Source organism: Dendrobates tinctorius, unplaced genomic scaffold, assembly GCF_039654945.1.
Source record: "Dendrobates tinctorius isolate UK_male_01 unplaced genomic scaffold, ASM3965494v1 ptg000022l, whole genome shotgun sequence".
Classification (NCBI taxonomy): Eukaryota; Metazoa; Chordata; class Amphibia; order Anura; family Dendrobatidae; genus Dendrobates; species Dendrobates tinctorius.
The window spans coordinates 54,136,251-54,208,339 of record NW_027361690.1 but is presented as its reverse complement, the minus strand read 5'-3'; positions in this window follow the sequence as shown (position 1 = coordinate 54,208,339).

Here is a 72,089-nt window from a genome sequence, read left to right as displayed (position 1 = left end):
CAACCTTGGAGACCGGACTCCGGACCATGCGCTTTAACTTTAAGGAAGGGCTCTGCTCTCACCCTTGTCCTCAGTTCTCTTCTCCCCACGTTCCGTACTAAGCTATCTTCTTTCTGAAGAATTAGGCTTTCTCTTGCTCTTTCCTGTGCCAACAGCTCTAGATCCCAGGAGTCTGCTGCAGCACTTGCTTTCACTCCATCCGTCTCTGAGGATCTTCTCTCACTAACTGACCCTTTCCTAACATTCTCCCGCTCTCTTGTGCAGTCAAAGCTCCACCCACCTCCCAGGACACTTCATGTTCCAAGCAGGGAGCCATGAAGGGTGCTCTGCTACACGACTAGTGTCTGTGCTGGATGCAGGTGTGGTGTGGTCAGGTTTCTTCACCTTACCTGGATAGTGGGGTACCACACCTCAGGAGGAGGTGCAATACCTCTGTGGCGACTGAACCCTCAGGGGCGCCACATACCCCCACCGTTAAACACAGCACATCCGCGGGCTGCAAGTGAAACAAAGGATGTTACATACAGAACATACAAAATTTTATTTTAACAATCCTGCCTGCAGTAAACATTACTTATATTACTATAAAACGTCTTCTTCTCCTAGAAGAGGCATTATTACTTTTAATGTTATGTAAGATAACTTTGTATCTTTTACAACCTGAAGTGCTACCTTGGAGACAACCACGACCCTGGTTCGTCACCTGAATACAAATTTTTATTCAAAACTTCACATTTTTATTAAGCATTCTTCCTAATCAGATAGCTAAACATTGCTACCAACATTTTTATAAGGCACATTATAAAAGACTTCACAGTAAAACAACAGTAATTCTTGCAAGTGCTGGACACCGCTCCCAGCCAGCATTTCTTGCAGTGTCCCTGGTGCTGAAGCATAACTTCAGGTCTGAGGTAGTCCTTGTTTGAAGAAGGTTTGTGTAAAACCAATAAGGGGCACCTTAAGAGGCATAACTATTTACAATGAAAGTTTGTGAATCACTCCCAGTTCATGATCATGGCAGTTCTGATTTTAGGAAAAACTGAAGAAAAGAAAATCAACAATGTGGGCACAACGGTACCCCTACCCTCCTGGGTAACAGTTCAGTTATTTAAGGATGTCCTTAGTGGTTTTCTCCCCCTGGGGTGGTGGAAGCAGATTTCTTTTGCTTCTAGGGAAGACACTCAGGGTGACCACTTCCGGGTGGCATTACATATGGTCCATAGTCCTCCTGTTGGGCCTGGGTAATGGCTGCCTGTGGTGGTAGCACAGCAGCTATCGATGGAGTGGTAGCTGTCCTGGTCTTTGGTCTGACAGCCAGTGGAACCACTGCCTGTTTCACAGCAGTGGTAGCCACTTGAACAAGAGGGTGCTTCACTTCCGTAGACGTGACTTGCTTGGCCTTGGTTGGTACAAATACTACGGTGGGAACTGCCTCTGCTGGAGGAACGTAAGCCTGCCCTTTTTCATAGGCCGCTATGAACTCCTCCGGGATGCGGCGCACATTCAGAGCATAGCAGCCGTGTAGCCCCTTATGGCGGATAAATGTCAAATAATCCCTCCAATGTAGATCACGGGCGGGATGTCCCCTCCGGAGGTGGAACTCTACATCTCTACGACTCATGAAGAGGTCTGAGATTCTCTGGAGATCTGACATGAATCCAAACCCCCTTTTCAAGTTGAAGTTGAGGACCCATCCCCACCCGGCCGAGTCCCTGGGACCATAGTGCCCGGCGCGGGCCTTTTGTTTCTTATCAAGGTCAGGGCCCAGCACTGCCAGCCTCCTTTGCTCCCGCTCCTGCTGCTCTGCTGCCAGCTTGCAGATCTGCTGCTGGCAGTAGGTTTCTTTTTCCTCCTCCTCCTCTAGGGACCGGCCTTTGCCAACAGCAGACAGAGGCACCACTGCCAGGGGTTTCGGTGTTTCTCCCCAGGGTCTAGTATAGTCCCAGACTGGATCCAGCACAACCTGTCCGGACATTGGAGCGGACGGGAACTCAGAGGTCTCCCTAGCTGCAGGGGCGGCGGTCATACCTGATGCTTCCTGGTGGTGTTCCGGCCCCGGTGTAGGCACTGGACGGCAGCCGTTGGCAGCGGTGGTTGTTGGAGCTGCCTGGTCAGTGGGCGGCGGCTGGAGTGGAGCTGGTGCCGATTCAGGGACGGCTGAGGCCTCTGGTGGGACCTGCATGGCTGTGCCAGGTCCAGACAGGAATACAGTCTTTGCCTCACATTCAGCTCCTGAGGCCTCTGGTAACTCCTCCTGGCAGGCAGCACCCAGCGGCGGTATCAGCGTGGAGGTGGTGACAGGCGCTGCCGATGGTATCGCAGCGGCCATGGGTTCCACAGGTGCTGCCTGGGGGAGAACTGGTGCAGCAGCGGCGGATACCGGTGGTGGAGGTACCATCTCTGCAGGCCCCTCCTGGGTTTGCTGCTGTTCCAAGGTCTGCAGAGCCTCCTGCTTCAACCGCAGACTGCGGTTCAGCATGACAATCTCTTCTTCCAACTGCTGACGGTCCATCACGGAAGCAGGGTCGGAGCCTTCAACTAGTGCACCGGGGAAGGCAAGCTCCTCTTCCTTGCGCTCTTCAGGCCTCCATCCTTCTTCCAACATGGCGTCCTGGCATTCTGGCTTCTCCTTCGGCTTCTTTCCCGCCTCACTGCTCTGCTCCTCCTTTCTGGGGCGGCGCCTTCTTCCTCTTCCTCCATACCAAGCCAGTATATGAACTCTTCTGGGGGTGGGCCATGTTGCTGTTGCATAGAAATTCAGGCAGGGGAGCCCCAGGACAGTTCGCTCTCTTTTCTTAGGGCCACCCATTTTGTCACGCCCTTCTTCATGGCTCCGGCGGCCATTTTGAGAGTCCATTTTACAGTCTATCATTTTGGTTCTTTTGCACATTTTCAGCAATCTTAAGTCCAATAAATCTTCAGCACACAGGACTCGGTGGTACCGAGCTTGATCATCCTGTTCGTGACTCCAAAATTGACCAGAGGCCGTGGGGTACTCGGTGCCAGGCCCATTGATTTCAATGGGAGATGTCACAGTGGCAGTGACCCGGTCCGTGGCCTCAGGCAGTCAATGTAAAAGGGGTAGAATGATGGGGATAAAGTTATTATGATGACTCGTGATGCCACCTGTGGTTTCTGGTCAGTTTGACCAGCGCTGCAGGGTAGCTTCTCTTGGACAGATGTAGTGGTGCAGCAATGATGTTGTAGCCCTCCACAGGTAGGGCTGTAGTCCCAGGGCAGAGTAGATGAGGTTGGTAAATGGGGAGATGGTGTGAAGAAGTAGATGTAGCAGAGCCGGGTGCAAGGCGCAGGAATAAGTGGAGAACACAAGGCATGTAGTTCCAAGGCTTTACTCACAGTCTGGTGCACACAGATGCCCGCTTCAGTGCTGTGTCCTCCGGGTCAGGGGCTCAGCCAACTCCCAGGCAAGGTAACGCACACCCTTCCAGCACTCCTCCAACATGTGCCTTCTCTGAACGTCTCCTCACTAGCGCTTAAACTGAAGTACTTGTAGTTGTGAATTAAACTCAAGCTCCTCCTTCTAGATGTTACTTGGAACTCCACTCGTACGGCAGACAGCTGTAGCCCACTTCGGGGACCTCCTACTATTAGGTCCCAGCTCACACATGTTGCTATTGTGCCCCCGAGTCTTAGGTGGGAATAAAGTGGTGACAACTTCTATTCCTCCGGTTTCTGCTGCAGGACCATCAGTATCCATACAACCTCGGAGACCGGACTCCGGACCATGTGCGTTAACTTTAAGGAACGGCTCTGCTCTCACCCTTGTCCTTAGTTCCACTTTCCTTACCAAGCTATCTTCCTTCTGAAGAATTAGGCTTTCTCTTGCTCTTTCCCGTGCCAACAGCTCCCAATCACAGTAGTCTGCTGCAGCACTTGCTTTCACTCCATCCCTCTCTGGGGATCTTCTCTCACTATCTGACCCTTTCCTAACATTCTCCTGCTCTCTTGTGCAGTCTAAGCTCCACCCACCTCCCAGCACACTTCGTGTTCCAAGCAGGGAGCCATGAAGGGTGCTCTGCTATACTACTAGTGTCTGTGCTGGATGCAGGTGTGGAGTTTGGTCAGGTGTCTTCACCTTACCTGGATAGTGGAGTACCACACCTCAGGAGGAGGTGCAGTACCTCTGTGGCAACTGAACCCTCAGGGGGCCACATCTACTACATCTTCACTAAAGCCACTGGTGGTAAGGATAGGCTGGGCTATATGTAGGAGCCAGGTACCACTCCAGGTCAGTCACCAGGACTGCAGCAGGAGACCAGAGAGCCAGAGGTGTGGGTGCCAGGTACAGGAGGGTGAAGACAAAAATAAGGTCACATGGTCTGAGATTGGGGAAAGCAGCACTGGTTCAGGATATGTAGCTGAGCAGAGAGGTCAGACAGGACAGGGATACAAGCCAGATCAGCAATGGGAGAAACAAAACACACATTGAACTAAAACGACACTAGCAAAACAAACTGGCTAGAACCAACGCTTGGGCCTAAAGTAGTGGGAGGAGCTGCCTAATATAAAGCCTGCTTGCATGGCATAGGCCAGGGAAGTTAGTCTCTTCATGACACAGCAGGGTTAAATTCCTGCAGTGACTTGGCTGTAGTTCCTGCTGGATTGGGTTAAGCAGATGACATTTAATGGAAAATGTATGGTATCCCTGATCATGTCATCTGTCATGGGATTTTCTTGTGTACATACTGTAGAGAACAAAGTGATTAATAGATTGGCTTTTCCCTCATTCTCTTCCACCATTTTGCCCAGATTAACCAATTAGTGACAGAGCAAATTTGACACTTAATTACAAAGGCAATTTTTACAATTCTGACCATTGTTATTTTATGAGGTTAAAGCTCTGGAACACTTCAGCGTATCCCACTGATTCTGAGAATGTTTTTTCGTGACATATTGTACTTCATGTTAGTGGCAAAATTTCTTCGATATAACTTTTGTTTATTTATGAAAAAAACTTTTGCAATTTTCAAACGTTTAATTTTTGTACCCTTAAATCAGAGTGTGGTGTCACACAAAATAGTTAATAAATAACATTTCACACATGTCAACTTTACATCAGCACAATTTTGGAAGTATAATATTTTTTTGTTAGGAAGTTATAAGGGTTAAAATTTGACCAGCGATTTCTCATTTTTCCAAAAAAATGTACAAAACCATTTTATTAGGGATCACATCACAATTGAAGTTTCAGGGGGTCAATATAACAGAAAATACCCAAATGACACCATTCTAAAAACAGCACCGCTCAAGGTGTACAAAACCACATTCAAGAAGTTCATTAACCATTCAGGTGCTTCACGAGAGCTAAAGCAATGTGGAAGAAAAAAATAAACATTTTACTTCTTTCACAAAAAGTTTACTTTGGAACCAATATTTTTATTTTAACAAGGGTATCAGGAGAAAATGGACCACAAAATTTATTGTGCAATTTCTCCTGAGTACGCCAATACCCCGTATGTGAGGGAAAGCCACTGTTTGGGTGCATGGCAGGACTCAGAATCGAGGGAGCACCGTTTGACTTTTTGATCACAAAATTGCCAGGAATCAATGGTGGTGCCATGTAATGTTTGGATACCCCCTGATGTACCTAAACAGTGGAACTCCCCAAATTCTAACTCCAACCCTAACTTCAGCACACCCCTAACCCTAATTCCAACCCTAAAAATAACCCTAACCACAACCCTAACCCCAACACACCCCTAACACTAATCCCAACCCTTACCATAACCCTAACCACAAACTTAACCCTAACACACCCCTAACCCTAATCCCAACCTTAACCGTAATCCCAACCATAACCACAACCCTAACCGTAGCCTAGACCTAACTTTAGCCCAACTCTAACCATAGCACACCTTAACTTTAGCCCAACCCTATCTTTAGCCTAACTCTAACTTTAGCCCAACCCTAACACTAGCCCCAACCCTAACCCTAGCCCCAACTCTAACCCTAGCTCAACCCTAACCTTTGCCCAACCTTAACCCTAACTTCAGCCGAACCCTAACTTTAACTCAACCCTAGCCCTTATGGAAAAATGGAAATAAATACATTTTTTTATTTTATTATTTTTACCTAGCTAAAGGGGGTTTGATTTACTATTTTTTTATTTTTATTACTGTGATAGGGCCTATCACAGTGATCAAAATGAACCAATAGGAAAAATTGTTGCCAGGTGCCGGCCGTCAGATCTCGGCGGGCACACTGCTCATGCGCCTGCCATTTTCTTCCCAGAGCTTTGCAAAGGAATACGTGGATTTTGTCCGCGCTGCCCAAATGATGAAATTCCAGAAGGTTAATAAAGTTTGACAGTGGTTTATTCTACGCGTTTCTACGCGTTTCCGACTATCTGAAACAGAACTCTGCAAAGGAATACGTGGATTTCATCCGCGCTGCCCAAATGATGAAATTCCAGAAGGTTAATAAGGTTTGACAGTGGTTTATTCTACGCATTTCAAGGTTTTTTGCAACCTCTTCTTCAGGAAGAAGAGGTTGCAAAAAACCTTGAAACGCGTAGAATAAACCACTGTCAAACCTTATTAACCTTCTGGAATTTCATCATTTGGGCAGCGCGGATGAAATCCACGTATTCCTTTGCAGAGTTCTGTTTCAGATAGTCGGTGACCGACTTGTGGATCTGCAGCAGCCCTTATCTATACATGCTTTGAATACCTACTACCAGGTGAGCAGTTTTTTGTCAAACCGCTTACTTTATTTGTGGGATAAGACCCTATATTGCGCTTGTGTCTCCCACTTTCCTCACAATACTATTTTCTTCCCAGAAGAAGACGCTGCCAGCCGGGAGACATAAAGGGGGGTTCAGGAGGGTCGAGGGACACCAGAGGTACGGGGGAATCGGGGGACCCCATTTCTTTTTCCTCTGATGTGCAATTTTCCTTACTGCAAGTTTATGAAAATTAATGCTTTAACTGTATTTTGTGATCAAATCGTGGATGTGTGGTTTGTTTGGCTATTTTCTTGCTGAAGGGGGCAAGTTTACTTTTCAAATGGTGTATCATTTGTATGTGGGTGCAGTATGAATGGGGATACAAAGGAATACAAACAATGTTTAGAAATAATAGACTAGATTGCATTTCAAACATTCAAACGGCAACAACTAAATCTGCGAGCATGCCAAAATACTCGGAGGACACTCGAACATGCGTGGGAAAACCCGATCAACAAGTATACTTGCGCATCACTAAGTACTAGGCATTGACCACACATGTATTTATACATACAGATTAGATCTTGTAATAATGTAATAATCTAGTTTCCGCCTTTGAATTGACTATTAATTCCAAATATTTTTTTTTTAAATGTGGAGCCCAAGTTGGATCCCATATCTAGAATGTGGCCTTACAAGGGATTTATAGAAGGGTAATAATACTTTTGGATCACAGAATTTAATCTCTCTTTTTATACACCCTAATATCTTGTTTGCTTTTGCAGCTGCTTCCGGACACTGAGTACCTCTGCTCAGCTTAACGGGAATACCCAAGTCTTTCTCCTGTTCTGTAATCTCTAATATATTTACATTTAATCTATATGCTGCAGTACGCTTACTCCCGTTGCTGTGCATTACTCTACATTTATTAACATTAAACTTCAGCAGCCAAGTGTTTGCCCTTGCAGAAATCTTTTCCAGATCCTTTTGTAATATTACAATGTCGGAGGTTAATAATCAGCACATGCAGTTTGAAGTGTGCATTGATCCATTGGAAAAGGTAGGGATATCCAGCTGTTCGAGAGCAGCATAATGTAGGAAAAGAAACCCTGAATCCAATGATGTATCACTTAGTTTACTAGGTGCATCCGTTCTGACAATCAAATTTGTTAGATTTAGCAATGTAGCAGAGCTGAGAAAGGTGACCCCACCCACACCACAGCTAACCCCGCCCACACCAGACTCTCATGCATATAGCTATAGACAGTGAGGTGCTTATCACAGAAGGGGGTGAAGTCGGACCAGCTAGTCACAGCAATGTTAATCACAAGGTCATTAAAGCTTTAGTCTAAGTAAACAACAGCACACAGCCGGATATGAGACACATCATTGATTTCAGGGCTTAAACCCCACCCACACCAGACTCTCATGCATATAGCTATAGACAGTGAGGTGCTTATCACAGAGGTGGGTGAAGTCGGACCAGCTAGTCACACCAAGGCTAATCACAAGGTGGTTAAAGCCTTATTCTAAGTAAACAACAGCACACAGCCAGATATGAGACACATCATTGAGTTAAGGGCTTAAACCCCTTCCTCATGGTGTCCTCAGATTATATAGCAAAAACCTGGTGACAGATTCCCTTTAATGCTTACATATTTGCCGCTTACTGCAGCCCACTCAACGAGAATGAGCTCAGCTAGCCCAAACAGTGAGGAGATAAGGCCATTCATAGCACAAGGAAAGAAAAAGCACAACTCTCTAAAGTAAGGCTCTGTTCACGTGTCCAGTAATGGACTCAGCAGCAATCCATTAACAAAAAAGTGGTGCAGATACAACTGTTTGGTCCAGCTGAAAAGAAATGGTTTCAACTGGATCTGTTTTTTAACAATGGAAAACTGACTAGTTACAGTACGGCCCCTGTGCACCGAAATCTCATTAGCAGAAAACTTCACATGGTGATTACAGAGGAACAACAAAGCAGATTTCTGCACCAAAGGTATCAATGTAATCAGTATTACAGTGTGCCATACAGCCATGTCTTTACTTGCTGCCAGATTCTCTTTAAGGTGCATTTATGCTGGCTGTTCTCAGGTTTTTCACCCCAAAGCAAACTTTCAGCAAGCAGCAAAACTTATGGAGTAACTGACAGTGTGCAGTATACACAATGTCAGGATTTGGCTCTGCTTGTCAGATGGAATGGACGTCACGTCACTGCAGGAATGTGATTTGCACTAAATTGGGGTCATTTTCTGATGAGATTTTCATCCATTTTACTCAGCGTGAGGCCAGGGTCACACTTGCGTTGAATACGGACGAGTGCTATGCGATAAAACATAGCATAGCACTCGGACCACTATTAATGTATGGGGCAACTCCCATCACCGTTTTTCTCCTCGGCCATATTCTACATGCGAGAGATATCGCAGGATGCTGCAATTTGCACTGACACTTGACCGCGTCTTGGCTCACTTGCACCCATATAAGTCTATGGGTGCGAGTGACACAATGCACGGCACTCGGATATCATCTGAGTGCTGTGCGATATATGCTGACCCCGCCAATGGAGGAGATGGACGTCACTGAGTCTGTGTTTGCTGACAGCATGAACTCCTGTGACCTCAGCACCATGGGAATATGATGGTGCTGAGGTCACAGGAGTTCATGCCATCAGTGAGTACAGACTCAGTGACGTCACCGCTAGTCACTGAGCCTGTGCGCGCTGCTTCCATTCATTCCCTAGTAGTTTACAGCCAGAGCAGTTGCATTAGCACCACTCCGGCTGTAAACTGATTAACCCCTAGATATGGATTTACTCCTTTGGGACTTGACTGAGCACCGAACAGGTCTGGTATATTGTTGTTTTCATTTTCTTTTGTTTACAGGAGATTGAGGGTTTCGAGATGGGATTAGCAGTATAATAAAGATGGAAAAAATGTGTGGTGTATAGTGTTGAGCATTCCGATACTGCAAATATCGGGTATCGGCCGATATTCGCTGTATCGGAATTCCGATACCAAGTACCAATATTTTTTCAATATCGGATACCAGAATCGGAAGTCCCCATAATGCAATGAGCCACTGTTGTGGCTGTGATTGGCTGATGAATTGATGTCATCATGATGCGCGGTCTGTGCCGACTGCGGGGGGTCTGTACGGGCCTGCCGGGGGCCTGTGTCGGCTGTCGGGGGTCTGTACGGGCCTGCCGGGGGTCTGTGCCGGCTGTCGGGGGTCTGTATGGGCCTGCCGGGGGCCTGTGCCGGCTGTCGGGGGTCTGTGCGGGCCTCTAGGGGGTCTATGCAGGCCTGCCGGGGGTCTATGCGGGCCTGCCGGGGGTTGTGTGTGTGTGTGCACGCATCGTCCGATGGGACTACAAGTCCCATCGGGTGATGCCTGCTACAATGACAGTGATTGACACATTAGCCAAGGATGGGACAGTAGTAGTCCCATCATCCGGCTAATGTGTTGAATGTAAAAAAAAAAAAACCATACATACTACATACATACTACATATATACTACATTCATACAACATACATACATACATACTACATACATACTTCATATATACTACATTCATACAACTTACATACTACATATATACTACATTCATACAACATACATACATACATACTACATATATACTTCATATATACTACATTCACACAACATACATACATACTACATACTACATACATACTTCATATATACTACATTCATACAACATACATACATATATACTACATACATACTTCATATATACTACATTCATACAACATACATACATACATACATACTACATTCATACAACATACATACATACTACATGCATACTTCATATATACTACATTCATACAACATACATACATACTACATACATACAACATATATACTACATTCATACAACATACATACATACTACATACATACTACATACATACTACATTCATACAATATACATACTATATGCATACTTCATATATACTACATTCATATAACATACTTACATACTACATACATACTACATTCATACAACATACATACATACTACATACATACTTCATATATACTACATTCATACAACATACATACATACTACATACATACAACATATATACTACATTCATAAAACATACATACTACATACATACTACATACTACATACATACTACATTCATACAACATACATACTATATACGTTCTTCATATATTCTACATTCATACAACATACATACATACTACATACTACATACATACTACATTCAAACAATATACATACATACTATATACATACTACATACATACTACATTCATACAACATACAAACATACAAACATACTACATACATACTACATTCATACAACATACATACATACTATATACATACTACATACATACTACATTCATGCAACATACATACATACTACATACTACATACATACTTCATATATACTACATTCATACAACATACATACATACTACATACATGCAACATATATACTACATTCATACAACATACATACTACATATATACTACATTCATACAACATACATACATACTACATACATACTACATATATAATACATTCATACAACATACATATAACATGCTACATACATACAACATACATACAACATACATACTACATACATACTACATACAATACATTCATACATTCATACAATATATACATATAGACTTACAGTACATATAACATAGAGTACATACTCACCATAACTTTTCACTTTGTTCCCTGAAGTGTCATCTTTAAAAAAATATTAAAATAACAAATAACCTATATACTCCCTGATCCGCAGAAATCCACGAGTGTCCCACGATGATCTCCCGTGGAGAACAGCAGCATCAGCTGATGCCACCGCTCTCTACGGGCCCCAGGAATACAATGACGGGAGGTAGGTATCCTTCCGCACTGTATTCCTCCGCCACTGTAGAAAAAAGTTCCTAGTCTCACTTTATGGCAAAACCTGCGTGGGAACCTTCTCACACAGCAATGCCAAAAGTGAGACTAGGGACTTTTTTTTGTAGTATGTATGTAGTATGTATGTATGTATGTTGTATGAATGTAGAATATATGTAATATATATGTAGTATGTATGTATGTTGTATGAATGTAGTATATATGTAGTATGTATGTATGTATGTATGTTGTATGAATGTAGTATATATGTAGTATGTATGTTGTATGAATGTAGTATATATGTTGTATGTATGTATGTATGTTGTATGAATGTAGTATATATGTAGTATGTATGTATGTTGTATGAATGTAGTATATATGTAGTATGTATGTATTTTGTATGAATGTAGTATATATGAAGTATATATGTAGTATGTATGTATGTTGTATGAATGTAGTATATATGTAGTATGTATGTATGTTGTATGAATGTAGTATATATGTAGTATATATGTAGTATGTATGTATGTATGTATGTTGTATGAATGTAGTATATATGTAGCATGTATGTATGTATTATTATTATTATTTATTGTTATAGCGCCATTTATTCCATGGCACTTTACATGTAAGGAGGGGTATACATAAAAACAAGTACAATAATCTTAAACAATACAAGTCATAACTGGTACAGGAGGAGAGAGGACCCTGCCCGCGAGGGCTCACAATCTACAAGGGATGGGTGATAATACAGTAGGCGAGGGTAGAGCTGGTCATGCAGCGGTTTGGTCGATCGGTGGTTACTGCAGGTTGTAGGCTTGTCGGAACAGGTGGGTCTTCAGGCTCTTTTTGAAGGTTTCAATGGTATGTGAGAGTCTGATATGTTGTGGTAGAGAGTTCCAGAGTAGGGGTTATGCGCGAGAGAAATCTTGTATGTGATTGTGGGAAGAGGAGATAAGAGGGGAGTAGAGAAGGAGATCTTGTGAGGATCGGAGGTTGCGTGCAGGAAAGTACCGGGAGACGAGGTCACAGATGTATGGAGGAGACAGGTTGTGGATGGCTTTGTATGTCATGGTTAGGGTTTTGTAATGGAGTCTCTGGGCAATTGGGAGCCAGTGAAGGGATTGACAGAGGGGAGAAGCTGGGGAATAGCGGGGGGGACAGGTGGATTAGTCGGGCAGCAGAGTTTAGAATAGATTGGAGGGGTGTGAGAGTGTTTGAGGGGAGGCCACAGAGCAGGAGGTTGCAGTAGTCAAGGCGAGAGATGATGAGGGCATGGACTAGGGTTTTTGCATATTTTGGGTGAGGAATGAACGGATTCGTGAAATATTTTTGAGTTGAAGTCGGCAGGAAGTGGAAAGGGCTTGGATATGTGGTTTGAAGGAGAGATCAGCGTCAAGGATTACTCCGAGACAGCGAGCTTGTGGGACTGGGGAGAGTGGGCAGTCATTTACTGTAATTGATAGGTTCGTAGGGGAGGCCACGTGAGATGGTGGAAAGATGATGAATTCTGTTTTGTCCATGTTGAGTTTCAGAAATCTAGGGGAGAAGAAGGATGAAATAGTGGACAGACATTGAGGGATTCTGGTTAGTAGGGAGGTGATATCTGGTCCAGAGATGTAGATCTGTGTGTCATCAGCGTAGAGATGATACTGAAAGCCATGAGATTCTATGAGCTGTCCCAGGCCAAAGGTGTAAATAGAGAACAGCAGGGGCCCAAGGACTGAACCTTGTGGGACTCCGACAGATAGGGGGCGAGGTGAGAAGGTGGTGTGTGAGTGGGAGACGCTGAATGTCCGGTCTGTTAGGTATGATGAGATCCAGGATAGGGCCAAGTCTGTGATGCCGAGGGATGAGAGGGTCTGTAATAATAGGGAATGGTCCACTGTGTCAAAGGCAGCCGACAGGTCCAGGAGGAGGAGGACAGAGTAGTGTCGCTTGCTCTTGGCGGTTAAGAGGTCATTGGTGACCTTAGTAAGGGCAGTTTCAGTGGAGTGGTGTGACCGGAAGCCAGATTGTAAGCGGTCGAAGAGGGAGCAAGAAGAGAGATGGGAGGACAGTTCAAGGTAGACGTGTTGTTCCAGTAGCTTGGAGGCATAGGGGAGAAGTGATATAGGGCGATAGCTAGATACAGAGGATGGGTCAAGAGAGGGATTTTTGAGGATAGGTGTGATGGAGGCATGTTTAAAGCTTGAGGGGAAAACACCAGTTGTTAGTGATAGGTTGAAGAGATGGGTTAGGGTTGGGATGAAGACTGTGGTGAGGTTTGGTATGAAGTGGGATGGGATCGGGTCAAGTGCACAGGTGGTGAGATGTGATCCTGAGAATAGAGTGGAGAGTCGATCTTCTGTAATGGTGGAGAAGTTGGTTTTGAAGGTGGAGGGCTGGGAAGTCGGGGGGAAGGGCTCTGGGGGTTGTTGACCAAAACTGTCTCTGATGTTATCAATCTTCTGCTTGAAAAATGAGGCAAAGTCTTCAGCTGAGATGAGTGGGGAGGGAGGAGGTGCTGGGGGGCGGAGGAGAGAATTGAAGGTGTTGAATAACTGTTTAGGGTTGTGAGACAGGGAGGATATGAGAGATGAGAAGTAGGTTTGTTTAGCTGTGGCGAGTGTGGTCTTGAGAGTAGTGAGGGACTGTTTGAATGCGATGAAGTGCTCGTTGGAGTGGGATCTTTTCCATCTGCGCTCAGCAGCCCTGGAAGCTTGCCTCAGCTCTTTGGTCAGGCTGGTGTGCCAGGGCTGTCTGTTGATTTTGCAAGTTTTGATATGTGTAAGTGTGGCAGCGGATTCCAAAGCTACAGCTATTGTGGTGTTATATAGAGCGGCAGCGTCATCCGCATTGTGTAAGGAACTTATATCTGTAAGAGGGAGGAGGGATTCAGAGAATGAGTGTAGGTCAAGGTGTTTAAGATTCCTGTGAGGGTGTGAAAGTTTGTGGGGTGGGGATTGTAGACATGGAGTGAAGAGGGAAGAGAATGTGAGAAGGTTGTGGTCAGAGAGAGGAAGAGGTGAGTTAGAGAGGTTAGATAGGGAGCAGAGGCGGGTGAAGATGAGGTCCAGTGTGTGGCCATCTTTGTGGGTGGCTGTAAAAGACCATTGAGTGAGGCCGAAGGAGGAAGTGAGAGATAGGAGTTTAATGTATGTTGTATGAATGTAGTATATATGTTGTATGTATGTATGTATGTTGTATGAATGTAGTATATATGTAGTATGTTGTATGAATGTAGTATATATGTAGTATGTATGTATTTTGTATGAATGTAGTATATATGAAGTATATATGTAGTATGTATGTATGTTGTATGAATGTAGTATATATGTAGTATGTATGTATGTATGTTGTATGAATGTAGTATGTATGTAGTATGTATGTAGTATCTATGGTTTTTTTTTGTTTGTTTTTTTTTACATTCAACACAGCCGGATGATGGGACTACTACTGTAACATCATTGGCTAATGTGCCAATCACTGTCATTGTAGCAGGCATCGCCAGATGGGACTTGTAGTCCCATTGGACAATGCCTGCACACACTTACAACCCCCGGCAGGCCCGCACAGACCCCCGGCAGGCACGCATAGACCCCTGAGAGGCCTGTACAGGCCCATACTTTTTGGGTATCGGTCCGATCCAATCCGATCCGATATTTCTCAGTATCGGATGGTATCGCTCAACACTAGTGGTGTATTATTTCATTAAAAGACTTTATTCTTACTGTGTGTGTTTATTTAACCCTTTTTAACTATAGGATTAGTAATGGATAGATGTCTTATTGACACCTCTCCATTGCTAAGCCAGGCTTTATGTCACCTTACAATGGAAAGGTGATATTAACCCCTTATTACCCCACTTGCCACCACTACAGGGCAAGTGGAAAGAACCCGACAAAGATCCAGAATAGGCGTATCTAATAGATGGACCTTTTCTGGGCAGTTGCGGACTGCTGTTTTTTGGCTGGGGGGTGCCATATTCATGGCCCCTTACCAGCCTGAGAATTGCAGCCCGCACTTGTTAGTTTTGCCGCGTTGGTTAAAAATATAAGGGGGACCCCACGTCATTTTTTTTTCATTCATTCTTCCCTGCTTGCACTGTTGCCAATATATATATAATGTATATATACATAAATATACATACAATATATATATATATATAATATATATACATATATACATATAATATATATATGTAATAGTCTAAGAGGGTCAGATTCCTTGTAGGAATGCTCGGACCTGACACCAATAATGTGGTGGTGCACCATCTTGCTGGAAAAACTCGGGGAACGTGCCATCTTCAGTGCATAAAGAGGGAAACACATCATCATGTAGCAATTTCAGATATTATTATTATTATTAATATTATTTATTTATATAGCACCATTGATTCCATGGTGCTGTTCATGAGAAGGGGTTACATACAAATTACAGATATCACTTACAGTAAACAAACTAACAATGACAGACTGATACAGAGGAGAGAGAGGACCCTGCCCTTTCGGGCTTACATGCTACAAGATGGTGGGGAAGGAGACAGTAGGTTGGTGGGTTGCAGCAGTTTCGGTGTTGGTTGAGGTGATATCACCGGTAGTGGTGAGAGAGAAGGAGGTAGCAGTGTCATTGCAGGCTGTAGGCTTTCTTGAAGAGGTGGGTTTTCAGGTTCCGTCTGAAGGATCTAAATGTGGTTGATAGTCGGACTTCTTGGGGCAAAGAATTCCAGAGACTAGGGGCTATTCGGGAGAAGTCTTGGAGGTGGTTGCGTGAGGAGCAAATAAGTGTGGAGGAGAGAAGGAGGTCTTGGGAGGACCGGAGATTACGTGACGGAAGGTATCGGGAGATTAGTTCAAAGACATATGGGGGAGACAGGTTATAGATGGCCTTGTAGGTCAGTATTAGTAATTTGCACTGGATATGCTGAGGGAATGGAAGCCAGTGAAGAGATTTGCAGAGGGGAGAAGCAGAGGAGTAGCGAGGAGAGAGATGAATTAGTCAGGCGGTAGAGTTAAGGATGGACTGGAGAGGTGCGAGGGTGTTAGCAGGGAGACCACAGAAAAGGATGTTGCAGTAGTCGAGGCGGGAGATGATGAGGGCATGCACAATCATTTTAGTAGATTGAGGGTTGAGGAAAGGATGGATTCTGGAAATATTTTTGAGCTGGAGGTGACAGGAGGTAGAAAGAGCTTGGATGTGCGTTTTGAAGGACAGGGCAGAGTCAAAGGTTACTCCGAGGCAGCAGACTTCCGGTACTGGGGAAAGTGTGATGTCATTAATTGTTATAGCTAGGTCAGGTAAGGAAGATCTGTAAGATGGAGGAAAGATAATGAGTTCAGATTTGTACACATTGAGCTTGAGGAAGCGAGAGGAGAAGAAGATATCCAGTCTCATTGAGGTTTCCATTGACGAAGAATGGCCCCACTATCTTTGCACCCCATATGCCACACCATAACATCAATTATGGGTGTCAGGTGCAAGCATTCCTACATGAACAGTTTTCTGGAAAGTGGATTGTTCGTCGTGGGCCAGTTGAATTGTCACCAAGGTCTCCCGATCTGACTCCCTTAGACTTTTATCTTTGGGGTCATCTGAAGGCAATTGTCTATGCTGTGAAGATACGAGATGTGCAGCATCTGAAACAATGGATTCTGAAAGCCTGTGCTAGCATTTCTTCTGCGGTGTTGCTATTGTGGAGCCCCTGAGGGTTCAGTCGCCACAGAGTTATTGCACCTCATCCAGAGGTGTGGTACTCTGCTCTCAGGTAAGGAGGGGGCACTTCCCAGAACCCAAACACTTGCATCCAACACTATACCTCTCAGGCGCAGGTAGGGACTAAGCAGAAGGTGTGGGTGGGAAAGCAGCAGAGGGAGCTGAAGGAAGTGACAGTTGGAGGGAAAGAGTTCAGTTGGTGCTGGGGACTTGAGCAGTGAGGAGCTCAGCCCTGGATTAGCAGCAGACAGCGGAAAGAGAGAAAGAAAAGGCAGAAGAACAGAAAGATAAGCTTCAGTGGAAGAGAGGAAGAAGGGTTCCTAGGGGCACAGGTAGTGAGGATTCTATCCGTGGGGCCTGTATCCACGCCGACTGCAGTCAGGTGGAGGGACAAGGTCGCAGTTAGGGGACCAGCCCCCATCTAGTAGAGAAACTGAGGACTCAGCTAGCTAACCAGAGGCTTCAGTATCTGTACGTGCTACAGCCAAATCTGAACACATTTGCTGAAAAGGCAGCCATATAGGATCCAGGGGACCTAGAGCACGTCACCTGACAAGATCCGAGGTGGCTGGTTTGGGATACTGTGTGGCAGGCGCAGGGTAGGAGAGGAGGAAAACAACGCAGTGAGATGGCCAGGCAAGGAACATCTGAAGGCGGTACTGAAACGGTGTACCCCAAATTACCTGGGAGCTTTCTGGACCACCAACTCTGAGGACACAGCACCCCTGCTGGGGATTGTAACATCAGAACTGTGAGTAAAACCTGTGAAGACTGCACACTGCTGTGTCCTCCAATTTATTTACTGCGTCACTTGCCATGCACTACAACAACCATCATCACCATCGTATCACACTGCAACTGCCCTGGGGTTTAGCTCTACCTGTGGAGAGCTGTAACAGCTCTGCTGCATCACCATCAGCCCCAGCGGTCACCTCAAGCAGCATCAGCTAACATCTCCTATTTGACGAATACCACAGGTGGCGTCATGAACTATCTTATAAACTTTATCATCCTCTTATCATCATTTTCATTGGACGCCCAGGGCCACAGACCGGGTAACTGCTGCCGTGACACATCCCTTTAAAAATCGGCCTGGTACTGAGTACCCTCCGGCCCTGGCGGGCGCTACACTATCAGTGTGTCAAGAGTGGGAGAAGAGGGTTGCATTGACAATCAAACACAATGGGCTGCACTTTGAACACATTTTATAAGTGGTCATAAACTTGTAAATAACTCTTGAAAGAATAAAGGTATGTTAAAACCAAGCACACCATTGTTTTTCTTGTGAAATTCTCAATAAATTTGATGTGTCACATGATCCTCTTCCCATTGAAAAAAATAAAGTTGGATCCAAAATGGCCAACTTCAAAATAGCCGCCATGGTCACCACCCATCTTGAAAAGTTTCCCCCCTCCCATATACTAATGTGCCACAAACCGGAAGTTGTTATCACCAACCATTCCCATTTTACTTAGGTGTATCCATATAAATGGCCCACACTGTGTGTATATATATAAATATATATATATATAGATATATACTATATATATGTACAGCTGTGGCTAAAAGTATTGGCACCCCTGCAATTTTGTCAAATAATGCTCAGTTTCTTCCTGAAAATGATTGCAAACACAAATTCTTTGGTATTATTATCTTCATTTAATTTGTCTTAAATGAAAAAACACAAAAGAGAATGAAGCAAAAAGCAAAACATTGATCATTTCACACAAAACTCCAAAAATAGGCCAGACAAAAGTATTGGCACCCTCAGCCTAATACTTGGTTGCACAACCTTTAGGCAAAATAACTGCAACCAACCGCTTCCGGTAACCATCAATGAGTTTCTTACAATGCTCTGCTGGAATTTTAGACCATTCTTCTTTGGCAAACTGCTCCAGGTCCCTGATATTTGAAGGGTGCCTTCTCCAAACTGCCATTTTTAGATCTCTCCACAGGTGTTCTATGGGATTCAGGTCAGGACTCATTGCTGTCCACCTTAGAAGTCTCCAGTGCTTTCTCTCAAACCATTTTCTAGTGCTTTTTGAAGTGTGTTTTGGGTCATTGTCCTGCTGGAAGACCCATGACCTCTGAGGGAGATCCAGCTTTCTCACACTGGGCCCTATATTATACTGCAAAATTTGTTGGTAGTCTTCAGACTTCATAATGCCATGCACACGGTCAAGCAGTCCAGTGCCACAGGCAGCAAAGCAACCCCAAAACATAAGGGAACCTTCGCCATGTTTGACTGTGCGGAGCGTGTTTTTTTCTTTGAATGCCTCTTTTTTTCTCCTGTAAACTCTATGTTTATGCCTTTGCCCAAAAAGCTATAATTTTGTCTCATATGACCAGAGAACATTCTTCCAAAACGTTTTAGGCTTTTTCTGGTAAGGTTTGGCAAACTCCAGCCTGGCTTTTTTATGTCTCAGGGTAAGAAGTGTGGTCTTACTCGGTCTCCTACCATACAGTCCCTTTTCATTCAGACGCCAACGGATAGTACGGGTTGACACTGTTGTACCCTCGGACTGCAGGGCAGCTTGAACTTGTTTGGATGTTAGTCGAGGTTCTTTATCCAACATCCGCACAATCTTGCGTTGAAATCTCTTGTCAAATTTTCTTTTTCGTCCACATCTAGGGAGGTTAGCCACAGTGCCATGGGCTTTAAACTTCTTGAAGACACTGCGCACGGTAGACACAGGAACATTCAGGTCTTTGGAGATGGACTAGTAGCCTTGAGATTGCTCATGCTTCCTCACAATTTGGTTTCTCAAGTCCTCAGACAGTTCTTTGGTCTTCTTTCTTTTCTCCATGCTCAATGTGGTACACACAAGGACACAGGACAGAGGTTGAGTCAACTTTAATCCATGTCAACTGTTACAGGTGCTGTTAATTACACAAATTAGAGAAGCATCACATGATTTTTCGAACAGTGCCAATACTTTTGTCCACCCTCTTTTTTATGTTTGGTGTGGAATTATATCCAATTTGGCTTTAGGACAATTCTTTTTGTGTTTTTTCATTTAAGACAAATTAAATGAAGATACTAATACCAAACAATTTGTGTTTGCAATCATTTTCAGGAAGAAACTGAGTATTATCTGACAAAATTGCAAGGGTGTCAATACTTTTGGCCACAACTGTATACATATATATAATTATATATTATATGTATATATACACTGCCGTTCAAAAGTTTGGGGTCACCCAGACAATGTTGTGTTTTCCATGAAAACTCATACTTTTATTAATCAAATGATTTGCCAAATGAATTTAAAATCTCCCTTGAGAAAGGCCATCTGCCGAAATGTGCGTTGGAGGGGGCATGCCTTGGGTGGACCTCTATCTACTATACTGACAGGATTTACAACAGGGTACGGCCAGATGGTGCAATGACAGTGCCGTGTCAAAGTGGCCAAATCTCTGTCCACACCCATTACAGACCAACGGAACATGACTGTGAAGCACAATCAAGCACCAATTGGCCATCGTGAGTGCTGCATGAAGATCCTGCCCCTGCAGTCTAGCAGGAGCATATCAATTCCTCGATTTGCCATGTGCAGCTGTGAACCCTGGAAAGAAGACAGGAGCAGAGGAGCGAGATGAAAATGGGAAGGAAGCTTGCTCTGATAAATGTCCAGCTTGCTTTTCCCAAATCAGCAGTGGGGATCTCGCTGGTTGGATCTACAATGATTTACGCTAGAAATGCATGGATCCTTTGAAATTCAAATTCACCTGCTTCGACAAATTGTAAATCAAAATTTGATTTGTGACAAATAAATTCACATGAATATCAATACTGGAGCGGATGTAATAGGTCAGAAAACACAATGGGGAAAAAAGAGAGAGGAGAAAAAGCGAGAACCCTACTGACCCTGAGAGCTTACACTCCATGGGCATTCAAGAAATCATTCAGAGTTTCATCCAGAAAACTCAGACAATTTTTTACTCACTTGTGACCTTGTGATCCGTGTGCAATCCATATGCAGTCTGCATGCAATCTGTTTTTTTTACAGCAGCAATTAATAATTTACAAGATTCCTATGTTACAGAATTACAATGTATCTACAAAAATAGGATGCCATACTGCTATACTCCATATGGCATCTAATATTTTTTATGCAGCCATAGACTTGAATTTGTGAATCTTATCTCATTCATGGAAAAACTAGTGCATGCTGAGATTCTTTTTTTTTCACACAGATATGGTAAGTGAAAATAATTGCTCATCTTCACTGCCCCATTGAATGAGTTTGGTTCGAGTGCTGTCAGTTTTTCAAATGGATAGCACATGGACAGAAAATATGGTTGTGTGAACAAATTTAAAATCTAGTCCAGACATTGACAAGGTTCGAAAAGATTTTTATTTGAAATAATAATTTTCTCCTTCAAACTTTGCTTTCATCAAAGAATGCTCCCTTTGCAGCAATTACAGCATTGCAGACCTTTGACATTCTAGCAGTTAATTTGCCAAGGAAATCTGGGGAAATTTCACCCCATGCTTCCAGTAGCCCCTCCCACAAGTTGGTTTGGCTTGATGGGCACTTTTTGCGTACTATATGGTCAAGCTGCTCCCACAACAGCTCAATGGGGTTGAGATCTGGTGACTGCGCTGGCCACTCCATTACAGATAGAATACCAGCTGCCTACTACTTCCCTAAATAGTTCTTGCAAAATTTGGAGGTGTGCTTTGGGTCATTGTCTTGTTTTAGGATGAAATTGGCTCCCATAAAGTGCTGTCCACAGGGTATGGCATGAAATTGCAAAATGGAGTGATAGCCTTCCTCATTTAAAATCCCTTTTACCTTGTACAAATCTCCCACTTTACCAGCACCAAAGCAACAGACCATCACATTACCTCCACCATGCTTGACAGATCGCAGCAGGCACTCTTCCAGCATCTTTTCAATTCTGAGTCTCACAAATGTTCTTCTGTGTGATCCAAACACCTCAAACTTGGATTCGTCTGTCCATAACACTGTTTACCAAGCTTCCTCTGTCCAATGTCTGCGTTCTTTTTCCCATATTAATCTTTTCCTTTTATTAGCCAGTCTCAGATATGGCTGGCTTTTTCTTTGCCACTCTAACCTGAAGGCCAGCATCAGCCTTTTCGCTGTAGACCTTGACACTGGCGGTTTTGCGTGTACTATTTAATGAAGCTGCCAGTTGAGGATCTGTGAGGTGTCGATTTCTCAAACTACAGACTCTAATGTACTTGTTGCTCAGTTGTTCAGAGGGGGCTCCCACTTCTCTTTCTACTCTGGTTAGAGCCTGTTTGTGCTCTCCTCTGAAGGGAGTAGTACACACCGTTGTAGGAAAACTTCAGTTTATTGGCAATTTCTCGCATGGCATAGCCTTCATTTCTAAGAACAGGAATAGACTGTCGAGTTTCACATGAAAGTTCTTTTTTTCTGGCCATTTTGAGAGTGTAATGGAACCAACAAATGTAACGCTCCAGATTCTCAACTAGCTCAAAGGAAGGTCAGGTTTATAGCGTCTCTATTCAGCCAAACAGTTTTCAGCTGTGCTAACATACTTGCACAAGGGTTTTCAAGGGTATTCTAACCATCCTTTAGCCTTCTTACACAGTTATCAAACACAAAGTACCATAAGAACACTGGAGTGATGGTTGTTGGAAATGGGCCTCTATACACCTATGGAGATATTGCATTACAAACCAGACATTTGCAGCTAGAATAGTCATTTACCACATTAACAATGTATAGAGTGTATTTCTGAATCACTGTATGTTAGCCTCATTGGAAAAAACTGTGCTTTTCTTTCAAGAATAAGGAAATTTCTAAGTGGCCCTAAACTTTTGAACGGTAGTGTATATATATATATATATATATATATATATATATATATATATATATATATGTGTGTGTGTGTGTGTATGTGTGTTTTGAAGAATATTTTATTTTAAAATGATGTATAAAGGTCAGAGAACTGCTGTATGTAAAAGCTCACATTAAAATCTCATTGCATATGGATTGCATACACATGTCAAAAAAATCACACAGAAATCGCATGACACTCGCATGGCACTTGTCCGGTTTTTCCTGTATGGAAATCGGACTGTTTTTTTCTCGCAGATGGGTATGAACCCTAAAGCTTCTGCGCAGCTCCTCTTCTTTACTGTGCAGGCATGAGCATGATATAGGAGCAGTCATGTCCGTGGAGGAACGAGAGATGGGGAATCGGGCCCATAGTGAGCGACTGTCAGACACACAACCACTACATCCATGGAGCTGGCTCAGCCCTTCTTCTTCACTTGTGTCCTCTCTTATCAGATTGTCCACGGTTTTATATTTATTTCTTCATCCGGTGATCTCTTCTGCTTCTCTCTGTGCTAGCATGAGTCTCATTCCGTGAGCTACTGCCCTCTGTTCTCCGCCTCCCAACCCTTGTGCTTGGGTTCTGTCATCTTTTGAGCCAGCATCAAAGTTAGGGAGCCAGCATACGAGGTAACCCTAATGTCATATGTCGGAAGGTTTTATGGCCACTACATTTGTAAGACCTTTATGTGGATACATATAACACCACACTCATAATGAATATAGCTCTGTTGTTGCATAGAATTACCATTTAAAATAAATCAATAAGTACTGTTTAACTATTTATAGCCTGATTGATGATAATACCCACTACTGCTCACATCAGAGCTGATTTTATTACATTCTTTTGCATTCCAGGGCAATGTGACTGAAGATGTATTTCTGCTCCAAATTGAAGAGGACAGTATAGCTATAGAAAGTAACAGCTTATTAATTCATGTCTTCTATCTATGACGACAATGTGTCCTTCTCATGTTGTCATGTGAGTCCACAGTGTTAATGTGGTGCCATCTGCTGTGCAAGATTGGAAATGGATGGAGGAAAAGTTCCCTTTTCCCACAGAAATCTTGTATTTATTTTATATACTAAGAAACTGAAACATTACGGTACAAAATTCAAACATTTCTGGCTCTAACACACTTTATTACACGTCCATTGATTTCTTCACAAATACAATTTTGATCAAATGATGTTTCCTTGCTACAAATATAAGCATAGAGTACTTTGCTTGAAATACTACGTCTCTGCTACAGACTTGTGTTTTAGCTTAACCAAAAATGTTGTCATCTTTTATCCTCTTGAATCATTTATTTTGTGTCATCAAGTCCTTTTTTGCCTGGCGTCTGACTTTACGAGCCAGGTAGTGCTTTAATTAAAATGAAGCTCTACCTTTGGGGTGGAAGTACAAATTTTAGATGGTGACTATATAAATCGTTCCTAAAGTTCTTACACCAAACACTGCATTTTTTGTCTTTTGTTCGAATGTTATGTTTTAAACAAAGTTGCTTTGGTTTTGATACTTCCTAGTAATTGGCTTAGAAAAAACTTTATCGATACAGTCACGTCTGGATTACATGCCTTTTTTATGTGTTTCCACTTTGGAAATGCACTAAAGACGAAATGTGTTTTTTTACCTGTGGATTTTCTGCATGTAATGCAAGTCTATGGGAAAAATTTGCATCTAATGCTCAACCTACACACAGGGAGACATATTGTGGATGTCAAACTCGAACTGCAGCTCAGTTTAAGCTGAGTAAAATAAAAGCATGATAATTCTATAAATCCCAACCACTTTGCTGGAACTGTAAGACGCTATGATTTTGGTGCAGCGAAAATATGCAGCTTCAAAAATGCACAAAAAAGTCATTGTGGGCACACAGCCTATGTTTGGATTCAGATGAGGCAAAATTGTTGCTGATTTTTGACAATTGCAGTGTAATACATTGAGCAAAAAATTAATTATTATGGAAATTTGATAATGCTATTGATTTTCTAAACCACAGCATAATTATTGTGCAGGACTGGGCCGCAATCAGGGCATTACTGCCCTTACTACTGTATGGGGCCCAGTGAGCAGTAGCAAAAAGTGGGGCCCGGACATGCAGGCAACTCGGGCCCTCCTCTCTTGCTTCTGCTCATCGGGCCACAGATGTAATAGTTCAGAGCCGCTGCACTTCAGATATATAACAACACTGCAGTGATTTAAAGATACACATACAGTGTTGTTAATGCATCCGGCGGTCGGAAATCGGTGCTCCAACTTTAAGCTGCCGCAGCAGTAGTTCCCAGTGCATCATGGTCCTGACGTAGTATGCCGATCATGTGACACACTGTGAGCTCTTCTTCATTCCGGAGCAGAGCAGCATGTCACATGATTGGTAGACTGGAGGCATTGATGCCGGTGGGTTGCAGGGAAAGGAAGCGAACAGTGTGTAAGGACTCAGAGGAGACTGCAGAGGAGGATGAGGTGAGGGGAGTGGGGAGGGGGAGCCTGCTGAGGGGAGTGAGAAGAAAGGAGGCTGCTGAAGGGAGTAAGGTGAAGAGTAGGGAGGCTGCTGAGGGGAGTCAGAAGGAAGGCTGCTGAGGGGAGTGAGGATAAAGGAGGCTGCTGAGGGGAGTGAGGAGATGGGAGGCTGCAGAGGGGAGTGAGGTGAGGGGATTGAGGAATTGGGAGGCTGCAGAGGAGAGGGTAGGCTGCTGAGGGGAGTAGGGGGAGTGAGAAGAGGGGAAGCTGCTCAAGGGATTGAGGAGAAAGGAGGCTGCTGAGGGGAGTGAGGTGAGGGAAGGCTGCTGAGGGTTAGGGTTAGGTAAGGAGAGGAGAAGCTGCAGAAGTGAGTGAGGAGATGGGAGGCTGCTGGGGAGTGATGAGAAAGGAGGCTGCTGAAGGGAATGAGGTGAGAGAAATGAGGAGAGGGGAGGCTGCAGAGGGGAAGCTGCTGAGGGCAGTGAAGAGAGGGGAAGCTGCTGAGGGGAGTGAGGAGAAAGGAGGCTGCTGAGAAGAGTGAGGTGAGGGGAGGCTGCTGAGGGGAGTGAGGAGAGTAGAGGCTACTGAGGGGAGTGAGGAGATGGGAGGCTGCAGAGGGGAGTGAGGTGGGAGAGAGAGGAGAAAGGAGGCTGCGGTGGGGAGTGAGGTGAGGGGAGGCTGCTGAGGGGAGTGAGGAGAAAGGCTGCTGAGGGGAGAGTGTAGAAAAGAGGTTGCTGAGGGGAGTGAGGTGGTAGGAGTGAAGAGAGGGGAGGCTGCTAAGGGGAGTGATGAGAAAGGAGGCTTCTGTGCTGAGTGAGATGTGAGGCTACTGAGGGGAGTGATGAGTAAAGAAGCTGCTGAGCTGAGGGTAATGAGGTGAGAGGAGTGAGGAGAGGGGATGCTGCAGAGAAGTAGCTGCTGAGGGCAGTGAAGAGAGGGGAAGTTGCTGTGGGAAGTGAGTAGAAAGGAGGCTGCTGAGGGGAATGAGGTGAGGGGAGACTGCTGAGGGGAGTGAGGAGAGGCTGCTGAGGTGAGTGAGGAAATGGGAAGCTGATGAGGTGAGTGAGGAGATGGGAGGCTGCTGAGGTGAGTGAGGAGAATGTTTGGCTGCTGAGGAAATAAGGTGAGGGGAGTGAGGAGAGGGGAGGCTGCAAAGGGGAGTGAGGAGAAAAGAGGCTGCTGAGGGGAGTGAGGAGAGGGGAGGCTGTTGAGGGGAGTGAGGAGAAAGGCTGTTGAGAGGTGTGCGGAGATAGGAGGCTGCTGTGGGGAGTGAGGAGAAAGGAGGCTGCTGAGGGGAGTGAGGTGGTGGGAGTGAGGAGAGGGGAGGGTGCTATGGGGAGTGAGGAGAAAGGAGGCTGCTGAGGTGAGTGAGGAGATGTGAGGGTGCTGAGGGGAGTCAGTAGAGGGGAGGTTGCTGAGGGGGAAGCTGCTGAGGTGAAGGGAGGCTGCTGAGGGAGGGAATGCTGCTGGGGGGAGTCTGCATCCGGCAGAGTGAGACTGCTGAGCGAAGGCTACTGAGGTGAGTCTGTATTCGGCAGGGGGAGACAGCGTCTTGCAGGGGGAGACTGCTGAGGGAAGTCTGCCTCTGGCAGGGGGAGGCTAGTGAGGGGAGGCTGCATCCGGTAGGGGAGGCTGCTGATGGGAGATTGCTGAGGGGAGTCTGTGTCCAGCAGGGGCAATCTGCTGAGGGGAGTCTGCGTCCTGCGTCCAACAGTGTGAGGTTGAGGAATGTGGTGAGGCCGACCAGGGCTAGTCGAGGAGGAGAAGCGGTGGCACCAATTGTGTTTCAAAAGGGTGCCAACCTCTGCAGACAGGTAGGAACAAGAATAGTGTTGTCTAACAGGGTGATCCCCCCCTTTACACTTGACTATTTGATTTTTTTTTTCTATTATCACTTTTTTGAGTTCTCATGTTATGGGGTGTAGTATATTCTAGAATTTATAGGTTTTTAATGAATACCAATAAAGAGATTTTTTGGGCAGTGTTTAATCTATGAATATATATGCAATAATATACACTGTTTACATTTATTTATTCATGGGCAGATGAGACGGCGGTGGTGGGCAGTGTGAGATGACCATTAGATTCTTCTTGAGTGGGTGGCAGGCGTGGAGGCACAACTGGTTGTGTAAGTAACTAACTTAAATCCATGTATTAATTTGTCCACCATTTCAGTACGTGATTGTATGATATAATCATTCCCTCCCCTTCCAACCCTCCCTTCCCCCCAAAAAAAATGTATAAGCTACTGGGTGATCCTGAGCTCTGCTGCAAAAAAAAATGCCCAATTACAACATCAGGCAGCAGAGCTCAGAATCATCCAATAGCTTATACATTTTGGTTGGGGGTTGGAAGGGGAGAGAATGGGTGATGCAGGTGGGTATATATGATTGAGAAACATCTTTATTATTATGGCAGCATAATTATTGGAAGGGGAAAATTGGTCTGCACTCGCACTACAGTGCATGGACTGGGCGCTGATCTCCTGGCTCGTGTCTCCATACATGGTGAGAGACTGCTGAATTCAAGTCAGGAGACTCGTGGCCAGTTCATGCACTGCAGTCCGAGCGCAGACCGATATCCACCGACAGTTTCCATAAATGCACAGAAAACAGAATACAAAAATCTGCAATCAGAAATACAGATGATAAAAAAGTCACAATCTGGTTTCAATTATTTAAAAAAATGTATGTGACATGTTCCCTTAAAGAAAAAGAAAAATATACCTAAAAACAGTATTGGGTATTTTATCAAATGTTTAATAGGTTAGAGTAGACTATTGCCCGGCCATAAAAGTCTACCTTGTCTTGGTGGCCGCTTAAAGGGAACCTGTCACCAGGTTTGGCCGATATGAGATGCAGCCACCACCTTTTGGGGCTGATATACAGCATTCTATAATGCTGTATATCTGCCCCCAACCAGACTTGTAAGAAGAAAAATAACTTTTTATTATACTCACCTGCGGGGCGGTCCAGTCCTAGGGGTGTCACTCTTCTTGGTCCGGCGCCTCCCATATTCTTATGATCGCCTTTCTAATTCTTGCTTCATGTGGATGATGCATCCCTGCATCATCCACACAGGCTCCCCGGCATCGCGCTCCTGTGCAGGCGTACTTCTTGTCCTGTTGAGGATAGATCAAAGTACTGCAGCGTACAGGCATTGGGCCTCTCTGACCATTCCCAACGCGTGCGCACTGCAGTACTTTGCTCTGCCCTCAACAGGGCAAATAAGTATGCCTGTGCAGGAGCGCGATGCCGAGGAGACTGTGTAGATGATACAGGGATGCATCATCCACACGAACCAAGAAGAAGGATGGCATCATAAGAAGATGGGAGGCGCCGGAGCAAGAAGAGCGACACCCCTCGGACAGGACCTCCCAGCAGGTAAGTATAATAAAAGTTATTTTTCTTTTCTTCCAAGATGGGTTGGGGGCAGATATACAGCATTATATAATGCTGTATATCAGCCCTGAAAGGTGGTGGCCGTATCTCATATCGGCCAAAACTGGTGACAGGTTTCCTTTAAAAAATATTTTACCCAGAACAAAAGCTGCTGACTGTGTGTGTAATCTGGTGTTCAATGGGAACTGTTAATGTCTGCTTGGTGAGGACAAGGTGCAGAAGAGGAGTTTTCCAAGAGTGGGTGGTGGGACGTGAGGGATGGAGGCAGAGCGGGGGTATAACCTGAGCGGAGTCCCAAAAATTTTTACATTTTGGGGCCCTGAAATTTCTAGTGGCAGCCCTGGTGCAGGAAAACTGCAGATGTCACCATCAGTAATTAAAGATACAAAGCAGGGCCCAGCAGATAAGGGAGCCCATTTGCACCTCCTAAACAGGTGGAATTGTGCATTACAATGATCTATTGGACTGCAAAGGGTCCGTTTACTGTTTTTTCACAGGGACCCTCTTCCCTTTTTGTCCACCAGGGATACAAAGTGCATTTTTCCTTCTGTGTTGCATCTGGTGATAGAAGAGTTAATCTGGTCTCTAGACCATGCAATCCGCAATGTATTATTGGAAGTATGCTCATTTGTTTGTGCACAGCTCCTCCTGGATTCATCACATATCTGGAAAAGCATGAAATTGGGCTAAATGAAAGTTAAAGAAGTCTTGGAATCAAGAAGGAAAGAACAGATGCCGCCGTGTCACTGCCCTGTTTTATTAGAATTACACATCCATCCTACATGTATATGGCTATATATCTTATTAATGAAGGTAATATTACATCCTTGTGGATTAACAATGTATTGCCGATTTCTGCTATGTTACCACAGAAATACACTGTTTAATTGTCATTTTAAATAGATTTCAACAGTAAAATCCGCACTGATTGTGCCAGTGGGGAAGGATGATTTTTATGTGTTAGCGGATTTCAATAATGCATATGAAACAGATATGAGCTGGTGGTGAACTGCTACAAAGTGGATTACGGGTGTGAAAGAACATTGTTATTAAATCTGCAGTGGTCTAAAGACGTAATGTGCTTAATTCAGATGGCATCTGCCTGTGATGGAAACTCTGGCTGGCTAGGAATAGGGATGAGAAAATCTGCCCAAATCTTTCAGATCCTTTCGAATTCGGCCAGGCAATTCTATTTCCATCATATGTATTCAATGTACATTATTATACCCTAAGGTGTCTCCAGACATCAGATCAGAATAGATATAGGTCAAATAAAATAATTATAATAACCTGGCTTCACCTTTCCTACCATGCTGCCACACGCCGTTCCCATTGTTTTTTTTGGTTTTGGTTCTGTTGCATCTTTGTTCTGTCTTCGATGCTGGCTATTTTAAGTTTGTAAGACAAAAATCACCATGTGATTCCAGTGATAACAGATGATTAGTACCAGTGGTCCTAGTAGTCAGGTCCCAGATATGAGCAACACTATAGAAAAGGGAGTTATTTTACTGGAACAGCTTGAAAACATAGGGGTCATCGTGCACCATTAAATCCAATTCTGAGTGCTATGGGGGATGTATTCCCAGGAAACTGATTATTTTAGTTCATTGTTAATGTGCCATGACAGGATGTGAATTAATTATATAGTGGACTCAGCCATTAGCCCATTAATTTACATGGTGGGGAGAAAAAGAGGTAACATGGAGGATGAGAATACTTTACGGATTTACCAGCCAAGAACAGTTTACAGATGTATTAATCATGCGTATCTCATATTAAAGGGCGGATAAGAAAAGCATCCTTGGGCAATGATGCATACACTAGAGCATTCACAGATTAATCCAAAATGTTCTGTATAACCTTGGCCTTTTCCCTCCTCCCTGTTATTTCTCTATATGTGCGGAGTCAGACGGCTGTCTTTCACGGACGACGATTGTTTTGCAGTGCTCGGACTGGCTGGTGGCTCTCCTGACCCAAGTGTGACAGGTGTATAGAAATACATGCTGTCACGCTCGGATCAGGAGAACCACCGGCCATTCGGAGCACTGTGATACGATTGTCGTCCGTGTTATAAAGCTGTCTGACTGCTCCCTAACCGTAATGATTGGACAAGCACTTTGCTTCTCACAGCATGAGTCTAATGCTGTATATACTTAAAAAAAAAATTAAAGGGGTTGTCTTAAGCTCTTAAATACATACAATTGCAAAATGCTTGCAAATACACGTGACTTTGTAGCTGACCTTGTGGGCGCAACAGGCCCACAAGGGTTGGTGTGCAATGCCGGATTAAAGGTGTTGTGATGAACAAGCTCAGAGAATCAATACAGTGCACACACACGTAGTGTCCAGCATAAGATTTCACTTTAATTAAATGCGGATGGGGTTTAGATACACCCCTGTTAGAAAGAGCTTTATGCCAACAATCAAGAAACTGTTTTGTGGGACTCAGAGATAGCTGTGTCTAAGAGTCTGGTTTGATCCAAATGTCAGGGACTACTAAAAATTGTTTTCATCTCCAAGAATGAAGGGATTATTGATTTCATAGTATACAGCTCTTTGCCTAGGTTACCAGCCACCATGCAGGCTCAGAGGGCTGAGTACTTAGGGAAGGAGCAGGTGCCACTTGCAGGTTCCATGTTTTACAGCGAACTAAAGCTGGTCTGATCTCTGGATCTGGTGAGCTTTATTACCTCTGCGCTTTTACTGTGCTGCTGAGGCAAAGCTGCCTTTGCTAGAGCAATTTCACACTGCACTTTGTCCCACGTTTGGTGGCCCTGTCGGAGCTTACGTCCAAACCACATCTCCTGCTCCTGGCAAAACAGGATGTGCAGAAAAAGCCATTGGCTATAATGTTGAAGAGTCAGTCTACTACATCTGAGTATTCACCACCTGAAAATTATGCCCGACAGAGCACACGTTGACTCTGTCAACACCATTCTAGTCAAGGCACCATCAGGACATATGCTCAAATCCCGTTTTTGCAAGCAGGTTTGGATGTAAACCATGATGGGGCCACCGAATAAGTGACAACATGCAGTGTGTAAGGGCCTTTAGCAGCCTAAGAGGGCATACAGTTCAGACAATGTCAATGATGTGAAATGTTATTCTTTAGGGGCACTGTCCCCTGCAAAGTGGCACACTCCTGAAGATAGAACATTAGAACAACCCTTTAAAGTCTAACTGACATCTATCTCATTAATGTAAAAATCTGTATTCACTGAAGAAGACAGATTGTACCCATGAACTGAGAGTGAATGATCAGTCCAGGGCTTAAACAATGGAGATTAAGACAAATGCATTTATAGTTTTCACATGTACTGTTCATTTTGGAAGCAAAAGCAGTGGTTAATTTTTAAGCATCTTTTCTGGAATATGTTTGATGCAACAACTCCATTCCTGTCTATGAGTGTTTAGTTGCTAGATTTATATGCCTGTTTATAAAGTTAGAAAAAAAAAAACTCCCAGAGGCTCACACAGGGATAGCATCTGACTGTATTTCCTGTTTTCCTGTGTCTGTGTATGAGAGAAGCAGCCTGCTGTAGATGCTGCACAGATAGAGACACACAAATGATTTATTCCTGATCTATTAAGCTTATCATATATTGTTCCTGTTTGTTCCTGAATAAAGAAGCTCTGTTGTCACACGTTTGGAGAGTATCCAGAATAATCCGCTGCCAACAATCTTACATTGCATTTCTCAAAGCAGCACAAAAACATGATTGATATATAAATAATTGGTATAACTTTCTAGTTAATTGCGCGTTCAATCCTATCACTTTCATCAACCAAACCACAGTACTAGCATAAACAGTGACGGCCAAACAATACCCTCAAAAACAGTGCCAGATAGAATATATTAAGTCTAAAAAATTGTATGTAATCAAAGTGTTCACAAAAAACTCCCTTTGTCAAAGTGCCATGTCCTTTCCTGACGCTAATCACCATCTGCAAAAATGAGCTCTGAGCAATTCCTGCTTAACAGACTTCAGGCTCTGTGGGAAACTCGTCTGCCTTTCTGGGGTCTTAGAGATTATTTCGGAGGCTAATATATATATAAAATGCTTTCAATCAGAATTTCCTACAAAAATAAACTTACTGAGTATGGTGAATGTGACCGAGAAATAAGGGCAGGATTGAACTAACAACTCAAAAGTTGAAATCTTTCCTAAAATTGTTATGCCAGTTCCCACAAATGTTCACATTTTTGTCAATTATCCTCTCAGTATGTAAGCCATTAAATCAATAACCTGAAATTTCTGCAAAAACATGATTCAAGAAATCAAGTATGTATGTAGCCTCGCAAAGTAGTTATTGAAATGTCAACTAAAACTGGAGAAGGTAATTTCAGGTAAGGAAATTTTCAATTTATTATTCATCACTAAATCTATTCCAATAAAATCATTGGCTCATAAAATGCCCCTGATATATTTATGAACTTGTTTAGAAATTATCATTTCCATGTCCATAGTTACTAGATAAAAATTGCTGAATAATTAATGCAAAATTGCTTTTCAACCCCTTCATGACCCAGGCTATTTTGACCTTAATGACCTGGCCATTTTTTGCAATTCTGACCAGTGTCCCTTTATGAGGTAATAACTCAGGAACGCTTCAACACATACTAGCGATTCTGAGATTGTTTTTTCGTGACATATTGGGCTTCATGTTAGTGGTAAATTTAGGTCGATAATTTTTGCGTTTATTTGTGAAAAAAAAACGGAAATTTGGTGAAAATTTTGATAATTTCGCAATTTTCAAATTTTGAATTTTTATTCTGTTAAACCAGAGAAGTATACGACACAAAATAGTTACTAAATAACATTTCCACATGTCTACTTTACATCAGCACAATTTTGGAAACAAATTTTTTTTTTTTGTTAGGAAGTTATAGGGTTAAAAGTTGACCAGCGATTTCTCATTTTTACAACAAAATTTTCAAAACCATTTTTTTTAGGGACCACCTCACATTTGAAGTCACTTTGAGGGATCTATATGGCAGAAAATACCCAACAGTGACACCATTCTAAAAACTGCACACCTCAAGCTACTCAAAACTACATTCAAGAAGATTATTAACCCTTCAGGTGCTTCACAGGAACTAAAGCAACGTGGACAGTTTAATTTTTCCAACAAAAATTTTCTTTTAGCATCAATTTTTTCAAATTCACGTAGGTAACAGGATAAAATGGATCATAAAATTTGTTTCGCAAGTTCTCCCGAGTACACCGATACCTTATATGTGGTCATAAACCACTGTTTGGGTGCACGGCAGGGCTCAGAAGGGAAGGAGCGCCATTTGACTTTTTGAATGGAAAATATGCTGGAATATTTAGCAGTTGCCATGTCGCGTTTGGAGAGCCCCTGTGCGCCTAAACATTGGAGCTCCCCCACAAGTGACCCCATTTTAGAAACTAGACCCTCCAAGGAACTTATCTAGATGCATAATGAGCAATTTGAACCCCCAGGTGCTTCACAAATTGATTTGTAAAAAAAAAGTACTTTTTTTTCACAAACATTTTCTTTTAACCACAGTTTTTTCATTTTCACATGGGTAACAGGATAAAATGGATCCTAAAATTTGTTGGGCAATTTCTCCTGAGTACACTGATACCTCATATGTGGTCATAAACCACTGTTTGGGCGCACGGCAGGGCCCGGAAGGGAAGGAGTGCCATTTGACTTTTTGAATGGAAAATTAGCTCCAATCGTTAGTGGACACCATGTCGTGTTTGGAGAGACCCTGTGTACATAAACATTGGAGCTCCCCCACAAGTGACCCCATTTTGGAAACTAGACCCCCGAAGGAGCTTATCTAGATGTGTGGTGAGCACTCTGAACCCCCATGTGCTTCACAGAAGTTTATAGCACAGAACCGTGAAAATAAAAAATATTTTTTTTCCCTCAAAAATGATTTTTAGCCCACTATTTTTTATTTTCACAAGGGTAATAAGACAAATTGGACCCCAAAAGTTGTTGTCCAGTTTGTCCTGAGTACGCTGGTACCCCATATGTGGGGGGACCACTGTTTGTGCACACGTTGGGGTTCGTAAGGGAAGTAGTGATGTTTTGAAATGTAGACATGATGGAATGGTCTGCGGGCGTCATGTTACGTTTGCAGAGCCCCTGATGTACCTAAACAGTGGAAACCCCCACAAATGACCCCATATTGGAAACTAGACCCCCTAAGGAGCTTATCTAGATGTGTGCTTCACAGAAGTTTATAACGCAGAACCGTGAAAATAAAAAATATTTTTTCCCTCAAAAAATGAAATTTAGCCCACTATTTTTTATTTTCACAAGGGTAACAGGGTAAATTGGACCCCAAAAGTTGTTGTCCAGTTTGTCCTGAGTACGCTGGTACCCCATATGTGGGGGGGCGACCACTGTTTGGGCACACGTTGGGGCTCGGAAAGGAAGTAGTGAAGTTTTGAAATGTCGACTTGATGGAATGGTCTGCGGGCATCATGTTACGTTTGCAGAGCCCCTGATGTACCTAAACAGTGGAAACCCCCACAAGTGACCCCATTTTGGAAACTAGACCACCCAAGGAACTAGTCTAGATGTGTGGTGAGCATGTTGATCCCCCAAGTGCTTCACAGAAGTTTATAACGCAGAGCCATGAAAATAAAAAATAATTTTTTCTCCACAAAAATTATTTTTTTAGCCCCCAATTTTTAATTTTCCCAAGGGTAACAGGAGAAATTAAACCCCCAAAGTTGTTGTGCAATTTTTCCTGAGTACACTGATACCCCATATGTGGGGGTAAACCACTGTTTGGGCACATGTCGGGGCTCGGAATGGAGGCAGCACTGTTCGACTTTTTGAACGCAAAATTGGCTGAAATAAATGGTGGCGCCATGTTGTGTTTGGACACCCCCTGATATGCCTAAACAGTAGAAACCCCTCAATTCTAACTCCAATCCTAACCCCAACACACCCCTAACCCTAATCTCAACCCTAATCATAACCCTAACCACAAGCCTAACCCCAACACACCCCTAACCCTAATCCCAATCCTAATCATAACCCCAACACAGCCCTAACCCTAATCCCAACTCTAACCCTTATCACAAACCTAACCCTAATCCCAACCCCAACCCACCCCTAACCCTAACCCAAGCCCTAACCCTAGCCCTAGCCCTAACCCTAGCCCTAAACCCTAACCCTAGCCCTAACCCTAGCCCTAACCCTAGCCCTAGCCCTAACCCTAACCCTAGCCCTATTTCTAACCCTAACCCTATTTCTAATCCTAGTTGAAAAATAAAAATATTTTATTATTTGTCCCTATGGGGGTGATAAGGGGGCGGTGATATACTTTTTTAATTTTGATCACTGTGAGAGTTTATCACTGTGATCAAAATAAAAAAATAAAAATAAAAAAATGAATCAGCCGCCGGGAAATGCCGGCGGGCGCACTGCGCATGCGCCCACCATTTTCCAAGATGGCGGCGCCCATGGACCGGGACGGCGGGACGGCCAGGGGGGGTTAGTGAGTATTGTGGGGGGGATCGGAAGGTGGGGGGAGCGGAGGGAAGGGGGAGGGATGCAGATTGTGACAGCGGCGGGCGATCGCCGCTGTCAGACGGTGGCGGCAGCCGATCGCCACTGTCAGTCGGCGGGGGGGTTAATTTAGTGTCTCCAGCCATGGCCGATGCTATTTCAGCATCGGCCATGGCTGGATTGTAATAGTTCATCAAATTTCATTGATGAACTATTACTATCGCTCTGATTGGCTGTTTCACTTTCAACAGCCAATCAGAGCGATCGTAGCCACGGGGGGGCTAAGCCACCCCCCCTGTGGTGAAGCACAAAGGGTTCTGTCACCGCGGGTCGGGTGATCTTTCCGTGACCCAGGTCACCCGACCTGCAGGGGGGCTTTAAACTCATGACACAGCGCATGCGTCATGGGTCGGATTGGCACCGACTTTCATGATGCATACGCTGTGTCACAGGTCAGGAAGGGGTTAAGGAAACACGTCATTGTGGCAAGAGATCTGTGATCTTTTGATCAATTCACTGTACGTCAGTACTCAGGTCATAAATTTATTGTCTAATGTCCAAGTGCTTCTTCTATGATCCTACAGTGAAACAGCAGTACATCTAGGAGCATGTGAAGTGATCTGTGACTGCAAGAGTTAATATTATCTCTTCTCACGCCATCTTTGCACTTGACCTCTGTTATAGGCTGTAAAGTGAGCATAAATCACATCCCAACACAGTCCACACACCCTGGATGCACAACACTTATCAATCACAAGGGGTGATGATGAATCCCCGAGATGTCTATTACTTTACGACAATCCAAAGACCACACACTCTTTGGAATACTATGGATTCTTTAAAGGATACAAGGACCAAACTTATTAAAGTTTTTAAGCTTTAATCTAAAAAGTACATTTGCTTACAAGAAAAGGTATAAAAAAGATAAAAATAAAGCGACCCAAATAATAAAAACAGTTTTAAAAAATTGAGAAATAACATAAATTTCTTAATTTTTCCATATAAAGTTATTCTACTGTTTCCTTGAGGGTAGGAGAAAGGGTATATGGATCACAATCAGTTTAGGCCAACCCCGACACTTGAACACCTTTCCAATGGGCCACCTTTTATTTGTCTTGTCCTGGCCTCAAGTTTCCAGGATGACCTAGATTGTAATATTGAAAATCAAAGGTCTCTAACTAGACTGTTGGCTACTTAGTGGCAAGCACTTTGCATATTAAATACCTTGTTTCTTCCAACCATGACCTTACACTGCTTGTGCAGGCAGATATGAGTAGTATTTCTTTATTTTTTTACATCTTACATTTATTATGCTCTGGGTTCTGGGTTCCCAGAGCATAATAAGGGATATTAAATTTACAGAAAATAACTTCTATTTTTTGAGGAAAATCAGGGCAAATTGGAAGTTTGCCGAATCGGCTCATCTGTAGTTTTCACACATGCACACTACCTCTCTGTTCACACAATATCTTTGGGACGTGTTTTCTTTGGGTCAGTGTAGAAGTCTCTGGAGCCAGAGCCCAGCGACGATGAAAACAACAAAGACATTATGCTGTTGATAGATGAAAAATTATATTAAATTGAAAATTTTTCAAATGTTTCCATTTTAAATTCATTTTCCCTAAATATGAGCTTATGTAAACAGATGTGTCTTTGCTCATCTTCACAAAGAATCGTGCATACCTTTGCAAACTTTTAAATAAAAATTACCATAATACACAACCAAATAGTACACACTACAAAGCACTAAACCTCATAAAATAGTTCCTTCTGCATTCCTTTATAGCAAATTTGTGAGACAGTAAAGTCGTCTACTAAGGCACATCAATACGTGAGACATAAAAACTTCACTATCTGAAGAAAAGAGGGACAAAGGAAGGACAGTTGTGAGGTATGCTAATCTTTCAACATATGGTGCTGAAAATAGATACCAGCCAGCATCATTCCTTCTGTGGAGACATCAGCAACTAATGAAGATGTCTAATCTATTTCTCGCTCCCTGGAGGAAGCACAAATCATTACTTTTCCAAGTTAACATTCTCTACTGTTTTGTCATTTTGGACAAATAGTACAAGGCCATCTGCAACAAAATGGGTTAAATTCTTGCAAAGGCAAACTCGGGTGAGCCTCTCTTCAGTTGTCATTCATCTTGATCACAGCATAGTGGGCTCCTGATATTCTGAAATGATCCACATGGTTTAACACTAAAAATTGTGCCAGTGAATGCTGACAGCCATTGAAAATTCAGTTTTGTCTCAATTAGAAAAGGAACATGACCTCACCCGCTGCTTGGGGAATCTGAGATTTAATTTTGCAGTAAGGAAATCTTGAGGGATTTTTGAATCCCTCATTAAAACTCAAGAAGCAGATTAGTATGCACAAGATATACATCTGTCTATTAGTGATGAGCGAGCCTACTCGGTAATGCCTGGTACTCACCCGAGCATCGCTGTACTCGCGGTGCTTGGCGAGCGCCGAGCATTTCCAGGATTGTTCAGCAGGAGTTCGGGTCCCCGCCCTGCATGTTTGGCGCTCTTTAGAGAACCAATCAACATGCAGGGATTGTCTGCCATGCACTGTAATGCCGCAGCCATGTGGGTTATGGCATTACAGTAATTGGATGGCTGCACAGCGTCATCAGGTCTATATCAGACCTGGCGCCACCCTGCTTGTCCCAGTCAGCTCCGGAATCACCAGTGTAGGGAGAGTTGCTGCAGTGATAGGGACAGAATAGATGGGGTATATAGTTACTGTGGGTTTACCATAATTGAATACACAAATCCAGCTAAATCAACAGTCCTTCTAAGAACTAAATATGGGGTACAAACAGCTCTGGCAAAAATTAAGGGACGACTTTCAAATGTTCAGTTTGTCTGATTTTTTTATTATTATTAATTTATATAGCGCCATTAATTGCATGGTGCTGTAAGTGAGAAGGGGGGTTACATACAAAGTTATAGATATCATTCACAGTAAACAAATTTACAATGACAGACTGGTAAAGAGAGGAGGGGACCCTGTCCTTGTGGACTGTTAAGGCTACTTTCACACATCAGTTTTTTGCCGTCAGGCAGGATCCGGCTATTTTTAGAAAAAACGGATCCGGCATAAATTTTGAAGAACTGTAGAAACGGATCCGTTTTTTTGCTGGATCCGTCTAGCAGGTTATATCTGTTCCTGGGGGCTGGCCAATTGGATCTGAGCATGCGCAGACTTAAAAAAACCGGATCCGGTGGCTGGATCCGTCTTTTTCTGGATCCGGCGCATTCCGGCGCCCATAGACTTTCATTGTAGCAAAAAGCTGGAAGCGCCAGATCCGGCGCTTCCGGCTTTTTCGCCGGAGACAAAAAACATTACAGTAGCCGTTTTTTCCAGACGCCGGAATGAGACAAGTTGCCGGATCCGGCAAAAAACGGATGAAACGCAATGCCATCCGGCACGATCCGGCGCTAATGCAAGTCAAGGGGGAAAAACTGGATCCGGCATTGCATTTTGCCGGATCCGGTTTTACTAAAAAAAGCCGGATCGCGCCTGAAGGCAAAAAACTGATGTGTGAAAGAGGCCTAAGCGTTGGATTTCTGTCACTGCACAGCAAGAATCCCGAGCCTTACTTCCAGTGGTCTCCCATTCCTCTCCAGCCGCAGAGGAGGTTGCTTAGCAAACTCATTGGTCCAGGTGCTCTGCCCAGAACAGCTCCGTGGGTTTGCTTGCTGCTGCCACCTCTGGCACAGCTATGACAATACATGCTGCTCAGCAGCGAGATTCTCCAGGGACTAAGTCCCCATGTCGGGCCACTGAGCATGCCCGTGGAGTGATCTCCCATTGGAGATCGAAGGTCACGTGCTCAGGTCCTGCTCCTGTTCGGATTGGCCCATCTGAGAAGCCAGGAAGGCCCCGGACGCTCGCGGCTATAAAAGGTTCGCATGGCCGCTCGGCCATGCGCTAGGATAAGACTGTATTTACAGACTATGTGGAGTGAGTGATGTATGCACGCATGAATGTCTCTGGTGAATGACTCATTAAGAAACCCCTACCCTTGGTATGCATGTGTTGTGCAGCCTAGCCTGCTAGCGCCCAGGCTTAGGCGTATGTAGGACAGAGGTTGAGTCAGGCATCAGTCCTCACCAGGGACTCGGCACGCCTCAGTGCACGTGCTCCATAGCCAGCGTCTATAGTGGTGTTCACGGCAGCGATGCCGCGCATTCAGTGACCCTAGAAGGACTCTAACCCCGTGTCCTTGGGGTAGAGTTCTGTGGCCGTACACTGTGCGCTCTTTTGGCTGGGCTCTGTGAGCTTAACAGGCTCCGGCATTTCCGTTCAGCGTTTGTGCGGCTCTGTGCATTAACAGAGTTCGCCCCTGTTCACATTGGGTGACGTAACCCATGTGTGACTGGTTTCACACCACTTAATTCTTCCGCCATTACTTAGCAGCAGTGTACCACCTCTGCACGGTGGACCCCGGGCTGCAAACGCACCTACTATTATTTTATAATTTGGTGCGTTCCGCCAGCCCTAACATTATCCTAGCGCCAGGGTCTGGCTAGTAATGGCGGATGAACAGCGACTGCTGCAGTACATCCGGCAGCTGCAGGTCAGTTTGGCGGCTCTCGAGCATTCAGTCTCAGCTGCGGATGTTACTGCGGTCGCTGTCCAGGCAGCAACAGAGGCTGTCTCCCTTGTGACCACAGCCATCCCTGCCCCGACTTTGTCCCGCCTCCCACTGCCCGAGAAGTTCCATCCCTGCCCCGACTTTGTCCCGCCTCCCACTGCCCGAGAAGTTCTCGGGTGATAGTGCTTCTTGTAGGGGTTTCGTAAGCCAGTGCTCTATACAGCTGGAGCTGCTGGCCACATGATTCCCCTCTGAGCGGGCTAAAGTGGGATTTATTATTTCCCTCTTGTCGGGCAGGGCTTTGGAGTGGGCCACACCGCTGTGGGAGCTTGGTGATCATGTGGTGCAGAGTGTCTCGCGGTTCTTGGACACTCTGAAGCAGGTCTTCCTGGGACCATGAGTCACCCATGACACTGCACTCTGGCTGCTGGCATTGTCACACGGCTTGTCCATGGTCAGCCACTTTGCCATCCAGTTCCGGATGCTGGCCTCAGAGTTAGAGTGGCCAGATAAGGTCCTCATTCCGGAATTCTGGAGAGGTTTGACTGGCCATATGAAGGACGCTCTGGCCACCAGGGAGATTACCGCTACACTAGAGGAGCTTATCACTGTCTCCACCCGTATTGATCTTCGCTTCACCGAGCGAAGGTTGGAGCGGGACCAGTGTAGGCAGAGGTTTAGGTTGGCACCTAGTTTTACTAAACCTCTGGAATCTTCCGATCGGGCGTCCGAGCGTCAGGGGGCTTCCCGTGAGGGATCCAGGCCCGGGTCCGCTCGAGCTCCTGTGAGCTGTCATGTTTGCCGGCAGTCCGGTCACCTTGCCAACCGGTGCCCACAGCAGCTGGGAGAACGCTTGTGCCTAGTGGCCGTAGGAGGCGGCGCACTAGAATCAGCGATGTTTTCCTCCAAGCTGTCCTTTCAGGGGACACTTGAGTTTGATTCTTCCTCTCTGGCGGTGGAGGTTTGCGTGGTTTCCAGGACAGAGGGCAATTCTATGTTGTCAGCCTTCGCTCAACGGCACTCTATACCCCTGGTTATGATGTCTACACCAGTCACTGTCAGAGTGGTGAACGGCGCCACTCTACCCTCACAGATAACCCACCAGACCGTCCCCTTGTTACTCTCAGTGGCTCCATCTCATCAGGAGACGATATCCCTCCTCGTCATGCCTGAGGGTATTGACCAGGTACTTCTAGGGGTCCCCTGGCTGCGGTACCACTCCCTCCATATAGAGTGGTCCTCAGGGAAGATTATTGGGTGGAGTAAATCAAGTGAGGGTAGATGTCTGAGGGAGTGCATTCAGGTTGCCTCCACCGAGGTTCCCGCTGATCTCTCCTCGCGCCCCAAACACTATCGACAGTATGCGGACGTGTTCTCCAAAAAGGCGGCGGAGACCCTTCCACCGCATCGCCCCTATGACTGTCCTATTGACCTCTTGCCTGGTGCTGAGCCTCCCCGGGGTCGAGTCTATCCCCTATCTCTCCCGGAGACAGATGCCATGTCTCAATATATCAGGGAGAATCTGGCAAGAGGATTCATTAGTAAGTCAGTGTCACCAGCAGGGGCGGGATTTTTCTTCGTCCAGAAGAAGAGTGGGGAACTACGTCCTTGCATTGATTACAGGGGTCTTAACACCATCACCGTTAAGAATAAGTATCCTCTGCCCCTGATATCAGAGCTGATTGATAGGCTACGGGGAGCAAGGGTGTTTTCCAAACTTGATCTGCGGGGGGCTTACAACCCGATTCGCATCCGTGATGGGGACGAATGGAAGATGGCATTTAACACCAGGGATGGGCACTATGATTACCTGGTGATGCCCTTCGGCCTCTGTAATGCCCCGGCCATCTTCCAAGACTTTGTGGACGATATTGTAGTCTATCTGGATGATATTCTCATCTACTCTCCAGATATTGACTCCCACCGGAGACATGTTTGCAGAGTTTTCGATCGCCTGCGGGCAAACTCCCTCTATGCCAAGTTGGAGAAGTGTGTGTTTGAGCAGGAGTCCTTGCCTTTCCTGGACTATATCATCTCCGCCCGGGGATTGGCCATGGATCCTGCCAAGCTACAGGCGCTGATGGATTGGCAGGAACCTCATTCTCTCAAAGCGGTGCAGCGCTTTATGGGGTTCATAAATTATTATCGCCAATTCATCCCCCACTTCTCGACTTTGGTAGCACCCTTGGTAGCCCTCACCAAGAAGGGTGCAAATCCCAAGTTGTGGTCGGAGCTGGTCTCCAAGGCCTTCTCCTCCATTAAGTCCCATTTCGCTAGCGCTCCCATTCTACATCTCCCCGATGTAGATAAGCCCTTCATTCTGGAGGTGGATGCCTCTTCCGTCGGTGCTGGAGCGGTCCTGTTTCAGAAGGACACGCAAGGTCGTAAGCACCCATGCTTCTTTTTCTCCAAGACCTTCACATCGGCGGAGAGGAATTATGCCATTGGGGACAGGGAGTTGCTAGCGATGATGTTGGCCTTCTCAGAGTGGAGACACCTCCTGGAGGGGGCTCGCCACCCTTTCCAGGTGTTCACCGACCACAAAAACTTGGTCTATTTGCAAACAGCCCAGCGGCTAAACTCTAGCCAGGCCAGATGGTCTTTGTTCTTTTCCCGGTTCCACTTCACCCTCCATTTTCTCTCCGGGGAGAAGAACGTCCGGGCCGATGCTCTCTCCCGCTCCGTGGTGTCATCAGAGGAAGAGGAGGAGGAGCTTCTGCTGATCATCCTATCCGAGAGCCTGAGGACTGTGGCTCCGGTTGCCCTTGAGTCAGTAACTCCGGGCAAGACATTTGTCCCTGCCCGTCTGCGACCGGAGGTCCTCTGTTATGAAAGAGTCACCGAAGGAGGAAAAAACAAAAATACAAGCTAAGTCCAGAAAACTGGAGAGGTTGGTAGCTATCGGATTGCAGACCCCTGATCCTATCCACAACAACTAACAGTAGCCATGGGGGGTTCCTACGATGCCCTAGACCCCTCAATCACAGCCGGAGAACTAAATAGGCCTAAAGAAAGAAAGGGGAAAACTAAACTGCTCCAGAGCAGACCCCAAAGCAATAGGCAGCCCCCAACATATAATGACGGTGAAGTAAGATGAAAACACTAACACAGATAGAAAGATAGGTTGCGCAAACGATGGGGCCCAAGCTAACTAAAAAGGACAGGATAGAAAAGCTGCTGTCTGCAATCCGTAAAAAAAACCCTACCAAAAAATGTCCCAACCGTCTGATAGGAAAAACAGGCCCTGAAGTCGCTAGGACTTCAAAATGACTATATCAGCACTCAGGTAAATTCTGAAGACAGAGCAAAGAGACAAACTGATCAGAGACAAAAAAGGAACTCAGCACACCCCCGACCGGGGATGGCTGAACTCCAAAAAACAAGGTAAGCAAAACAAAACTAATAAGTTCAATAGCAGAGCAAAAACTTATCTTTGGGAAGCAGGAATCAGACTGGTCTCCAAGAATCCAGCAAAGAAATCACCAGCGACTCAGAAGGGCGTCGGCTGCCTTATATCCAGTCAGAAGTTCCTGTTACCCAGTCATCATCTACAAGATCAGGTGTTTGGTAATCAGCCTCACTACCTTCCTTCACCAGAAGAGGGAGTTCATCAGACATCGACGGTGAAGGGGAAAATGAACTCACAACAGTACCTCCCCTTGAGGAGGGGTCACCAAATCCTCATCCACGCCACCAGGGCGATCAGAATGGGCCCGATGAAAGGCACGAACCAATCTTTCGGCATGAATATCGGATGCAGGGACCCAAGAATTATCCTCCTGGCCATAACTCTTCCATTTAACCAAATACTGGAGTCTCCGTCTAGCCAGGCGAGAATCCAGTATCTTCTCAACCTCATATTCCACATTACCTTCAACCAATACAGGGTCAGGAGGTGCCACCACAGGAACTACTGGCTCAACAAACCTCTTTAACAGAGACTTATGAAACACGTTATGGATCTTAAATGTAACAGGAAGAGCCAATCGAAAAGAGACTGGATTAAGAATCTCCAAAATCTTGTAAGGTCCAATAAATCTAGGCTTAAACTTTGGAGAAGCCACCTTCATAGCGATATTCTTTGATGACAACCAAACCATATCACCAACCTTAAACTGGGGACCAATGGTCCTATGCTGGTTGGAAAACCGCTGGGCCTTTTCCTGGGAGAGAGACAACTTATCCACCACTTGGTCCCAGATCTGGTGCATTCTCTCCACCACAGTGTCAACACCTGGGCAGGCAGAAGGCTCCACCTGCCCTGAAGAGAATCGAGGATGAAACCCAAAGTTACAAAAAAAAGGTGACATCAAAGTGGCAGAACTAGCTCTATTATTTAAAGCAAATTCGGCCAAGGGCAAAAATGAAACCCAATCATCCTGATCAGCAGAAATAAAACATCTCAAATGAGACTCCAAAGTCTGGTTTGTTCTCTCGGTCTGCCCATTGGTCTGAGGGTGAAACGCAGAGGAGAAGGACAACTGAATTCCCAGCTTGGAACAGAAAGTCCTCCAAAATCTAGACACAAACTGAACTCCTCTGTCAGATACAATGTTCTCAGGAATCCCGTGCAAGCGAACCACCTGTTGCAAAAACAAGGGCACCAACTCTGAGGAAGATGGCAACTTAGGGAGTGGTACAAGATGGACCATCTTAGATAATCCATCACAAATCACCCAAATAACAGTCATTCTCTGAGAGACAGGCATATCAGAGATAAAATCCATTGAAATATGGGTCCATGGCCTCCTGGGCACCGACAAAGGCATCAACAACCTACTAGAGCGAGAACAAGGTTTAGACCGAGAGCAAGTCCCACAGGACTGCACAAAATTCCTGACATCACGAGACAAGGCGGGCCACCAAAAAGACCGACTCACCAAATCTCTAGTACCAAAAATACCTGGATGACCAGCCAATGCAGAACAATGAACTTCAGACATCACTCTCTTCCTCTACTGGTCAGGAACATACAATTTTCCAATGGGACAATGCTCAGGTTTCTCCTCCTGAAACTCTTCCAGAGCACGTCTCAAATCGGGCGAGATGGCAGAAAGAACTACCCCCTCACCTAAGATGGTAGCAGGCTTGGTCACAACAGGAGAATCAGCAAAGAAACTCCTAGAGAGGGTGTCTGCCTTGACATTCTTAGTGCCCGGAAGAAAAGAGACCACAAAATCAAAATGTGTGAAAAACAAGGCCCACCTAGCCTGTCTAGGATTCAAGAGTTTGGCCGACTCCAGGTAAATCAAATTCTTCTGGTCAGTAAGGACCACGACTTGATGTTTAGCTCCCTCCAACCAATGTCTCCACTCCTCAAAAGCCCATTTCATGGCTAACAGTTCCCGATTCCCCACATCATAGTTACGTTCGGATGGGGAGAACTTTCGGGAAAAGAAAGCACAGGGATTCATTTTAGATGTTACAGGATCTTTTTGGGACAAAACAGCTCCTGCACCAATCTCAGAAGCGTCCACCTCTACCTGAAACGGGAGTAAGACATCAAGTTGCCGCAAAACCGGAGCAGAAGTGAACCTTTGCTTCAGCTCCTGAAAGGAAGAAACAGCCTCTGGAGACCAATTCAGCACATCAGCACCCTTCTTAGTCAAATCAGTCAATGGTTTGGCAATACCAGAAAAATTAGCTATAAATTTACGATAAAAATTAGCAAAACCCAAAAACTTCTGGAGGGCCTTCAAAGAAGTGGGCTGAACCCAATCATAAATGGCCTGTACCTTGGCCGGGTCCATTTCAATAGTTGACGGAGACAAAATAAATCCCAAAAATGAAATCCTCTGTACACCAAAAAGGCATTTCGATCCCTTGACATACAGGGAATTCTCCCTCAAAATCCGGAACACAGTCCGAACATGTTCCACATGAGAGTCCCAATCCTTGGAAAAGATCAAAATATCATCCACATAGATGATCAAAAATTTATCCACCAAGTCTCGGAAAATATCATTCATGAAGCACTGGAAGACAGATGGGGTATTAGTGAGCCCAAAAGGCATCACCAGGTACTCAAAATGTCCCTCCGGAGTATTAAACGCTGTCTTCCATTCATCCCCATGCTTAATGCGAATAAGATTATACGCCCCCTGAGGTCAAGCTTTATAAACCAGCAAGCACCTTTAACTCTGGAGAATAGATCAGAAATCAGGGGTAACGGATACTGATATTTAACAGTAATTTTGTTGAGGGAACGATAGTCAATACAAGGCCTTAATCACCCATCTTTCTTAGCCACGAAAAAAACCCAGCACCTAAGGGTGAAGAGGATGGTCTACTATGACCCTTCTCCAACGACTCCTTAATATAGGATCGCATAGCCTTGTGCTCGGGTACAGATAAATTGAAAAGTTGACTCTTGGGAAATTTACACCCAGGGCTCAGCTCAATTGCACAGTCATAACTCCTATGAGGAGGCAAAAACGCAGACTCATTCTCACTAAATACATCATAAAAATCAGCCAAATAGTCAGGAACATCAAGCGACTGGGGAGAGGTGGAGAAAACAGGAGCATCACTAAGGGCACACCGACAACCCCAACTCACCACAGACACGGATTTCCAATCCAAAACTGGATTATGGATTTGTAACCAGGGAAACCCCAAAACAATGGTACATTGCAAATTATGCAACACCAAAAATCTGCAATTCTCTTGATGGTCTGGGGCGACCCGCATTATCACCTGGGTCCAAAGCTGAGGTTTATTCATCGCCAAAGGAGTAGCATCAATACCCCTCAAAGGGATAGGCATCCGCAGAGGTGTCATAGGAAATCCACAATGTTTAGCAAAATCCAAGTCCATCAGGTTCAGAGCTGCTCCCGAATCCACAAAAGCCTTAGCGGAAAATGTGCACAGGGAGCAGATCAGAGTAATTGCCAGAAGAAACTTAGGTTGAACACCACCCACAGCAAATGTGTGTGCAAAACGTTTCTCTCGTTTAGGGCAGACAGAAATAATATGCGAGGCATCACCACACAAGAAACACAGCTTATTACACCTTCTGAACTCCTGACGTTGCGCCCTAGACAAAACTCTATCACATTGCATAGGTTCAGACATTTGTTCAACAGGTGGCAACACCTCTCGTGCGGTTTTGCGTTCACGCAAACGCCGATCAACCTGAATGGCTAATGACATAGAATCGTCAAGATCAGAGGGAACAGGAAATCCCACCATAGTATCTTTTACGGTTTCTGACAAACCCTTCCGAAAGAGAGCTGCCAAGGCACCATCATTCCAGGTAGTAAGGACCGCCCACTTTCGGAATTTTTGACAGTACAACGCTGCAGAATCCCGACCCTGGCTCAATGCCAACAGGGCCTTTTCAGCCTGATCAATAGCATTAGGTTCATCATACAACAAACCCAAGGCTTGAAAAAATGTGTTCACATTAGTAAGAATAGGATCATCAGGTTTCAAAGAAAACGCCCAATCCTGGGGATCGCCGCGCAGCAAAGAGATGACAATTTTAACCTGCTGCGTGGAGCTCCCCGACGAGTTAGGCTTCAAGTCAAAAAATAATTTACAATTATTCTTAAAATTCAAAAATTTACACCAATCCCCAAAAAACTCATCAGGAGTAGGGATCTTTGGTTCAGCAGCATGTGAATGAGCAAGATAGGTGGAAATTCCCCACACTTCAGCAGTGAGCTGCTCCACACGATCAGACAATTGCTTCATCTCCATTGAGAAAGAAAAAAAAAATTCCCCCTACAGCCTCAGAGACATAGAGGAAAAAATATACACCAAAAAAAAAATTCTGACAAACTCTTTTTTTTTTTTGTTTTACAATTCTTTCCTGCTATTGAGTACCCTAGGATCTGCAGTATGGCTGGTGATTCTGTTATGAATGAGTCACCGAAGGAGGAAAAAACAAAAATACAAGCTAAGTCCAGAAAACTGGAGAGGTTGGTAGCTATCGGATTGCAGACCCCTGATCCTTTCCACAACAACTAACAGTAGCCGTGGGGGGTTCCTACGATGCCCTAGACCCCTCGATCACAGCCGGAGAACTAAATAGGCCTAAAGAAAGAAAGGGGAAAACTAAACTGCCCCAGAGCAGACCCCAAAGCAATAGGCAACCCCCAACATATAATGACGGTGAAGCAAGATGAAAACACTAACACAGATAGAAAGATAGGTTGAGCAAACGATGGGGCCCAAGCTAACTAAAAAGGACAGGATAGAAAAGCTGCTGTCTGCAATCCGTAAAAAAAACCCTACCAAAAAATGTCCCAACCGTCTGATAGGAAAAACAGGCCCTGAAGTCGCTAGGACTTCAAAATGACTATATCAGCACTCAAATAAATTCTGAAGACAGAGCAAAGAGATAAACTGATCAGAGACAAAAAAGGAACTCAGCACACCCCCGACCGGGGATGGCTGAACTCCAAAAAACAAGGTAAACAAAACAAAACTAATAAGTTCAATAGCAGAGCAAAAACTTATCTTTGGGGAGCAGGAATCAGACTGGTCTCCAAGAATCCAGCAGCGAAATCACCAGCGACTCAGAAGGGCGTCGGCTGCCTTATATCCAGTCAGAAGTTCCTGTTACCCAGTCATCATCTACAAGATCAGGTGTTTGGTAATCAGCCTCACTACCTTCCTTCACCAGAAGAGGGAGTTCATCAGACATCGACGGTGAAGGGGAAAATGAACTCACAACAGTCCTCTCTTGGTCTCGTTTGTCCAGGGTGGGTGGACATTTCGGGACAAAACGGACCTCTGAGCTTTTGGCGAGGACGTACTGGTGGCTGCATATGGCCCGTGACGTCAGGGATTATATTCAGGCGTGTATCTCTTGCGCCCAGAATGGGTCCTCTTGGCAGCGGCCCGCTGGGCTTCTTTTTCCTCTGCCGGCATCGTACAGGCCCTGGGAGATGGTCGGTATGGACTTTGTGGTGGGGCTACCCAAGTCCAGTGGCAGCATGGTCATTTGGGTTGTCACCAACCATTTCTCTAAGATGGTGCACTTGGTACCTCTCTCCCAGTTACCTTCTGCGCTGGGCCTGGCAGTGTTGTTCATTAAGCACATTTTCCGGCTGCATGGCATGCCGGACAAGATTGTCAGTGACCGGGGTTTGCATCCCGGTTTTGGAGAGAGCTTTCTTCCCTGCTCAGCATTGAGCTGAATCTCTCCTCGGCCTATCATCCCGAGCTGAACAGGTTGGTAAAGAGAGCCAACCAGACCCTGATCACGTATCTTCGACATTTTGTCTCGGCCAGGCAGTACGACTGGGCATCCTTGCTGCCGTGGGAAGAGTTCATTTTGAACAATGCTGTGGCTGACTCCACAGGTCAGACCACATTCCTCCTAAATTACGGTCAGCATCCGCGCGTCCCTGTGCCTATGCCCGTGTCATCCACTGACTCCAGGGTGACAGACTGGGCGGTGGAGGCACGAGACATTTGGAATCGCACCCAGGATGCTATCCGGGCTTCCAAGGAGAGAATGAGGACCTCCGCTGATGCACACCGGCGCCCTGCTCCTACTTTTGCCCCTGGCGAGTTGGTGTGGCTCTCCGCCCGAAACATCAGGCTGCAGTTAGAGTCCGCTAAGTTTGCACCACGCTACATTAGCCCCTTCAAGGTCCTCGAGCAGATTAGCTCTGTGGTCTACCGTCTGGCCCTTCCACCACACTTGGCTATCTCTGATACATTCCACGTGTCCCTCCTTAAGCCTGTTCACTTGTCCCGGTTCTCCGAGTCATCTGCCAGGATATCAGACTTGTCTTCGGACGAGTTTGAGGTCAATGCCATAGTGGGATGCAAGGTGATGTGGGGCAAAAAGTTGTATTTTGTGGATTGGAAGGGTCATGGTCCAGAGGCTCGGACCTGGAAGCCAGTGGAGAACATCCACGCTCCTCTTCTCACTGCGGCTTTGAGCGCAGCGAGGCTCGGAGGGGAGGGGGCCATGTTAGGCATCGGATTTCTGTCGCTGCACAGTGAGAATCCCGAGCCTTACTTCCAGCGGTCTCCCATTCCTCTCCAGCCGCAGAGGAGGTTACTCAGCAAACTCGTTGGTCCAGGCGCTCTGCCCTGAACAGCTCCGTGGGTTTGCTTGCTGCTGCCACCTCTGGCGCAGCTATGACAATCCATGCTGCTCAGCAGCGAGATTCTCCAGGGACTAAGTCCCCATGTCGGGCCACTGAGCATGCCCGTGGAGTGATCTCCCATTGGTCACGTGCTCAGGTCCTGCTCCTGTTCGGATTGGCCCATCCGAGAAGCCAGGAAGGTCCCAGACGCTCGCGGCTATAAAAGGTTTGCATGGCCGCTCGGCCATGCGCTAGGATAAGACTGTATTTACAGACTATGTGGAGTGAGTGATGTGTGCACACATGAATGTCTCTGGTGAATGACTCATTAAGAAACCCCTACCCTTGGTACGCATGTGTTGTGCAGCCAAGCCTGCTAGCGCCCAGGCTTAGGTGTAGGTAGGACAGAGATTGAGTCAGGCATCAGTCCTCACCAGGGACTCGGCACGCCTCAGTGCACGTGCTCCATAGCCAGCGTCTATAGTGGTGTTCGCGGCAGCGACGCCGCACGTTCAGTAGGCCTAGAAGGACTCTAACCCCGTGTCCTTGGGGTAGAGTTCTGTGGCCGTACACTGTACGCTCTTTTGGCCGGGCTCTGTGAGCTTAACAGGCTCCGGCATTTACGTTCAGCGGTTGTGTGGCTCAGTGCATTAACAGAGTTCGCCCCTGTTCACATTGGGTGACGTAACCCACGTGTGACTAGTTTCACACCACTTAATTCTTCCGCCATTACTTAGGAGCAGTGTACCACTTCTGCACGGTGGACCCCGGGCTGCGAACGCACCTACTATTATTTTATAATTTGGTGCGTTCCGCCAGCCCTAACACGGACTTACATTCTACAGGATAGTGGGGAAGAGACAGAAGGTCGGGGGTGCAGCAGCTCTGGCGGTGATGAGGCAGCAGCTCAGGCGGTGGTGAGGCAGCAGAATGGTCATTGCAGGCTGTAAGCTTTCCTGAAAAGATGGGTTTTCAGGCTCCATTTGAAGGATCCGAGGGTGGTGGATAATCGGACGTGTTGAGGCATGGCATTCTAGAGGATAGGGGATATTCGGGAGAAATCTTGGAGGCGGTTGTGTGAGGAACGAATAAGTGTGGAGGAGAGTAGGAGGTCTTGGGTGGATCGAAGATTATGTGAGGGAAGATATTGGGGGATTAGTTCAGAGATATAGGGAGGAGAAAGGTTGTGGATGGCTTTGTAGGTCAGTGTTAGTAGTTTGAACTGGATTCGTTGGGGAATTGGGATCCAATGGAGGGATTTGCAGGGGGGGGAGACAGGGGAGTAGCGAGGAGCGAGGTGGATTAGTCGGGCAGCAGAATTGAGGACAGACTGGAGTGGTGCAAGAGAGTTAGCAGGGAGGTCACAGAGGAGAGTGTTGCAGTAGTCAAGGTGAGAGATGATGAGGGCATGTACAAGAGTTTTAGTAGATTGAGGATTGAGGAAGGGACGGATTCTGGAAATATTTTGGAGTTGGAGGCGACAGGAGGTGGCAAGAGATTGGACATGTGGTTTGAAGGACAGGGCAAAGTCAAGAGTTACGCCGAGGCAGCGGATTTCAGGTGCGGGAGAGAGCGTGATGCTGTTTATCATAATAGATAGATCGGGTAGGGAAGATACGTGAGATGGAGGAAAGATAATGAGTTCAGTTTTGTCTACGTTGAGTTTTAGGAAGCGAGAGGTGAAAAACGAGGATATGGCTGACAGACACTCCGGGATTCTGGACAGCAGAAAGGTGACATCTGGGCCAGAGAGGTGGATTTGAGCGTCATCTGCATACAGATGGTACTGGAAGCCATGGGACTTTATGAGTTGTCCTAGGCCAAGAGTATAGATGGAAAAAAGTAGGGGACCTAGGACAGAGCCTTGGGGGACTCCAGCAGAGAGGGTGCGGGATGAGGAGCTAGTGTGGGAGTGGCCAGCGGGTTATTGTCGGTCCGCACAACTACTTCGGAGCCTGCCAGGTACTCTGCGAACCGCTCCGTCATGGCCCACACTACTGCAAGGAGCTCGAACTTAACCCATTACTTGCCAAATTAGCAATTTTCATTTTATTTTTTTTTAATAGCCGGTGTTTTCAGCAATGTCACAGATATCATGTAAAGTGGCAGTCAGATTATTGCACGTAATGTTCAGATAACAACCACAATCATAACTATTAGAAGCTCTCTTTTTCCTGTAAAGGATTATATATTCGTCGAATGTATCCCGAGGAGGGCATTTATTAAAGTGACACATCGAATAACAGCTCACGAGTCATGACCTTGCTCATTGATGTGTATTTATAGACTCAAGCTACAGAAAATATACACGGTTCATGCAGGGTAGTAATGCCAGGCAGACCTCTATGAGCACATGTTCATTGGCTTTGATGGCCTAACCTGCTCATAATTGCTAATCTTTAACTACAGCGTTTTGTGTTCTTGTAACAGTAGATTAATCAATATCAGAGTTAATGGCAGATATTGCATTGATGTCTCCTGCTATCATTATCACTAAGTTGTCACTGTAATAGACCACGCACTACGGGAAAAAAAAATATTTATTTCTGTATAATCATAACACTCCACTGAAAATTTCTCACAGTATCTCCCAAGTCTAAAGGTAGAGCATATGTATGTAGGCCTCACAGCTCTACCCAACACACAGCACTAGATTAATCCCTTTGGAGGCCGCTAGGCAGTCAAAATGTTAGGGCCTCTACAGCAATTATTTCCTAATACGTTTTTAAATTTACTAGGAACAACTTTAAACCAACAATTACATTTTATTAAACATAACCAAACTTAAGTTATTCAAACTTTGTTATATGTGTACAGAAAATAGATGTCTGGATTAGAGATGAGTGACCTCTTTGCACTATGACGCTGAGCAAATGGCGCCAGCAAAACAGGATATCCGCTTTTTATATGACATGTGACTTCAGCAGCCAATCACGGAAGACCTTGTGTCGTAACGTTGTGGATGGTTTCTGTGCCCTGATTGGTTGCCAAAATCAATACACATAGAGTTAAGGGGAAAAAAGGGCCTTTGTGTAATCTCTTCAGACACTCATCTAACCTCTCCACACCCCTTACCTTCATCAAACACGTCACCCCGTATTCCCCATTCATCATACAGCAGCACTATCCCAGCAAAAGTAATAACAAAGACATTAGTGGAAAAGCGATGATTTACCGACCTGTGGCCGACTTTTGACGACTTTTAGTAAAAATGCTTGTGAAAGCGAACACGAATCCGAATGTAATACGTTCATGCCGAATTTGAGATTGGCGAACACGATCGCTCATCTCTAGCCTAGATAAATAAGATGAAATGCCGTGTCGTCACAGAAGTCACTTCCAGACGAACCTGGCTGCAACGTATTATCCTTTCCTTTTGAAAACATACAGTTTATGCACTCTTGGCCAAACTGATCGAGCATGTGCATGGGAGCGTGGGAGCAAAGCTGTAGACTAGACAATCATTCTGCTGACAGTTATTGAAGATGTACCGTATGTAGCATCTTAAGACAGACAAGTAAATGCAAGGGAGATACAAATGTATGCTACACACACATTGTATGTGTTTAGAACACTATTCATAGTCATCTAATAGCCAGCTATAGGTAAATGTATGGTAATGCAAATAACATATGACCACGGGAAGAGAAAAGGGTCTCTAGAGCTACCAGTTGGACATAACATATTACTTAAAATATTACTGGCCACATGACTTAAGATATGAAGCCAAGCCAAAATCTTCAAGAAAAGGAAAAGACTTCCATTTTTTGTTTTCATGTGGGTAATTGAGGTTCAGTATTAGAGATGAGCAGAGCTTAACCCCGGTCCAGGTCACCAGGTCAGTGCTCTCTGGCAGTGGACAGGAGCTGCGCAAATTTCCTGAGCTGTCAGGTTTTCCAACACAGCATCTAATTTTCCATTGCAGCATGATGAAATCTGTGAAGTCTCACTAGCCTGGCTAATGGTAAGCAGAATGTGGGATCTCAAAGGTTAAGGAAATTCACGTAGCTCCTGTCCACAACCAGAGAGAACTGACCTGGAAGGTTAACCTATGTCCACATTTCTATAATATGTCTAAAGGACTTCAAAACTCTTCATTTACACATTCTCACCAAATATATTAAATATACTGAACTGTACAGGGCACTTAAATACTTAGCAAGATATAGAGGGAACGCTTGTATAAGATTTTTAGTCAGGACCCAATTGTGGCAATTGCATAATTTTTTTATTAGGTTTATCAAGCATAAATTTACAGGAATTATGATAGAGGGCTAAAGTTACCAAAAACTTACATTCAGATAGACTTACATGCACATTTCAATGCAGTATCTTGAATAGGAAACCACAAATGTCTACCATTATGTCCTGTGCGGAAATTAGACTTACCGAATTATTAAATACAAACATGTTGCCTACTTGGAAAAATGTATGAAAAGCTTTTGTCCAGTCTGTATATAATGTGTTTACAATATGCAGCTGATATAGAAGCCATTCAAACTTCTTTTTCCAATTAAAAATCATAGACAGAATATTTTTCCTGCAGCATAACATTGAAATCTGTGGGTACAAATGCTTCCAGGAAAATGAAATATCTCGGCAACAGATGCCATGGGGGCATAAGTCTATTGTGCCAAGAATACCAGTTGAACAAACTGTCATAATGTAGACCCACAAACAATATGGCATAAAAGTCTTATTATCTGTGGAAATTAATACAAAAAAATAGAGTTTCATTGGATAGCCTTCTTTACAAACAGAAAACAGAGATTGTTATAAATTGTCTGAAAAACATTTATTCCGGAAGAAGCTTGCATGAATGAGCTTAGGAACAATGTTATAGATTCCGCAGAACCTTGAACGCTCACAAAGAATGGCTAGTTTGTCACGATGCTGGAATCTCACATGTTACATAAGCTGCAATTGAAAGCCAGAGGCATAAGAAGTCCTAGCTATAACTATTGTTACCAAGTAAATGCCCGTACAAATAGGTCTTGGTCATTTTATCACTTTAGTTGTGTGGGCTCAAAATGGAGCTTATACCTCCGATAATGAGCTGGTAAAAATATTCCCAAGAGTCATCATTTAATAAAATAATTTCCTTCTACTGTAAACCATTCCCACACCAAATCATACCCAAAAACAAGGTATCAAAAGATTGGCACTTCTGGAGCCTAAATTCCATCTTTCCTCCTGCATCATAAGCAGTTTACTTCTCTCGTATATTGAACTTCTAATGATGTCAGTCATGAACTGAGGTTAATACGACTTTCACTTTTATACAATTATTTTTTAATTTACAAAATATAAGAATTAATTGAATTTGTATTAATGCCAAAAACTAATGCTTGTTACTAGTCACCTCTCTAAGATATAAAATCTATAGCATGAGTCACAGAATACAATACACTCAAACTATTTTGTTCCCCCATTTAACGTGTGTAGTCAAGTCAAGACCAATCCGACTCAAGTCTTACTAATTATTCGTTTAGCCTATCTTCGCACCACCCTCAATACAATATTCCTACCTGCTTTTCAAAATATGCCTGTTAACCCATTTCTGACATATGATGTCATACTGTTGCGTCATACAGTATATCTGATCCCCGCCTCTGGTGCTCGCCTCTTAAACCTACACAAAAATTTGGATTTCGCTATAGACTTTCACATCCTCAAAGTAGTAGTTGTAAAGCCAAGACAAGATTGATGAGGTATAGACAGACAACATGGGTTTAGCATAGGCAAAATTCTATCAATACACATTGTAGGGATACAGCTCTCTGATAGACGCTTGGGATATGTGCAGGCACCAAGTTCTTGTATGAAAACAGTGAGCACTTTACTAAATGTCCAGAAAATAGTCCTAGCTTACAATACAAAAAAGTCAATTCTTTGGCCTCAAGGTAAAAAGAAAGCAAAAGAGTACTTAAGTCACAGGCACAATAATCAGAGTGGGCTCATCCAATCATAACGTCCACACACTTCTGTCTCAAGCTTTGGTTCACCAGCAGTAATTGTCCTTCCCTCCTCCCACACACAGACCACGTCTGAGACAGCTCAGCTGCCTTTTAAAAGAGCTGTAACGCATTGGAGATGGGGATGATCAGTCCCACCCAGCTCTTCCAGTCGTTCTTCAAACCCAGACCCAAAATCCGGGCCCGTTGCAAACCCTCTCAGCATTATGTGTGCTGGAGCTTGCTTTTCTGAGTGTCACATCATTGAGACTAGGCACCTTGGTGACACATATCTCCTATATAGGACCTGTCGAACTTCATCCTTACAACATTCAATATGTGCAGTCATAAAGATCTTTTGCACAGGTGGGTTTCCTGTAAACACCCATGTCATACACAAAAAAGTTTTCCAAATTTGCACCTTACCTATCTATTCCCTGAATAATAATTGATCTTTATATAATATAAAGTTTTTAATAGTATGGATACTTTTATAGCATTAAGAAAACTATTAAATTATATAATAGCAGGCATATTAAGGGGAGGAACTTTCTGCAGTAGACAGCAGATTCCTCTGTTTTAGAGTTTTTGGTTGTATGACCTCTTTAGATTCTGTCTGCATCAATTTTGCCCTGTAATCATCTGTATATCATTTATATTCCAAGTAAACAAAAGTTCATTCTCCCACAATACTAGTATAAAATACTGAGTGCACAACACTGCTTGAATGCAAGGTGCAAGAGAAATGAGAGTTGTATCCTGAGTAGTAACAAGAGTAATGTCCACTGCAGTCTCAGTTGATGCAAGTAACAAAGTTTATTGAAGACAGTGCATAGCAATGATAAGTTAATAGTGCTTTTGGATGCGAAATCTTTTTCAATCAGTTCCTGGGTGGAAAGCACTGGAAGGCATGGATGTCTTCTAGGGCGCTATACAGCACCTGATGTCTTTTACTCGCATTAACTGAGTGTGCAGTGGACATTCATTCATATCATTCTCTCACTATGTCTGAGTACTTATGCTTCTGCTGAAAGCTGAAATCTGCAACAAAGACATCCATCCTCACCTTACTTTTCAAGAAAATTCCATTGCATTGGATAATAAAATGGGAATTTCATTAGTGTGCACCATCAGCTCTATCGAGTGTATTACATTTTTATGGATAATTCTTACCCCAATATTAGCCATATTTCTTTAAGTTACGTTTTTAATTTTCATCTTCCTTGAATTTTTTTGTTTGCCATTTACACCCATTATACCCGTATACTTACTGTGTCCCAAGTTGATTACATCAGATTTGTGAGCTAGCAGATATCTAATATTTTAGTTAGGTTAACATAATATGATAAAATGAAGAGATTACAGCAACATAAGATGCATTAGCAGTGAAAAACGGAACAATTGTTAGCTGAAGCCTAATTCATATTCTATAAAATAAAATGCAATTATAAAATGCAAACTATAAAAATGTTTCTACGTGTAAAAGTTCACAGCAAACAATAAGAGCCTGTTTCAGGGTCGTCCGGATGAGAATACAATAAATGGTTTCTGTCTCCGCACGTATAGAAGTTTTGCTGCTTGAATGCATTGAACATTTTAAGCTTCTGTTTTGTCTACGAACAATGAAATGGCAATATAACTCCTTTGTACTTTGGGATAGACTAGTTAATATTGAAATTACAATTCATTTCACCTTAATTTTACTTCTAATGCTGCCTTCACAGACAGCAATTTCGTAGCAGGATCATCACCGCTAGATGCTGGAAGATTTTGGATTCGTATTAGTGGAAGTCATTTTAAGGCAATTTTAGACCAGGTCCTATAAAATAGGAATAAAAATTTGTGTTGCGAACTTGCGTACAATACTTTTACCCAAAAACTGTGCGAAAACATGAGAAAACAAAACGCTATTACCTTTTTCATATTTTGCTATAAACGAAGTGTATTCAGACAAGCGGGGTTTGGTATCGGCAAATTTCTATCAATTAACAATCAATATACCGAGCCATACAGCTCTTTTGAGGGCGAATGGCCTCTAGGTTTTCATTTTTTTCTGAACAGAAAGGTGAAGATCCAATACCTGGAGGTCCCACTGATCAGCTGTTCTCAGCAGCGGCAGAATGTAAGCAGAGAAAAAAGTGGAACAGCATGGACTGTGTGCGGCCTCTCTCAGGTACTGCAGCGTGGCTCCTATTGAAGTGAATAGAAACTGAGCTGCAGTACTACGAAACAGTAAGAACACAGTGCATGGAGCCACGCTGTTCTGCTCCGTACACTGCTTACAGCCATCCGCTGCTAGAGCTGATAAGTCATTTATACGTCATTCTTGGCAGCACATAACTATTGCAATGCAGAATGACAAAACTCAACAGGTAGGGTGTAATCGCCATATTGTCATTGTAGATGTCATATTGCAAATTCTGCAACTGATCATAACTACACATTTGAGAGTTCACATGACACATGTTGCTTCTAAGCTGTTTTATATTTTACTAGCTGAAGAGCGCTGCCCGGGCATAGTAACAAACTTTGGTTAGTTATAACAAATTATAATGATTATATCTATATAAAAGCTGAGTGTATAGCCCTGCCCACTCCGCATAGCCACATTCACTACAATATCCCACTTCATCCCGTCTGCCAGAGCCACCAGACTACCACCACTAATATCCCACATCATCCCGTCAGCCAGAGCTACCGGACAACTATCCCTAATATCCCACATCATCCCATCAGCCAGAGCCACCAGACTACTAATATCCCACATCATCCAGTCAAAGCCACCAGACTACTACCCCTAATATCCCACATCATCCCATCAGAGCCACCGGACTACTACCCCTAATATCCCACATCATCCCGTCACAGCCGTTGGACTACTACCCCTAATATCCCACATCATCCCGTCAGAGCCGCTGGACTACTACCCCTAATATTCCACATCATCTCGTCAGCCAGAGCCACCGGACTACTACCCCTAATATCCCACATCATCCCGTCAGCCATAGTTCCAATGCTTTATTCACAGTCTGTTGTACAAACAGGTGCCTGCTTCCGTGCTGTGTCCTCCGGGTTAGAGACTCAGTCAACCTCCAGGCCAGATGGAATACTCCTTTCCAACACTCCGCCAACATATGTGCCTTTTCTGAACATCTCCTCTCATAGCGCCTTTGAGTGAAGTATTCCTAGTACTGAGTTACACTGGAGTTCCTCCTGTCAGATGTTCCTATGAACTTTACTGGTACAGCAGACAAGTGTAGCCTGCTTCGGGGACTCCTTGCTACTAAGTCCCGGCTCACTAATATGTTGCTGTTGTGCCCCCAAGTCTTGTGTGGGAATAAAGTGGTCACTACTTCAATTCCTCCGGTGTCTGCTGCAGGACCATTAGTATCCGTACAACCTCGGGGACCGGACCCCGGCCTTGCGCTTAGAACTTGAAAAGGGTTCTCCTCTAACCCTGGTCCTTGGTCTCTTATTCTCCTCACGTTCCATGCTAATCCTTCTTCCCAATGGAGAATTCCTTGCTCTGTCTCTTTCCTGTGCCAGGAGACCCAGATCACTGTGGCCTGCTGCAGTACTTCCTTCTTCCATCCCTCTCCCAGGGATCTTCTCTTTCTCACACTCTGTCCTTCTACATCCTCACTCACTGACTGACTGAAAGACTGACTGACTGACTCAACTCTTCCCGCTCTTTTGTGCAAACTAAACTCCACCCACCTCCCAGCATGTTTCGTGTTTCAAGCAGGGAGCCACCAAGGGGTGCTTTGCTATGCTCCAAGCAGTGAACCGCCGAAGGTGATTTGCTACACTACTTTGTGGTGTGGGGTGCAGGTGTTGGAGTGTGGTCAGGTGTCTCCACCTTACCTGGATGGTAGGGCACCACATCTCAGGAGGAGGTGCAGTACCTCTGTGGCGACTTAGCCTCAGGAGCACCACATACCCCCCCATTAAACACAGCATGTCCGCGGGCTGCAAGGAAACAAAGTTGACAATACAGGAACATACAAATTTTTATATTGCTAATAAACAGTTCTTATCTAATCTTCTCAATATGAGAGGCACTCATTCTTGAACGTTACAAACAATTTAACTGTCTATATTTAAAGTTATGCTACCTAATTTAAAGTGCTATAGAAGCAAATTCACTATCAACTTGAGTAACATATTTTTTAGCAACACATTTCTTTTCTGTTATCTTTCACATATTCTACTCTCTTCTTTCCCCTTTTGTCTTAGGAGTGGCAACCATTATTGCCTGATTCGTCATCTGCATATTTTTATTCAATTCTCACATCTTTATTCAAACATTGTAAAACATTCACTGTATTTCTCTTGCAATTAAACCCTATGAAATCTGTCATTAATACTTTCACTTTCTAGTTTCTTATGCAAAAATACTAAGCATTATCAATAAGTGCAAAGAGTAGACATTGGACAGGCCATTATGTCTGGAAATGTATATAACAAGGTAGTCTTTGTTCCAAGGGCAGGTTCCTATGTAAAACCAAGAGAAAGCACCTAAAGAGGTGAAAACTATGTACATTAGCAGTTCAGGATCACTCAGCGTCCATGATCTCCACAGTTCAAGTATAAAGGCTGCCAACCAAACTGGGCAACAACTGGAAAGAAAACAAAAACATGATAACCAAAAAAAAATAGAAAGTAGAAAACAGGAGCAAAGGGTGCATATACCCTCCTGGCAACAAAAGTTAGTTTAGATCAACATTAGGGCTAGTTATCCCCTCCTGGGGTTCTGGAAGCTGGTTGCTTGGGCTGCTTCCAGGGGAGATGCTCTGGGTGTTGTACCAAGGGACGTTGGATAGGTTCAGACGTAGCTTGGTTTACGGCCATGGGTACCAACACAGTCTTGGTGATCACGGTGGGAGGTACCGGGAAGCGCAGGCCCTTTCCTTCTTAAAGGTGGCAAGGAAGTCTTCTGGTATCCGGCGGACATTTAAAGTGCACCAAACACGGAGCCCTTTATGCCATGTGAAGGTCACATATTCCCCCGGTTGTAGGTCTTGAGCAGGGTGTCCTTTCCGGAGATGAGACTCGCATCTCTCCGTCTAAAGAACAGGTCAGAGATCCATGTAGGGTAGGCGATGAAACCGAACCCTCGCTCGTGGTTCACATTAAGGACCTGGCCCCTTCCTGCCGAGTCCCGGGACCCATAGTGACCAGCACGGACTTTCTCCTTGCGCTCCAGATCAGGGCCCAGCACAACCAACCTCCGCTGTTCTCTCTCCCGCTGCTCAGCTGCCAGCTGGCGGATGGCCTCCTGGCATCGGGCTCTCGTTTCCTCCTCCTCTTCCCGGGATCGGCCCCTGCCCACTGTGGACCGCGGCACCACTGTCAGGGGTTCAGGTGTTTCCCCCCCCAGGGACTGATATCCCGGTCCCCGACCAAGTCCAGCACCACCTGTCCGGCCGCTGTAGCCGGCGGGCACCCAGTGGCTTCCCTAATTTCAGGGCCGACGGGCATACCTGGTGCTTTTCGGTGGTGTTGCGGTTCAAGTGCCAACCTGAGATGGTGGGCAGCTGCAGGGGTATCCACCGGGGTAGCGGGTCCAGATGCCGGCAGTGGTGGAGCAGATAGCGGCTCCGGGCCCGTGGGGGTTTCTGGTGAGACCTGCGCTGCCGCGTCAGGTCCAGGCGGGAGCTCCTCTGCCTCCGCTTCAACTCCCAATGCCTCACACAGTGGATGTGGTAACGGAGAGATTGCAGGGAATGCTGCCGGTGGTATTGCAGCGGTCGCAGGCTCTACAGGGTTTGCCTGGGGGAGGTCCGATGCAGCGATGGCGGGTACCGGTAACTGGGGTACCGCGGGTGTAGGGCCCCTCCAGGGTGTGTTGCAGATTCAAGGTCCATAAGGCTTCCTGCCTCAGCCGTAAATGGTGCGTCAGCTGGGAAATCTCGGCCTCTAGCTGCTGGCGGTTCATCCTGGAAGCCGGGTCAGAGCCTTCAGCCATGGCACCGGGGAGATTCAGCTCAACCTCCTCGCACTCCTCAGGCCTCCTCCCTTCTCCTTCCAATATGGTGTTCTGGCGTTCTTCTTCCTGCCTGGGCGCTTTTCCCGCCACTGGCTTCCGCTCCTCTGTCTGGGGGCGGCGTCTTCTTCCAACTCCTCCATACCAAGCCAGTATACGAACCCCTCGGGGGGTGGGCCATGTCGCTGTCGCATAGAAGTTCAGACAGGGGAGGCCCAGGACAGTTCATGGTCTTTTCTTAGGACCACGCAGGTTGTCATGCCCTTCATCACCACGCCGGCGGCCATTTTTAGCATTCATTTCACAATCTATCAAATTAGGTCTTCTGCACATTTCCAAAAGATTTAAGTCCAACAGATCTCAGGCACACAGAACCCGATGGCATCGGGTCTCGTCATCCTGTTCGTGACGCCAAGTTGGAGCGCCCTCACTCACCAGGGCTGTGGGGTACTCGGTAGGCCGGTTGATCTTCTCAATGGGGGTTGTCATGGCAGCAGTGACCCGTGGCCTTGGGGCTCCATTACAAAAGGGTTATGTTTCAGTGTGCTTATGGTGGTGAAAGTTTATAAGTGATTCGTGACGCCACCTGTGGTATTCGGCAAGGGAGGTGTTAAGCCGATGCTGCAGACAGATCCTCTGGGACAGATGGTGTGGTGCAGCAATGATGTTATAGCCCTCCACAGGCAGGGCTGTAGTCCCAGGGCAGAGTAGGTGACGTGACACTTAGATGGTGTAGTGTCAGGCACGAGGGATGTAGCAGTGCTGGGCAGGTTGGCGCGGGAATAAGTGGAGGACACCAGGGCATGTAGTTCCAAAGCTTTACTCACAGTCTGTTGTACAAACAGGTGCCTGCTTCCGTGCCATGTCCTCCGGGTTAGAGACTCAGTCAACCTCCAGGCCAGATGGAATACTCCTTTCCAACATGCTGCCAACATATGTGCCTTTTCTGAACGTCTCCTCTTATAGCGCCTTTGAGTGAAGTACTCCTAGTACTGCGTTACACTGGAGTTCCTCCTGTCAGATCTTCCTATGAAGACTACTGGTATGGCAGACAGCTGTAGCCTGCTTCGAGGACTCCTTGCTACTAAGTCCCGGCTCACTAATATGTTGCTGTTGTGCCCCCAAGTCTTGTGTGGGAATAAAGTGGTCACTATTTCAATTCCTCCGGTGTCTGCTGCAGGACCATTAGTATCCGTACAACCTCGGGGACCGGACCCCGGGGCCTTGTGCTTAGAACTTGAAAAGGGTTCTCCTCTAACCCTGGTCCTTGTTCTCTTATTTTCCTCACGTTCCGTGCTAATCCCTCTTCCCAATGGAGAATCAAGCTTCCTTTCTCTGTCTCTTTCCTGTGCCAGCAGACCCAGATCACTGTGGCCTGCTGCAGCACTTCCTTCTTCTATCCCTCTCCCATGGATCTTCTCTGTCTCACCCTCTGTCCCTCTACATCATCACTCACTGACTGACTGAAAGACTGACTGACTGACTCAACTCTTCCCGCTTTTTTGTGCGAACTAAACTCCACCCACCTCCCAGCACGTTTCGTGTTCCAAGCAGGGAGCCACCAAGGGGTGCTTTGCTATGCTCCAAGCAGGGAGCCGCCGAAGGTGCTTTGCTACACTACTTTGTGGTGTGGGGTGCAGGTGTTGGAGTGAGGTCAGGTGTCTCCACCTTACCTGAATGGTGGGGCACCCCACCTCAGGAGGAGGTGCAGTACCTCTGTGGCGACTGAGCCTCAAGGGCGCCACACAACTACCACTAATATCCCACATCATCCCGTCACAGCCGCCAGACTACTACCCCTAATATCCCACATCATCCCATCAGCCAGAGCCCCCGGACTACTACCCCTAATATCCCACATCATCCCGTCAGCCTGGGGTCAGAATCAGAGCGCTGAGTGGAATGGCCCTAACTTCCATACCAATGATCCATTTAAGAGAGACTGAGGTCAGAACCAGAGCGCTGAGTGGATTTGCCCTGACTTGCATACCAATGATCCTTTTAATAGAATCCTGGGGTCAGATTCAGAGCACTGATGGATTTGCCCTAACTTCAATACAGGAGATCTCTTTAAGAGAGCCTGGGGTCAGTACCAGAATGCTGAGTGGATTTGCGCTCACTTCCATACTGGGGATCCCTTTAAGAGAGGCCTGGGGTCAGAACCAAAGCTCTGGATGGATTTGCCCTGACTTCCATACCAATGATCCCTTTAAAAGAAGCCTGGGGTCAGAATCAGAGCGCTGAGGGATTTGCCCTAACTTCTATACCAGGGATGCCTTTAAGAGACCCTGTGGTCAGAACCACAGAGCTGAGTGGAACGGTCCTAACTTCCATACCGGATATCCCTTTAAGAAAGGCCTGGGGTCAGAACCAGAGCACTTAATGGAATTGCCCTAACTTCCATGCCAATGATCCCTTTAAGAGACCCTGGGGTAAAAACCAAAAGCGCTGGATGGATTTGCCTTAATTTCCATACCGGAGATCCCTTTAAGAGGGAAGATGTGGCTATGGGATGAAGGATGTGTGATGGGTATATGGGCACAGGAGGGGGGGATTTATTTCTGTCATGTGATCTCTGCTCCTTTCTGGGGGGGCAGATAATGGCTGGGAGCTTATATTTCCGGGGATGCTAGATTTCTCCCACCATGTCAGTGTCTGTAGCTCATAGCAATCAATCACAGCTCGGCTTCTTTTAAACAGCTCTGGTGAAATGAAAGATGCTTCGTGATTGGTTGGTGATACGAACACATACATACATACATACATACATTCACTTTTATATATAGAGACTAGCTGAAGAGCCTGGCGCTGCCCGGGCATAGTAACTAACTACGGTTAGTTATAACAAATTATAATGATTATATATATATATATATATATATAAAGCACAGCCACATTCACTATAATATCCCACATCATCCCATCAGCCAGAGCCACCGGACTACTACCACTAATATCCCACATCATCCCGTCAGCCAGAGCTACCGGACTACCCCTAATTTCCCACATCATCCCATCAGCCAGAGCCACCGGACTACTAACATCCCACATCATCCAGTCAAAGCCACCTGACTACTACCCCTAATATCCCACATCTTCCCATCAGAGCCACCGGACTACTACCACTAATATCCCACATCATCCTGTCACAGACGCTCGACTACTCCCCCTAATATCCCATATCATCCTGTCAGACTGGGGTCAGAACCAGAGCGCTGAGTGGAATGGTCCTAACTTCTATACCGTGGATCCCTTTAAGAGAGGCCTGGGGTCAGAACCAGAGTGCTGAGTGGATTTGTCCTGGTTTCCATACCAATGATCCCTTTAATAGAAGCCTGGGGTAAGAATCAGAACGCTGAGGGATTTACCCTAACTTCCATACCGGAGATCCGTTTAAGAGAGGCCTGGGGTCAGTACCAAAGTGCAGAGTGGATTTGCCCTCACTTCCATACTGGGGATCCCTTTAAGAGAGAGACTGGGATCAGAACCAGAGTGCTGAGTGGATTTACCGTGACTTGCATACCAATGATCCCTTTAATAGAACCCTGGGATCAGAATCAGAGCGTTGAGGGATTTGCCCTAACTTCCATACAGGAGATCCCTTTAGAGAGCCTTGGGTGAGAACCAAAGCGCTGGATGGATTTGCCCTGACTTCCATACCGGAGATCCCTTTAAGAAAGGCCTGGGGTCAGTACCAAAGCGTAGAGTCGATTTGCCCTAACTTCCATACCAGTGATCCCTTTAAGAGACCCTGGGGTCAGAACCACAGAGCTGAATGGAACGGTCTTAATTTCCATTCCAGGGATCCCTTTAAGACAGGCCTGGGGTCAAAACCAAAGTTCCTGGATGGATTTGCTCTGACTTCCATACCAATGATCCCTTTAAGAGGGAAGATGTGCCTACGGGATGGAGGATGTGTGATGGGGATATGGGCAGGGAGGAGGGGATTAATTTCTGTCATGTGCTCTCTGCTCCTTTCAGGGGGGCAGACAATGGCTGGGAGCTTATGTTCCTGAAGATGCTAGATTTCTCCCACCATGTCAGTGTCTGCTGAGGTGTTGTCAAGTGGGAAAACTTGTTCATACCAACCAATCACAGCTCAGCTACTTTTAACCAGCTCTGGTGAAATGAGAGATGCTTTGTGATTGGTTGCAAGGAAAACTGTTGCTCATAGCATCCAGTCACAGCTCAGCTTCTTTTGAACATACATACATTCACTTTTATATATAGAGATATGCCGATGGTTTACGGTCGAAAGGGAAATTAAGTTGGAAGTTTGTGTAAGGACCAAATCTATGAAAAAATAAAACGTGCATTATTGTCATAAGTTGATACAAGACCATGTTCAAATGTTCAGTATTTAGTCAGTATTTTAGCTTAGTGTTTGTAAGCCACAATCAGCAATGGAACAATCAGAGGAAAAGTATCATAGAAACATGTAACCACTTGTGCATTTTTCACCCACTCCTGGTTTTGGCTTATAAATACTGAGCTAAAATACTGACCAAATACCATAGCTCCCAACCGTCCCGATTCCGGGTCCGTATCCTGCTGTCCCGGCAGGGAGGCTTTATTTCCTGCAATCGCGGTCAGATGACAGCAGAATACAAGCAGTTTCACTGGAAGTGACGTGCTGTAAGCTGACTGCCAGAAATGACTGCTGACCTCATTTCCAGCGGTCAGCCTACAGCACGTCAGGATGTAATCGTCGTTCGGGACTCCGTGGGAGGACAGAACCGGCGGCAGCGGTGCATTGAGTTCTCCATACAGTACCCAGCTCTCACGCTAACAGATGATGATCCCAGATCCTGCCTGTCTCTCTCTCTCATGCTGCTGCTCCATGCACGGCGCATGGAGTGGCAGCATGTGAGAGCGAGACAGGTAAGATGGGATCACATGTTATGAGAGCCGGGTACTGTATGGAGCGCTCACCTGATAGTCCACCAGGGGAGGGATTGTTTACAGCCAGAGAGTGACGCAAGCAGCCGGCGGGGCTGACTGATGAGCAGGTCCGGTCACAGGCACCTCACATTATCATCAGATCCTGCAGAAATGACAGCTGAGGACAGGAGATCAGATCCTGCAGATGACAGCTGGGGACAGGAATAGGGAGATCAGATCCTGTAGAGATGACAGATGAGGACAGGAATAGGAAAGATCAGATCCTGCAGAGATGGCAACTGAGGACAGGAATAGGAAAGATCAAATCCTGCAGTGATGACAGCTGAGGACAGGAATAGGAGATCAGATCCTACAGAGATGGTAGCTGCAGACAGGAATAGGAAAGATCATATCCTGCAAAGATGACAGCTGAGGACAGGAATAGGAGATCAGATGCTGCAGAGATGGCAGCTGAGGACAGGAATAGGAAAGATCAGATCCTGCAGAGATGACAGCTGAGGCAGAGACCCAGCAGTGCTAAATAGTTGTGGTTGGGGCGTGGATATGGGTGTGACTACTGAAAAGGGTTTGGTTAGGGGCGTGACCTAGAATTTGCCAGTCACACAGGCTGAAAACATGGAGTTTCAACGGGTTCTCTGTCTTGCCACAGCTTGATGAGATTGACATGGTAGACCTAGTATGGCTTATGTATTCCCGGTTGATGAATCTTGTAGTTCACTTCATCAAACTTTTCCACCACCTTATAAGGCCCTTGCCACTTGGCCAAGAACTTTATCTGCATGGTGGGAATTCGTACAAGGACTCAGTCCCTGGGGCAGAACTGCCTCATCCTGGCTGACTGGATGTAAACCCTAGCTGAAGCTTCTTGTGCCTGGACAAGATGTTCATTTACAATGGGCATCACCTTTGCAGTCTTCTCCTGCATCTGAGCGACATGCTCATTGATGCTCTGGTGGGGTATGACTTCGGCTTCCCAAGTTTTCTTTGCTATATCAAGGAAACCCTGTGGATGTTGGCCATACAGAAGTTCGAAAAGAGAACCCAGTAGAGGACTGTTCAACCTCCAGGATAGAGAACAGCAGATAAGGTAGGAGACAGTCCCTGTCTCGATCATCCTTTTCTATGACCTTCCTAAACATATTCTTCAATGTTTTATTGAATCTTTCCACAAGGCCATCCGTCTGGGGATTTTGTGCAGTTTGCAGGGCTTTACACTGTTCCCTCATCACCTCACTCATATAGAGTGTTCCTTGGTTGGTCAGGATGTCCCTTGGCAACCTTGCTTGGGGAAAAAACATGGACCAACTCGTGGGCTATACTTTTCGCAGAGGAGTTTCTCAGGGGAACAGCTTCAGGGTACCGCATATTATAGTCAAACAGATTTACCCAGGGGACTGACCAAGTCAATAGCAATTCTCTCAAACAGCACTTCTATGGGTTATAATAGCAAGATGGGGCTTTAAAAGTGAAAGGTGGTGGCGGTAAGCTGGCAGGAGGGACAGGCCCTGCCATAGCTTAAGATTTCTTGGTGGCATTCAGGCTAATAGAATATCTGCATGACCTGTTTTTGAGTTTTGTCCACCCCCAGATGGTCACCTAAGACATGTGAATGGCCAAGTCCAATACCCTATGTCTATAGGGTCCTGGTACCAATAACTGTCCACTCTCTCCTCCCTCCCTTTTGTAACCTGGTAGAATAAGTCCCTACTCAACTAAAAATAGGGAAGCCTGGTGTCAGCCTCTGGCTCCTGCGCTGTACCATTTATGACGGTTAAAATATTGAACCTCTTAGATTTAGTTCCATATGTTGGATGGACCCAAAATTCTCTCCAGTCACCCCTTACTCTGGAATGTTGGCCACACAGGACACTACCTCCTCATCTCCATCAACCAAGCCCTGTCTCCTTCCCCCACAGGTCCCAAAACAAACAAAAGTCTGGGCCTAAGATAATGGGGTGCAATAAGTTCTGAGGCACGCTGACCTTAAGGGACTCAGTAACTTGAGCAGTTTCAATGTCCATTATGGCCACAGGATAGTCTTTAGTATTCCTTCTTGCTTCACACACACCATCCTTCTTCCCAGAGATCAGCTGGAGAAGAAGTGTGGCGCTCAGGAGGACAATGGGTGGTTTTTTGGCCTGGGCCGTAACATTTCCAGCATATAATATCGCCAGCTGAAACCTTCGACATTACCTCCACCTCTCCTTTGGACCTATGATGGTCCACCCCTTGTTTGCATCGTGAGGCAACACAGAAAGTGTTTCTATTTAAATGTCCATGCTAGTTTATTGGTGCTTCATAAACCAGCCACAAATAAAAGAAAAATAAGCAGCCTTTCAGTGCAGGCAGGCAAATAAAGTAAATAGTTCTTGACAAAGTCTCTTGAGAGCCAGCCCTGGTCACACAGGCTGGATATCATCCAGTATACCAGCTCAATCTGGAGATAACACACAGGAGGCCTTATTCCTCCACACACACTGACCATGTATCAAACAGACTCCATTTTAACATATGAACCATACCCAGAGGTGGGGTATGTTGGCCACCAGACCCACCCTGCTTTCAGGCTGCCCATAAAACCTGGTCCAGATGGACCAAGCAAGCCTCTTAACACTATGTGCACTAGAGCAATACTACAGGCTTAAGGGCCTTTTACACATAGCGAGATCGCTAGCAATATCGCTAAAGCGTCACCGATTTTGTGACGCAACAGCGATATCGCTAGCGATCTCGCTACATGTGATACATACCTGCGACTGGCCCCCCCGCTGCATATCGGTGATCGCTCTCGAATGTCCTGGGCCATTTTTTTCTCGTTGGCATCCCGCTGGCGCCGACTAGCGACGCATGGACGCAGGCGGAAGTCGTCATCATCACTGCGGTGTGACAGGTAAGAGCAACCCCGACGGATCGCTTATCACTGCTGCGTCGCTGGTGAGATCTGCCTGTTTGGCAGCTCACTAGCGACCATTTAGCGGTGCACCAGCAATCCTGACCAGGTCGTATCATGTTTGGATCGCTGGTGCATCGCTAAATGTAACGGGACACTTACATCACAGATGACAACCACCTCTATGATAACAGGAACAGTGGAAGTCAAGATAAAGTATGGAAAACCAAGCAATATTTCAATGAGAGCTGCCAGTAGGATTGCTATAGAGGCAAATCAGAACCCCTGCTTGACATCAAAAGACCTTCAGAAAGATTTAGCAGACTCTGAAGTTGTGGTATATTATTCTACTGTTCAGAGACACCTGTACAAATGTGGCCTTCATGGAAGAGTCATCAGAAGAAAACCACTCCTGCAACCTCACCAGAAAATTCAGCATTAATGAGCATCTAAACAAGCCTGATGCATTTTGGAAGCAAGTCCTAACGACTGATGAGGTTAAAATAGAACTCTTTGGACACAATAATTAAAGGTATGTGTGGAGAAAAAAGGGCACAGAATTTCAGGAAAATAACATCTTGCCAAACATTAAGTATGGGGGAAGATCAATCATGCTTTGGGGTTGTATTGCAGCCAATGGCACGAGGAAAAATTTACGGGCATAGGGAAGAATGAATTCAATGAAATTTCAACAAATTCTTGATGCAAACATAACAACTTTACATCTGTAAAAAAAGCTGTAGTTGAAAAGAGGATGGCTTATACAAATGGATAATGATCCAAAACACACATCAAAATCCACAATAGACTACCTTAAAAGACCCAAGCTGAATGTTTTACAATGGCACTCGTAGTCAACTGATCTCAACATCAATGAAAATCTATGGCTAGGTCTCAAAATAGCAGTGCATGCAAGATGACACAGGAATCTCAGAACTGGAAGAATTTTCCAAGGAAGAATGGATGAAAATCTCTCAAACAAGAATTGAAAGACTCTTGGCTGGCTACAAAAATCATTTACAAGCTATGATACTTTCAAAAGGAGGTGCTACTAGGTACTAACCATTCAGGGTGCCCAAATTTTTGCATTGGCCTATTTTACTTTTTGTAATTTTAAAACGTAAAAGATAAAAACATTTTTTTTTTGCCTGAAACACAAAGGAAATGTGTCAGCTTTAACTTTAGGCTTTTTATAGATCATTTCAT